This window comes from Dipodomys merriami, unplaced genomic scaffold (genome assembly GCF_024711535.1).
Source record: "Dipodomys merriami isolate MVZ:Mamm:240054 unplaced genomic scaffold, mDipMer1.0.p SCAF_40, whole genome shotgun sequence".
Classification (NCBI taxonomy): Eukaryota; Metazoa; Chordata; class Mammalia; order Rodentia; family Heteromyidae; genus Dipodomys; species Dipodomys merriami.
In genome coordinates this window covers 2,360,073-2,432,161 of record NW_027205604.1, presented here as the reverse complement: position 1 = coordinate 2,432,161, position 72,089 = coordinate 2,360,073, and positions in this window count along the sequence as shown.

The following is a 72,089-nucleotide window of genomic DNA, read 5'->3' as shown; positions in this document are numbered from 1 at the left end:
CTCAACCTAACCCTAACCCTAACACTAACCCTCACCCTCACCATAGCCCTCATCCTAACCCTAATCCTAACCCTAAAACTCACCCTAAACCTAACCCTCACCCTCACACTAACCCTCACCCTCACCTTAACCCTCACCCTCACCATAACCCTCATCCTAAACATAACTCTAAACCTAACCCCAAACCTCACCCTAACCCTGACCATAACCCTAAACCTAACCCTAACCCTCACCCTAACCCTTACCCTCACCTTCACCCTACCCCTCACACTAACCCTAACCCTACCCTTAACCCTAACCCTAACCCTCATCCTCACACTAACCCTAAACCAAACACTAACCATTACCCTCACACTAACCCTCACCCTAACATTAACCTTAACATTAAGTCTCACCCTCACAATAACCCTCTCCCTAACCCTTACCTTCATGCTTACCCAACCCTCACACTAACCCTAAACCTCAACCTAACCGTTACCCTAACCTTCAACTTCACCCTAACCCTAACCCTAATCCTAACCCTAAACCTTATCTTCACCCTCTCCCTTACCCTAAATCTAACCCACACCCTCAACCTCACCCTCACCCTAACCCTCACCCTCACACTCACCCTAACCCTAACCCTAACCCTCACCCTAACCCTAACCCTAATGCTAACCCTAAAGCTCAACCTTACCCTAACCCTCACCCTAAAACTTACCCTCACCCTAAACCTAACCCTCACACTAAACCTAACCCTCACCCTCACCCTAACCCTAACAATAATCCTAACGCTAATCCTAAACCTAACCCTCACCCTCACCCTAACGCTAACCCTAACCCTAACAAAAACCCTATTCCTAAGCCTAATCCTAACACTCATCCTCACCCTCACCCTAACCCTAACTCTAATCCTAAGCCTAACCCTAACAATAACCCTAACCCTAACCCTAACCCTCACCCTAACCCTAATCCTAACCCCACCCCTCAGCCTAATCCTCATCCTAAACCTAAACCCAATCCTAAACCTCTCCCTAACCCTACAGATCACCCCAAGCCTAACCCTCACCCTCACCCTCACCCTAGCCTAACCCTAACCCTAACCCTAATTCTAACCATGAACCTCACCCTCACGCTGAACCTAACATTAAAACTAACACCCTCACCTTCATTCTAACCCTAACCTTAATCGTATCCCTAACCCTCACCCTAACTTTAACCCTCACCCAAACACAGACCCTCAACCTAATCCTAACCCTAACCCTCAAACTAACCCTCACCTTAAACCTAACCCTATCCTTAAACCTCACTCTCAACCTAAACCTCACCCTAAACCTTACCCTCACACTAACCATAACCCTAACCCTAAAACTCACACTAACACTAACCCTAACACTCATCCTAATGTTAACCATAACCCTAAACCTCACCCTCACTCTAACCCTCACCGTCACCCTAACCCTCACCCTTTCCCTAAATATCACCCTTACACTAACCCTCACCCTAACACTAAACCTAACCCTGACCCTTAGCCTCATCCTCACCATCACCCTCACCCTAAGCGTAATACCAAACCTAACCCTAATCCTAAACTTAACCCTCTCCCTCACCCTCACGCTAACCCTAAAGCTAAACCTAACCCTAACCCTCACCCTAACCCTCACCCTCAACATAACCCTAATCCTAAAACTCACCCTCAACATAACCCTAACCCTAACGCTCACCCTAATGCTAACCCTAACCCTCACCCTCACCCTAACCCTCACAATCACCCTAACCCTCACCCAAACCCTAATGCTCACAATCACCCTAACCCTCACCCTCACCTTAATCCTCACCCTTTCCCTAAATCTCACCCTAATACTAACCCTCACCCTAACCCTAACCCTAACCCTGACCTGAAGCCTCACCCTAACCATCACCCTAACCCTAAGCCTAATCCTAACTCTCTCCTTCACCCTCATGCTAACCCTAATGCTATCCCTAACCCTAACACTCACCCTCACCCTAACCCTAAACCTAACCCTAACCCTAACAATAACCCTAACCCTAACCCTAAACCTATCCCTAACCCTCACCCTCACCCTAACCCTAACCCTCACCCTCACCCTAACCATAACACTAAACCTAACCCTCACCCTAACACTCACCCTAACACTCACACTAAACCTAACCCACACTCTCACCCTAACACTCACACTAAACCTTACGGTAACCCTAACTCTAAACCTTACCCTCAAACTAACCCTAACCCTAACCTTAATCCTCACACTAACCCTAACCCTAAACTTAACCCTCATCCTAAACCTCACCCTCACTGTAACCCTAACCCTAACCCTCACACTAATGCTAACCCTCACCCTCATCCTAACCCTTACTGTCACCCTAACCCTAACCCACACAGTAAACCTCTCACCCTAACCCTCACCCTCACCATGACCCTCACCCTAAGCCTAACCGTAAACCTAACCCTAATTCTAAACCTAAACCTCTCCCTCACCCTCATGCTAACCCTAACGCTAACCTTAACCCTAAACCTCACCATAACCCTTATTCTCACCCTAAACCTATCCCTAATCCTCACACTAAACCTAACCCTCACCCTAAACCTAACCCTAACCCTCACCCTCACCCTAACCCTAACCCTAAGTCTTACCCTCACCCTCAGCCTAACCCTAACCCTAACACTAATCCTAACACTGAACCTCACCCTCACCCTCACCCTGAACCTAACCCTAAAACTAACCCTACCCTCATCGTCATCCCAACCATAACCCTAAGCCTATCCCTAACCCTCATCCTAACCCTAACCCTAACCCTCACTATAACACATACCCTCACCCTAATCCTAACGCTATCCCTCACCCTAACCCCAGCCTCTCCCTAAACCTCACCCTCACCCTAAACCTCACCTGAAACTTTACCCTCACCCTAACCCTAACCATAAACCTACCCCTCACCTGAACCCTCACCCTAACCCTAATCCTCACCCTCACCCTAGCCCTCATCATATCCCTAAACCTATCCCTAACCCTATCCCTAACCCTCACCCTGACCTTCACCCTCACCCTATCCCTAAAACTCATCCTAACCATAAACCCAACCCTAAACCCAACCCTCATCTTAACCCACACCATAAACCTAAACCTAAGCCTAAAACTGACCATAACACTAACAATCAACCTAACCCTCAGCCTCACCCTAACCCTTACCCTCACATTCACCCTACCCTTCACACTAACCCTAACTGTCACCCTAACCCTAACCCTAATCATCACACTAACCCTAAACCTAACCCTACCCTTCACACGAACCCTCACCCTAACCCTAACCCTAAACCTAACTCTCACCCTCACCTTAACCCTCACCCTATCCCTTAACCTCACACTAACCCAACCCTCACACTAAGCCTAAACCTCAACCTAACACTAACCCTAACCCTCACCCTCACCCTCAACTTCACCCTCACCGTAACCCTCACCCTCACCCTCAACTTCACCCTCACCCTAACCCTCACGCTCACCCTCAAACTCACCCTAACCCAAAACCTAACCCTAACACTTACCCTCTCCCTCAGCCTCAATCTAATCCTAAACCTCAACCTCACCCTAAACCGAAGGCTAACCCTAACCCTAACCCTAACCCTCCCCCTAACTTTCACCCTAACACTAACCCTAACACTAATCCTAACCCTCAACCTCAACCTAACCCTCACCCTAACCCTAACTCTAAACCTAAACCTCACACTCACCGTAACCCTAACTCTAACCCTAACCCAAAGCCTAAACCTCACCCTAACGCTAACCCTAAACCGCAACCTCAAACTAGCCCTCACCCTAACCCTAATCCTAACCCTAACATTCATCCTAACCCTGACCCTAACACTAACACTAACCTTCACCCTCACCCTAACCCTAATCCTAACACTAACCCTCAACCTAACCCTAAACCTCACCCTCACCGTAACCCTGACCAAACCCTCAACCTAACCCTAAACTTAACCCAAATCCTAACTCTCACCCCAATCCTAACCCTAACTCTAACACTAACCCTAACCCTCACCCTTACCGTAAACCTCATCCTAAGCCTAACCCTCACCTTTAACCTTTCCGACCCGCTCACCCTATCCCTAAATCTTACCCTAACCCTAAACCTAAACCTCACCCTCACCCTCACCCTCATCCTCAACCTCATGATAACTCTAACCCTAACCCTAACAATAACACTTACCTTAACCCTAACCCTCACCGTAACCCTAAACATAACCCTCACCCTCAGCCTCAAACTCAGCCTAAACGAAAGCCTAAGCCTAACCCTTACCCTAACCCTCACCATAATCCTAACCCTAACCCTAAACCTAACACTAATCCTCAGCCTCACCCTCACCCTAACCCAAACCCTAACCCTAACCCTCACCCTAAACCTAAACCTAAACTTAAGCCTAACCCTCACACTCACACTCACCCTCACCCAAACCCTAACCCTCACCCTAACCATAACCCTCACCCTAACCCTAAACCTCACCCTACCACTTACTGTCACCCTAACACTAACCCTAACCCTCACCCTCACCCTAGCCCTCACCCTAACCCTAATTCTAACCCTCACCCTCACCCTAAACCTGACCCTCATCCTCACCCTAAACCTCACACTAACCCTAACACTAATCCTCAATCTAACCCTCATCCTATCCCTAACCCTAACCCTTACACTAACCCTAAAACTAACCCTAACCCTCACCCTTATCTTAACCCTCACCCTCAGCGTAAACCTCACCTTTACCCTTACCATAAATCTCACCCTAACCTCACCCTAACCCTAAACCTCATCCCAACCCTCACCGTAACCGTAAACCTAACCATCACGCTAACCCAAACACTCACCCTCAACCTCACCCTCAGCCTAACCCTAAGCCTAAGCCTTACCCTAACCCTCACCCTCACCTGAGCCCTCACCCTTACCCTAATCCTAACCATCACCCTAACCCTAATCTTCACCCCCACCCTCACCCTCAGCCTAACCCTAAGCCTAAGCTGAAACCTAACCCTAAACCTCACACTCACCCTCACCCACACCCTAATCCTAACACTAACCATAACCCTAACCCTAAACCTCAACCTAACCCTCACCCTAACCTTAACCCTAACACTAACCCTAACCCTAACCATGGACCTAACACTCCCCCTAACCCTAAATTTAACCCTAAACCTCACCCTCACCCTAACCCTAACCCTAACCCTAACCCTAAACCTCACCCTAACCCTCACCCTAACCCACACCCTCACCCTCACCCTAGCCCTCACCCTAACCCTAATCCTAACCAAAATCCTTATCCTAAACCTCACACTAAGCCTAACCTTAACCCTCACCCTAACACTAATATTTTTAAGGTTATTTTTACCATTCTTTTTCTTTTTTTTTTAAATTTAATTTTATTTTATTTGAGAACATACTGAACAGAGGGGCTACAATTACATGGGCAGGATAATGCATACATTTCTTACCAAGCATTGCAGCCTCCTCCTTTGTTTACCCTTAACCCTAATCCTCACCCTAACCGTCAACTTAACCCGAACCCTAAGTCTCACCCTAACACTAAACCTAACCCTCAACCTAACCCTCACCCTCACCCTCAGTCTAAACCTAGCCTAACCCTAATCATAAACCTAACCTTCACACTCACCTTAACCCTTACCCTAATCCTAATCCTAACCCTAAGCCTAACCATCACCCTAACCCTAACCCTCTCCCTAACCCTAAATCTAACACTAACCCTAACCCTAACCCTCACCCTCAGCCTCACCCTAACCCTAATTCTAACCCTAAACCTCATCCTCACCCTAACCCTAACCCTAAACCTCACCCTCACTATAGCCCTCACCATAACCTAATCCTAACTCTAACAATCATCCTAACCCTCACTCTTAACCTAACCCTAAACATCAATCTCACCCTCACCCTAATTCTAACCCTAACCCTCAAATTAACACTAACCCTCAACTTCACCATAACCCTTACCCTAACCCTCATCCTATCCCTAAACTTAACGCAAACCCTACCCCTCACCCTAAACCTAACCCTCAACCTCAACCTCACCCTCAGCCTAACCCTAAGCCGAACAGTAAACCTAACCCTAACACACACAGGAACGCTCACCCTAAACCTAATCCTAAACCTAACCCTAACCCAAACCCTAACCCTCCCCCTAACTCTCACTGTAACCCTAACCCTAACACTAACCCTAACCCTCAACCTAACCGTGACCCTAACCCTAACCCTAACTCTAAACCTCCCGCTCACCCTAAACCTAACTCTAACCCTAACCCAAACCCTAAACCTCACCTTAACCCTAACCCTAATCCTAACCCTCACCCTAACCCTAAACCTAAAGCGAACCCTCACAATAACCCTAACCCTAACCCTTACCCTCACCCTCACCCTCAGCCGAAACCTAAGCCTAATTCTAACCCTAACCCTAACCCTAACTCTAACCCTCACCATAACCCTAACCCTAACCCTAACCCCAACACTAACCCTAACCCTAAACATAACCCAAAACTTAACCCTAAACCTAACCCTAATCCTCAGCCTCACCCTCACCCTAACCCAAACCCTAACCCTAACCCTCACCCTAACTCTAAGCCTAATCCTAACCCTAACCCTAACTCTCACACTCACACTCACACTAACCCTATTCCTAAACCTAACCCTATCCCTATCCCTAGCCCTCACCATAACCCTCACCCTAGCCCTCACCCTTACCCTAATCCTAACCCTAAATCTCATCCTAAACCTCACCCTAAACCTAACTCTAACCCTCACCATAACCCGAAGCCTAACCCTCACCCTCATGCTCGGCCTAAGCCTAAGCCTAAGCCTAACCCTAACATTAACCCTCACCCTAAACCTAACCCTAACACTAACCCTAACTCTAACCCTAAATCTCACCCTCACCCTAAACCTAACTCTAAACCTAACCCTAAACCTAAACCTCATCCTAACCCTAACCCTAACCCTCACCCTCACTGTAACTGTAAACCAAACCTTAACCCTAAACCTCACCCTAACCCTAAACTTAACCGAACCGTATCTCTCACCCTAACCCTAACCCTAACTTTCACCCTTACCCTAACCCTCACCCTCACCCTCACCCTCACCCTAAACCTAAGCCAAACCCTGACCCTAACCCTAACCCTTACAGTCACCCTAACACTTACCCTAATCCTAATCCTAACCCTAAGCATAACCCTCATCTTTAACCTAACCCTAATCCTAACTGTAATCCTAACCCTAACCCTAACCCTAACCCTAACCCTAAACCTAACCCTAATCCTCAGCCGCACACTCACCATAACCCAAATCCTAACCCTAACCCTCACCCTAACCCTAAGCCTAACCCTAACCCTAACCTTAACGCTCACACTTACCCTCACCCTAAACCTAATCCTAAACCTAACCCTATCCCTAACCCTAACCCCCACCCTCAGCCTCACCCTAGCCCTCACCCCAACCCTAAACCTAAACCTCATCCTAACCCTAACCCTAACCCTCACCCTAACCCTAAACTTAACCGAACCCTAACTCTCACCCTAATCCTAACCCTAACCCTCACACTTACCCTAACCCACACCCTCACCCTCACCCTCAGCCTAAATCTAAGCCTAAGCCTAACCCTAACCCTAACACTCACATTCACCCTAACCCTTACCATAATCCTAATCCTAACCCTAAGCCTAACCCTCACCCTCTACCTAACCCTCACCCAAACCCTAACTCTAATACTAACCCAAACCCTAACGCTCAACCTCAGTCTCAACCTAAACCTAAATCTAACCTTAAAACTCACCCTCATCCTAACCCTAATCCTAACCCTAACCCTAAACCTCACCCTAACTCTAAACCTAAACCTCACCTTCACCCTAGCCCTCACCCTAACCCAAATACTAATCCTAACCCTCATTCTAACCCTCACCCCAACACTAACCCCAACCCTCACACTTACCCCAAACCCCACCCTTACCCTAACCCTCAACCTAACCCTAACTCTCACCCTCACCCTAACCCTTACCGTAACCGTCACCCTAACCCTAAACTTAACCCGAACCCTAAATCTCACCCTAAACATAACCCTAACCCTAACCCTAACCCTCACCCTTAGCCTAAATCTCACGTTTACCCTTATCGTCACCCCCACCATAAACCTCACCCTAACCCTAACACTCAACATAACACTCACCCTAACCCTAACTCTACCCCTAAACCTCACCCATAACCTAATCCTAACTCTAACACTAACCCTAACACGAAACCACACCCTAACCCTAACCCTAACCTTCAAACTAACCCTAACACTCACCCTCACCCTCACCCTCAGCCTAATCATAAGGCTAAATCTAACCCTCACACTCCCCCTCTCCCTAACCCTAATCCTAATCCTAACCTTCATCCTAACCCTCACACTAACCCTAACCCTAACCCGGACCCGAACCCTAAACCTCCCCCTCAACCTAACCCTCAGCCTAACCCTAAGCCTAAACTAAACCTAACCCTAACCCACACACTCACCCTCTCCCTAACCCTAATTTTAACCATAACCCTAACACTTAACCTCACCCTAACCCTAAACCTAAAACTAACACTAACCCTAACCCTCATCCTAACCCTCACATGAACCCTAACTCTAACCCTAAACCTCACACTCACCCTAACCCTAACTCTAACCCTAATCCTAACCCTAAACCTCCCCTAAGTCTAACCCTCATCCTCACCCTCACCGTACCCCTAACCCTAAACCTCACAATAACCCTAAAACTAACCCTAAACCTCACCCTAAAACTTACCCTCACCCTATCACTAACCCTAACTCTAACACTAACCCTCACAGTAACCCTAACTCTCACCCTAACCCTAAACCTCACCCTCACCCTAACCCTAACCCTCAGCCTCACCCTAGCCCGCACCCTAAACTTAATTCTAACCCTAACACTCACCCTAACCCTAACCCTCATCTTCACCCTAATCCTCACACTAACCCTAACCCTAATCCTCAATCTATCCCTCACCCTCACCCTAACCCTAACCGTCATCCAAACACTCACCCTAACCCTAACCCTATCCTTCACCCTAACCCTAAACCTCACCCTCACCTTCACCCTCAGCCTAAACCTAAGCCTAAGCCTAACCCTAACCCTAACATTCACCCTCACCCTAGCCCTCACCCTAAACCTAATTCTAACCCTAACCCTCATCATAAACCTCACCATAATCATAATCCTAACCATCACCCAAAACCTATTCCTCACACCCAAGATCACCCTCAGCCTAATCCTAAGCCTAAGCCTAACCCTAGCCATAACCCTACCCTCAACCTCACCCTCACTGTAAACTTAAAGCAAACCATAACACTAACAATAACCCTAATTTAAACCCTAACTCTAACCCTAATCCTCACACCCACCCTCACCCTCAGCCTAACCCTAAGCATAACCCTATTCCTAAACCTAACCCTCACTGTAACCCTAGCCCTAAACCTAACCCTAAACCTAACCCTAGTCCTCAGCCTCACCCTTACCCAAACCCTAAGCCTAAACCTACCCTAACCCTAACGTTCACACTAAACCTCACCCTAACCCTAATCTGAAACCTAAACCTATCACTAACCCTAACCCTCACACTAACCCTCACCCTAGCCCTCACCCTAACCGTAAGTCTAAACCAAAACCTCATCCTAACCCTCACCCTAACAGTCACCCTAACCCTAACCCTAACTCTCACACTCATGCTAAGCCTAAGCCTAAGCCTAAGCCAAAACCTAACCCTAACCCTCACACTAATCCTAACACTAACCCTCACCCTAACCCTAACCCTAACACTAACCCTAACTCTAACCCTAAACCTCACCCTCACCCTAACCCTAACTCTACACCTAATCCTAAACCTAACCTCATTCTAACCCCAACCCTAACCCACACCCTTACCCTCACGGTAAACATAACCCTAACCCTAACACTAAAAATAACCCTAACCCTAACCCTAACCCTCACCCTAACCATAACCATAACCATAACCCTCACCCTAAACCTAACCCTCAACCTAACACTAACGCTAACCCTAACCCTAACCCTCACACTAACCCTAACAATCACCCTAACCCTAAACCTCACCCTAACACTAACCCTAACCCTCACCCTCACCCTAGCCCTCACCCTAACCCTAACTCTCATCCTCACCCTAACCCTCAAACTAACCTTAACACTAATCCTCAATCTAACCCTCACCTTCACCTTAACCCTAACCCTAAGCCTCACCCTAAACTTAACCCTCACACTTACCATAACCCTCACACTCAGCATAACCCTCATATTTAGCCTTATCATCATCCCACCCTAACCCTCATGCTAACCATAACCCTCACCCTAACCCCCCTCTCTATCCCTAACTCTACCCCTAAACCTCACCCTCACCCTAAGCCTAACTCTAACCCTAACCCTAACACTAAACCTCACCCTAACCCTAAACCTCACACTCACCCTCATCATAACCTTAATCCTAGCCCTAAACATAACCCTCACCCTAAACCTAACCCTCAACCTAATACTATCCCTAACCCTCACACTCACTGAAACCCTAACCCTAATCCTTATCCTAACCCTAACCCTAACCCTCACCCTCAGCTAAACCCTCAACCTAACCCTAACCCTAACACTCACCCTAACCCTAATCCTCACACTCAGCTTCAGGCTAACCCTAACCCTAACCCTAACCTAAACCTCAACCTAACCCTAACCCTAAAACTCACCCTCACCCTAGCCCTTACCCTAACCCTAATCCTAACCCTAACCCTCAGCCTAAACCTCCCCCTAACCCTAACTCTAACCATAAACCTCTCCCTCACCCTCACCCTAACCCTCACCCTAACCCTAACCTTAACCCTCAACTTCATGCTCGGCCTAAGCCTAAGCCTAAGCCTAATCCTAACCCTAACCCTCACCGTAACCCTAACTGTAACACTAAGGCTAACTCTAACCCTAAACCTCACTCTCACTCTAACCCTAACTCTAACCCTAACCCTAAACCTAAACCTCATCCTAACCCAAAATATAACACTCATTCTCACCATCACCGTAACTGTAAATCTAACCCTAACCCTAACAATAACCCTAACCCTAAACCGAACCCTCACCCGAACCATAACCCTCACCCTAAACCAAACCCTCACTCTAAAAAATACCCTCAACCTAACACTACCCCTAACCTTAACACTAACCCTCACACTAACCCTAATCCCAACCCTAAACCTCAACCTAACTCTCACCCTCACACTAACCCTAACACTAACCCTAAACTTCACCCTCACCCTAACCCTCCCACTAAAACTCTATCTAACCCTAAACTTCACCCTCACCTTAACCCTAACCCTAACCCTAACCTTAAACCCCACCATAACCCTAAACCAATCCCTCACCCGTACCCTCAGCATCACCATAACTCTAACCCTAACCCTAACAATAACACTAATCCTAAACCTAACCCTAAACCCAACCCTAATTCTAACACTCACCCTCACCCTAACCCTAATCCTAACCCTAAACTTCACCCTAACACTAACCCTAACCCTCACCCAAACCCTAGCACTCACCCTAACCCTAATCCTAACCCTAATCCTCATCCTAACCCTCACCCAAACACTAACCCTAATCCTCACCCGCACCCACACCCTCACCGTAACTGTAACCCTAACCCTAACAATAACACTAACCCAAACCTGAACCATCACCCTAACCCTAATCCTCACACCCAACCTCACCCCCAGCCTAACCCTCAGCCTAAGCCTCACCCTCACACTAACCCTCATACTCACCCTCACCCTAACCCTAATCCTAATCCTAACCCTATCCCTAAACATCAACCTAACCCTCCCCCTACCCCAAACCCTAACACTAAACCTAACCCTAACCCTCACCCTAACCCTCCCCCTCACCCTAACTCTAACCCTAAACTTCACCCTCACCCTAAACAAAACCCTCACTCTCACCCTCAACCTCACCGTAACTCTAACCCTAACCCTAACAATAACACTAACCCTAACCCTAACCCTAACCCTGACCCTAACCATACCCATAACCCTCACCCTCACCGCAAACTTAACCCGAACCTTAACACTAACAATAAACCTAAACCTAACCGTAACCCTAAACCTAATCCGCACCCCCACCCTCACCCTCACCCTCAGCCTAACCCTTAGCCTAAGCCTAACCCTAACCCTAACCCTCACCATAATCCTAACCTTAACCCTAAACCCAACCCTAACCCTAACCCTAAACCTAACCCTAATCCTCAGCCTCACCCACAACCTAACCCAAACCCTAACCCTAACCCTCACCCTAAACCTAAGCCTTAACCTAACCTTAACCCTCACCCTAACACTTACCCTCACCCTAACACTAACCCTAACTCTCACACTAACCCTCACAGTAACTCTAACTCTCACCCTAACCCTAAACCGCACCCTAACCCTAACCCTAACCCTCAGCGTCACCCTAGCCCCCACCCTAACCTTAATTCTAACCCTAACCCTCACCCTAACACTAACCCTCATCCTCACCCTAAACCTCACACTAACCCTAACCCTAATCCTCAATCTATCCCTCACCCTCACCCTAATCCTTACCCTAGCAATCACCCTAATCCTAACCCTCACCCTTAGGGGAACATTCACCCTCAGCCTAACACTCATCTTTACGCTGACCATCACGCTCACCCTAACAGTCACCCTAACCCTAACCCTCATTCTAACACTCACCCTAACCCTAACCCTCACCCGCACCCTCAAACTCAGCCTAAACCTAAGCCTAAGCCTAACCCTAACCCTAACACTCAACCTCACCCTAGCCCTCACCCTAAACCTAATCCTAACCCTTACCCTCATCCTAACCCTCACCCTAAACCGAACCCTAACCATCACCCAAAACCTATTCCTCACCCCCAACCTCACCCTGAGCCTAACCCTAAGCCTAAGCCTAAACTTAACCATAACCCTCACCCTCAGCCTCACCCTCACCGCAAACTTAACCAAAACCATAACACTGACAATAACACTAATTTTAACCCGAACCCGAACCCTAATCCTAACCCCCACCCCCACCCTCAGCCTAACCCTAAGCCTAACCCTAGGCGTAACCCTAATCCTCATTGTAACCCTCAACCTAACACTAACCCTAACCCTAAACCTAACCATAACCCTCAGCTGCACCCTCACACTAACCCAAGCCCTATCCCTAAGCCTAAGCCTAACCCTAACCCTAACACTCACACTCACCCTCAACCTAAACCTAATCCTAAAACTAACCCTAACCCTAACCCTAACCCTCACGCTAAGCCTCACCCTAGCCCTCACCCCAACCCTAATCCTAAACGTAAACCTCATCCTAACCCTAACCCTAACCCTCATCCTAACCCTAACTCTAACCCTCACCCTCATGCTCGGCCTAAGCCTAAGCTTAAGTCTAAGCCTAACCCTAACCCTAACCCTAACACTAACACTAAACCTAACTCTAACCCTAAACTTCACCCTCACCCTAACCCTAATTCTAACTCTAAGCTTAAACCTAAACCTCATCCTATCCCCAAACCTAACTCACACCCTTACCCTCACCTTAAACATAACCCTAACCCTAACACTAACAATAACCCTAACCTTAATCCTAACACTCACACTAACCATAACCATAACACTCACCCTAACCCTAACCCTCAACCTAACACTAACCCTAACCCTAACACTAACCCTCACACTAACCCTAAATATCACCCTAATCCTAAACCTCATCCTAACACTAACCCTAACCCTCACCCTCAACCTAGCCCTCACCCTAACCCTAACGCTCATCCTCACCCTAAACCTCACACTTAGCCTAACGGTCAGCCTAACCCTAAACCTAACCCTAACAATAACACTAAACCTAACCCTAAACCTAACCCTAACCCTAAACCTAACCCTAATTGTAACACTCAAACTCACCCTAGCCCTAATCCTAACCCTAACCCTGACACTAACCCTAATCCTAATCCTAAACCTAACCCTTACCCTCACCCTCACACTAACCCTCAACCTAATCCTCACCCTAACACTAACCCAAACCCTAACCCTAACCCTCAGCCTCAGGCTCAACCTAACCCTAACTCTAACCCCAAAATCTCAACCTCACCCTAACCCTAACCCTAAACCTAACCCTACACCTCACCATAACCCTAACCCTAAACCTCACCCTCACTCTAGCCCTCACCCTAACCCTAATCCTAACCCTAACCTTCATCCTAACCCTCCCCATAACCATAACCCTAAACCTCACCCTAACCCTAAGCCTAAACCTAAGCCTAAACCTAACCTTCACACTCACCCTCACCGTAACCTAAACCCTAACCCTAAACATAACAATAACACTAACCCTAATCCTATCCCTCACCCAAACCATAACCCTCAACCTTACCGCAACCCTCAACCTAACACTTACCCTCACCCTAACCCTAACCCTAACCCTCACCCTCACCCTAGCACTCACCCTAACCCTTACACTCATCCTCATCCTAAACCTCACCCTAAACCTAACCCTCACCCTTACAGTAACTCTCACCCTCAGCCTAACCCTCATGTTTACCCTTACCGTCACCCACACCCTAAACCTCACCCTAACCCTAAACTTCACCCTAACCCTCACCCTATCCCTTACTCTACCTTTAAACTTCACCCTCACCCTAACCCTAATTCTAACCCTAACCCTAACACTAAACCTCACCCTAACCCTAAACCTAACCCTCAACCTAAACCTAACCCTAACCCTCACCCTCACATTCAACCTAAACCTAAGGCTAACCCTAACCCTAACTCTCACACTAACCCTAACGCTAATCCTAATCCTAACCCTAACCCTAATCCTCACCCTCACCCTAACACTCACCCTCACCCTAACCCTAACCCTAACACTAACCCTAACATTAACCCTCACCCTCAGCTTCACCCTAACCCTATTTTATCCGTAAACCTCAACCTCACCCTAACCCTAATGCTAAACCTAAGTCTCACCCTAACCCGAAACCTCCCCCAAACTCTCAACTTAACCCTAAGATTAACACTAACCCTAACCCTAACACTAAATTTCACCCTAACCCTAACCCTAACCCTCACCCTTACCATAACCCTCACCCTCAACCTCACCCTCAGCCTAACATTTCGCCTAACCCTAATCCCAACCCTAAACCTAACACGAAACTAACCCTCACCCTAACCCTCACCCCAACCCTAACCCTCACCTTCACCCTCACCCTAGCCCACACCCAAATCCTAAGTCTAAGATTAACCCTCACCCTAACCCTCACACTAAACATAACCCCAACACTCACCCTAACCGTAACCTTCACCCACACCCTAACTCTAATCCTAATCCTAACCCTAACCCTAACACTCACACTCACCCTCACCTTAACCCTAATCCTAATCCTAACCCTAACACTAACCCTCACCCCCACAATAAACCTCACCTTATCCCTAACCTAACAGTAACCTAAACCTAACCCTAACCCTAACCCTCACCCTAAACTTAACTCTAACCCTAAACCTCACCCTCACCATAACCCAAACCCTAACCCTAATCCTAAACCTCACCCTAAAACTATACCTTACCCTAACACTTACGATAACCCTAAAACTAACACTAACCCTAACACTATCCCTCACACTACCGCTAACCATCACCTTAAACCTAAACCTCACCCAAACCCTAACCCCAACCCTCAACTTCACCCTATCCCTCACCCTAACCCTAACCATCATCCTCACCCTAAACCTCATACTAACCCTAACACTAATCCTCAATCTAACCCTCACACTCACCCTAACCCTAACCCTCACCGTCACCCTTACCATAACCCTAACCCTCACCTTTACTCTTACTTTCACCCTCATCCTAACCCTCACCCTAATCCTAACCCTCATCCTAACCCTCACCCTTACTGTAACACTCACCCTCGCCTTAACCCTAACCATAACCATAACCCTAAAATTCACCCTAACCCTAACCCTAAACCTCACCCTCACCCTAAAACTCACCCTAAACCTAACCCTAAACCTCACTCTCACCCTAGCCCTCACCCTAAGCCTAACCCTAACGCTAACCCTACCCCTAACCCTCACCATAACCCTAACTTTCACACTAACCCTAACCCTAAACCTCACCCTAACCCTCACCCTAAACCAAACCCTAACCTTAACACTCACTCTAAACCTAAGCCTAAGCCTAATCCTAACCCTAACCCTCACCCTAAACATAACCCTCAACATAGCCCTAACTTTCACACTAACCCTAACCCTTACCCTCACCCTCACCCTAAAACAAACCCTAACTTTAACACTCACACTCACCCTCAATCTAAACCTAATCCTAAATATAACCCTATCCCTAATCCTAACCCTCACATTATCCATCACTCTAGCGCTCACCCTAACCTTAATCCTAACCCCACACTTCATCCTAACACTCACACTAACCCTAACCCGAACCCGAACCCTCACCCTCACCCTAACCCTAACCATTACCCTCACTCTCGGCCTAAGCCTAAGCCTAACCCTAAGCTTAAGCCTAACCCTAACCCTCACACTAACCCTCACCCTAACCCTAACACTAACACTAACGCTAACTCTAACCCTAAACCACACCCACACCCTAACCCTAACTCTAACCCTAACCCTTAATATAAACCTCACCCTAAACTGAACCCTAACCCTCACCCTAACAGTAACCGTAACCCTAACCCTAACCTTAACAATAACGCTAAACCTAGCCCTATCCCTCATTGTAACCATAACTTGTCACCATAACCCTAACCCTCACTCTAACACTTACCCTCACCCTAACACTAACCCTAACCCTAACACTAATCCTCACACTAACACCTAACAATCACCCTAACCCTAAACCTCACCCTAACCCTAAACCTCACCGTCACCCTAGCCCTCACCCTAACCCTAACCCTCACCCTAAACCTAGACCTAATCCTAACCCTCAACCTTACCCTAAACCTCACCTTCATCATAACCTTAACCCTAACCCCCACCCTATGCCTAAACCTAATCCTAACCCTAAACCTCACCCTAATCCCAACCCTAACCCACACCCTCATGCTAGCCCTCACCCTAATCCTAATCCTAAACCTAACCCTCATCCTAACCCAACCCTCACCCTAACCCTAAACCTCACCCTCACCCTAAGCCCAACCGTAAGCCTAATCCTAACCCTAAACATAACCCTCACACTCAACCTCACCCAAAACCTAATCCTAAACCTAACCCTATCCCTAACCCTAACACTCACCCTAACCCTCACACTAACCCTAACCCTAACACTAACCCTAACACTAACCCTCACACTAAACCTCAACTTAACACTAACTCTAACCCTAACCCTCACCCTCACCCTCACCCTCAGCCTATCCCTAAGCCTAAACCTAACCCTAACCCTAACCCTTATACTCACCGTCACACTAACCCTAATCCTAATCCTAACCTAAATCTAACCCTCACCCTAACACTAACCCTCACCCTAACTCTAACACTAACCTTAACCCTAAACCTCACCCTATCCCTCACCCTAAACCTAACTCTAACCCTAAACCTCACCCTCACCCTCACCCTAAACTTAACCCTAAACATCACCCTCATCCTAACCCTCACCCTAACCCTAAAACTAATCCTAATCCTATTCCTCATCCTAACTCTCACCCTAACCGTAACCCTAACTCTCACACAAAAGCTAACCCTAACCCAAACCCTAACCCTAACCCTCACCCTCACCCTCACCTTCAGCTTAATGTTAAGCCTAACCCTAACCCTAAGCCTAACCAAAACACTCACCCTAACACTAACCCTGATCCTAATCCTAACCCTAACCCTAACCCTAACCCTCACCCTAACCCTAACCCTCATTCTAACCCTCACCCTAACCCTAACCCTAACACTAACCCTAACCCTAAACCTCACCTTAACACTAACCCTAACCCTACATCTAACCCTAAACCTCACCTTCACCCTCAACCTAAACCTAACCCTAACCCTAAAACTCACTCTAACCCTAACCCTCACACTCACCCTCACCTTCACCGTAACTCTAACCCTAACCCTAACAATAACACGAACCCTCATGTTAACCCTAACACTCACCCTCACCGTAACCCTAACCCTAACACAAACCCTCACCCTAACCCTTACCCTAACCCTAACCTAAACCTCACCCTAACCCTAAACCTCACCCTAACCCTAACCCTCACCCTCAACGTAACACTCACCCTAACCCTGAACTTAACCCTAACACTAAACCTCACCCTAACTCTAACCCTAACACTCACCCTCACCCTAGCACTAACCCAAGCCCTAATCTTAAACCTAAACCTCACCCTAAGCCTAACCCTAACACTCACCCTAACCCTAAAACCCTAACAATCCCCCTAACCCTAACCCTCACCTTCACCCTCAAGCTCGGCCTAAGCATAAGCCTAACTCTAAGGCGAACCCTAACCCTCACACTCACCCTCACTCTCACCGTAACCGTAACAGTAACCCTAACCCTAACCCTCACACTAACAAGCACCCTAACACTAACCCTAACCCTAAACCTCACCCTCACCCTAAACCTAACCCTCACCCTCACCCTCACCCTCTGCCTAACACTAAGCCTAACCCTAACCCAAAACCTAACTCTAACCCTCACACTCAAACTCAGCCTAACCCTAAGCCTAACACTAACCCTACACCTAACTGTCACGCTCACAGTCACCTTAACCCTAATCCTAACCCTAACACCAAATCTAACCCTAGCACTAACCCTAAACCTAACCCTCACCCTAACCTTCACTCTAACCCTAACCCTAAGCCTATTGCTCATCCTAGAACATACCCTAACGCTAATCCTATCCCTAACCCTCACCATAACCCTCACCCTGACCCTCACTCTAAACCTAAACCTAAAGCTAAACCTCACCCTCACCCTAACCCATATGCTAACCCTAACCCTAACCCTAATGCTCACACTCAACCTCACCTTAAACCTAATCCTAATCCTAACCCTTACTATAATCCTCACCCGCACCCTAACCCTCATCCTAACCCAACCCCTAACACTGACACTAACACAAACCCTCACCCTAACACTCACCCTAAACCTAATTCTAACCCTAACCCTCACCCTCGCCTAAACCGTAACCCTAACCATAACCCTAAACCTCACGCTAACACTAACCCTAAACCTCACCCTCAACCTAAACCTCACCCTAACCCTAACCCTAAACCTCACTCTCACCCTAGCCCTCAACCTAACCCTAAACCTAACCCTAACCCTCACCCTAACCATAACTCTCACCATAACCCTAACTTTCACACTAACCCTAACCCTAACGCTCACCCTCACCCTCACCCTAACCCTAACCTAAACCTCACCCTCACCCTAAACCAAACCCTAACCCTAACACTGACTCTAACCCTAAGCCTAACACTAACCCTAACCCTCACACTCACCCTCAATCTAAACCTAATCCTAAACCTAACCCTAGAACTAAGCCTAACCCTCACATTAACCATCACCCTAGTGCTCACCCTAACCCTAATCCTAACACTTCACCTCATCCTAACACTCACCCTAACCCTATCCCTAACCCTTACCCTAACCCTAACCCTAACAATCACCCTCACTCTCGGCCTAAGCCTAAGCCTAACCCTAAGCTTAAGCCTAACCCTAACCCTCACACTAACCCTCACACTAACCCTAACAGTAACACTAACGCTAACTCTAACCCTAAACCTCACCCTCACCCTAACCCTAACTCTAACCCTAACCCTTAATATAAACCTCACCCTAAACCGAACCCTAACCCGAACCCTCATAGTAACCGTAACCCTAACTCTAACCCTAACAATAACACTAAACCTAAACCTAACCCTCATTGTAAAGATAACCGTCACCATAACCCTCACCCTCACCCTAACACTTACACTCACCTTAACACTAACCCCAACCCTAACACTAATCCTCACACTAACACTATCACCCTAACCCTAAACCTCACCCTAACCCTAAACCTCACCGTCACCCTAGTCCTCACCCTAACCCTAACCCTCACCCTAAACCTAGACCTAATCCTAACCCCCTACCTTACCCTAAACCTCACCCTCATCATAACCTTAACCCTAACCCTAAGAATAACCATGACCCTAAACCTAAACTTAAACTTCACCCTCACCGTAACCCTAACCCTGACCCTAACCCTAACGCTAAACCTCACCCTAAACCTAACACTAACCCTAATCCTCACCTTAGGACATACCCTAACCCTAATCTAACCCTAACCCTCACCCTAACCCTCACTCTAACCCTAAACCAAACCCTCACCCTAAATCTAACCCTCACCTTCACCCTTAGCCTCAGCCTAACCCTAAGCCTAACACTAACCCTAACACTAACTGTCACACTCACAGTCACCGTAACCCTACTCCTAACCCTAACACCAACCCTAACCCTAACACTAAACTTAAACCTAACCCTCACTCTAAAGCTAACCCTAACCCTATTGCTCATCCTAGCACATACCCTAACGCTAATCCTATCCCTAACCCTCACCATAAGCCTCAACCTTACCCTCACTCTAAACCTAAACCTAAAGCTAACCCTCACCCTCACCCTAACCCTAATGTTAACCCTAACCCTAACACTAACACTAACCTCACACTCACCCTCACCTTAACCCTAATCCTAATCCTAAACCTTACCCTAACCCTCACCCTCACCCTAACTCTCAGCCTAACCCTACCCCTAACACTAACACTAACACTAATCCTCACACTAAACCTCACCCTAACCCTAGTTCTAATCCTAACCCTCACCCTCACCTTAACCGTAACCCTAAACATAACCCTAAACCTCACCCTAACCCTAACCCTAAACCTCACCCTCACCCTAAACCTCACCCTAAACCTAACCCTAAACCTCACTCTCACCCTAGCCCTCACCCTAACCCTAACCCTAACCCTCAATCTCGGCCTAAGCCTAAACCTAAACCTAAGCTTAAGCCTAACCCTAACCCTCAGACTAACCCTCACACTAACCCTCACCCTAACACTAACAGTAACACTAACGCTAACTCAAACCCTAAACCTCACTCTCAGCCTAACCCTAATTCTAACCTTAACCCTTAATATAAACCTCACCCTAAACCAAACCCTAACCCTCACCCTCACAGTAACCGTAACCCTAACCCTAACTCTAACAATAACACTAAACCTAACCCTAACCCTCATTGTAACCCTAAGCGTCACCATAAACCTAACCCTCACCAAAACACTTCCCCTCACATTAACACTAACCCTAACCCTAACACTAATCCTCAAACTAACCCTAACCATCACCCTAACCCTAAACCTCACCCTAAACCTAGAGCTAATCATAACCCTCAACCTTACCCTAACCGTCACCCTCATCATAACCTTAACCCTAATCCCCACCCTATGCCTAAAGCTAATCCTAACCCTAAACCTCACCCTAACTGTAACCCTAACCCTCACCCTCATGATAGCCCACACCCTAACCATAAACCTAAACCTAACCCTCATCCTAATGCTCACCCTAACCCTAAAACTCACCCTCACCCTAACCCTAACCCTCACCCTCACCCTCAGCCTATCCCTAAGCCTAAACCTAACCCTAACCCTAACCCTCATACTCACCCTCACACTAACCCTAATCCTAATCCTAACCCTAAACCTAACCCTCACCCTAACACTAACCCTCACCCTAACCCTAACCCTAACACTAACCCTGAACCTAAACCTCACCCTATCCCTTACCCTAACCCTAACTCTAACCCCAAACCTCAACCTCACCCTCATCCTAACCCTAACCCTAAACATCACCCTCATCCTAACCCTCACCCTAACACTAAACTTAACACTAATCCTAACCCTAATCCTCATCCTAACTCTCACCCTAACCCTAACCCTAACTCTCACCCAAACGCTAACCCTAACCCAAACCCTCAACCTCACACTCACCCTCAGATTAACGCTAAGCCTAACCTTAACCTAAGCCTAATCCAAACACTAACCCTAACACTAACCTTTATCCTAATCCTAACACTAACCCTAACCCTCACCTTAAACCCTCACCCTCATCCTAACCCTCACACTAACCCAAACCCTAACTCTAACCCTAATCCTAAACCTCACCCTAACCCTCACCCTAACCCTAAAACTAACCCTAAACCTCACCCTCACCCTCACCCTAAACCTAACCCTAACCCTAAACCTCACCCTAACCCTAACCCTCAGAGTCACCCAAACCTTCGCAGTAACTCTAACCCTAACCCTATCAATAACACTAACCCTCACCCTAACCCTGACACTCACCCTCACACTAACCCTAAACCTCAACCTCACCCTAAACCTCACCCTAACCCTAACCCTAAACCTCACTCTCACCCTAGCCCTCACCCTAAACCTAACCATAACCATAACCCTCACCCTAACCATAACCCTCACCATAACCCTAAATTTCACACTAACCCTAATACTAACCCTCACCCTCACCCTAACCCTAACCCTAACCCTCAACCTCACCCTAAACCAAACCCTAACCCTAACACTGACTCTAACCCTAAGCCTAACCCTAACCCTAACCCTCACACTTACCCACAATCTAAACTGAATCCTAAACGTAACCCTATCCCTAACCCTAACCCTCACATTAACCATCACCCTAGCACTCACCCCAACCCTAATCCTAAACCTACACCTCATCCTAACACTCACCCTAACGCTAACCCTAACCCTTAACCTAACCCTAACCCTAACCCTCACCCTCACTCTCGGCCTAAGCCTAAGCCTAAACCTAAGCTTAAGCCTAACCCTAACCCTCACCCTAACTCTAACACTAACATTAACGCTAACTCTAACTCTAAAGCTCACCCTCACCCTAACCCTAACTCTAACCCTAACCCTTAATATAAACCTCACCCTAAACCGAACCCTAAACCTCACCCTCACAGTAACTGTAACCCTAACCCTAACCCTAACAATAACACTAAACCTAAACCTAACCCTCATTGTAACCATAAACGTCACCATAACCCTAACCCTCACCCTAACACTTACCCTCACCCTAACACTAACCCTAACCCTAACACTAATCCTCACACTAACACTAACCATCACCCTAACCCTAAACCTCACCCTAACCCTAAACCTCACCCTCACCCTAGCCTTCACCCTAAACCTCACCCTAAACCTAGACCTAATCCTAACCCTCAACCTTACCCTAACCCTCACCTTCATCATAACCTTAACCTTAACACCCACCCTATGCCTAAAAATAATCCTAACCCTAAACCTCACCCTACCCCTAACCCTAAACCTCACCCTCATGCTAGCCCTCACCCTAATCCTAATCCTAAACCTAACCATCATCCTAACCCTCACCCTAACGCTAAACCTAAACCTCACCCTAAACCTAAACCTCACCCTCACCCTGAGCCTAACCCTAAGCCTAATCATAACCCTAACCATAACCCTCTCACTCAACCTCACCCAAAACCTAATCCTAAACCTAACCCTATCTGTAACCCTAATCCTCACCCTAACCCTAACCCTAACACTAAACCTAACACTAACCCTCACAGTAAATCTCAATTTAACACTAACTCTAACCCTAAAACTCACCCTCACCCTAACCCTAACCCTCACTCTCACCCTCACCCTCAGCCTATCCCTTAGCCTAAACCTAACCCTAACCCTAACCCTCATACTCACCCTCACACTAACCCTAATCCTAATCCTAACCCTAAACCTAACCCTCACCCTAACACTAACCCTCACCCTAACCCTAAACCTAACACTAACACTAACCCTAAACCTCACCCTATCCCTCACCCTAACCCTAACTCTAATCCTAAACTCACCCTCACCCTCACCCTCACCCTCACCCTAACCCTAAACATCACCCTCATCCTAACCCTCACCCTAAACCTAACCCTAACACTAATCCTAATCCTAATCCTCATCCTAACTCTCACCCTAAACCTAACCATAACTCTCACCCTAACCATAACTCTCACCCAAACGCTAACCCTAACCCTCACCCTCACCCTCACACTCAGCTTAACGCTAAGCCTAACCCTAACCCTAAGCCTAACCCAAACACTCACCCTAACACTAACCCTATTCCTAATCCTAAAGCTAACCCTAACCCTCACCCTAACCCTCACCCTCATCCTAACCCTCACCCTAACACTAACCCTAACACTAACCCTAACCCTAAACCTCACCAAAAGATTCAACCTAACCCTAAATCTAACCCTAAACCTCACCCTCACCCTCACCCTAAACCTAACCTTAACCCTAAACCTCACCCTAACCCTAACCCTCACACTCACCCTCACCTTCACGGTAACTCTAACCCTAATCCTAACAATGACACGAACCCTCAACCTAACCCTAACACTCACCCTCACCGTAACCCTAAATCTAACCTAAAACCTCAACCTAAACCTTACCTTAACCCTAACCTAAATCTCACCCTAACCCTAAACCTAACCGTCACCCTCAGCCTCACCCTCACTGTAAACTTAAACCTAACCATAACACTAACAATAACACTAACCCTAACCCTAATCTAACCCTCATCCTTACCCTCACCCTAACCCTAACCCTCACCCTAACCCTAACCCTCACCCTCACCGTAATCCTCACCCTAACACTCACCCTAACCCTAAACCTAAACCTAACCCTAAACCTCACCCTAACTCTAACCCTCACCCTCACCCTCACCCTAGCACTCACCCTAGCCCTAATCTTAAACCTAAACCTCACCCTAAACCTCACCTTAACCCTAACCCTAACACTCACCCTAACCCTAAAACCCTAACAATCACCATAACCCTAACCCTCACCTTCACCCTCAAGCTCGGCCTAAGCATAAGCCTAAGTCTAAGGCTAAACCTAACCCTCACACTCACCCTCACCCTCACCGTAAACGTAACACCTAACCCTAACCCTCACACTAACCCGCACCCTAACGCTAACCCTAACCCTAAACCTCACACTCACCCTAAACCTAACCCTCACCCTCTCCCTCAAACGCCGCCTAACACGAAGCCTAACACTAACCCTAACCCTCACACTCAACCTCAGCCTAACCCTAAGCCTTAGCCTAACCCTAACCCTAACCCTCACCCTCACCCTCACCCTCAGCTTAACACTAAGCTTAAGCCTAACCCTAACCCTAACCCTCACCCTCACAATAGCCCTCACCATAACCCTAACCATAACACTAAACCTAACCCTAACACTCACACTAACCCTAACCCTAACAATAACCCTAAACCTCACCCTCACCCTAACACTAACCCTAACTCAAAACATCATCCTAACCCTAACCCTAACCCTCAACATCACCCTCACCCTCACCCTTACCTTAACCTTAAACTTAATCCTAACCCTAAGAATAACCATAAACCTAAACCTAAACTTAAACTTCACCCTCACAGTAACTCTAACCCAAAACCAAACCCTCACCCTAAATCTAACCCTCATCCTCAGCCTAACCCTAAGCCTAACACTAACCCTAACACTAACTGTCACACTCACAGTCACCGTAACCCTAATCCTAACCCTAACACTAAACCTAAACCTAACCCTCACCTTAACTCTCACTCTAAAGCTAACTGTAACCCTATTGCTCATCAGAGCACATACCCTAACGCTAATCCTATCCCCAACCCTCACCATAAATCTCACCCTTACCCTCACTCTAAACCCAAACCTAAAGGTAACCCTCACCCTCACCCTAACCCTAATGCTAACCCTAACCCTAACACTAACACTAACCTCACACTCACCCTCACCTTAGCCCTAATCCTAATCCTAACCCTTACCCTAACCCTCACCCTCACCCTAACTCTCAGCCTAACCCTACCCCTAACACTAAAACTAACACTAATCCTCACCCTAACCCTCACCCTAACCCTAGCTCTAACCCTAACCCTCACCCTCGCCTTAACCATAACCCTAAACCTCACACTAACCCTAACCCTAAACCTCACCCTCACCCTAAACCTCACCCTAACCCTAAACATAAACCTCACTCTCACCCTAGCCCTCACCCTAACCCTAAACCTAACCCTCAATCTCGGCCTAAGCCTAAGCCTAACCCTAAGCTTAAGCCTAACCCTAATCCTCACACTAACCCTCACCCTAACCCTAACACTAACACTAATGCTAACTGTAACCCTAAACCTCACCCTCACCCTAACCCTAACTCTAACCTTAACCCTTAATATAAACCTCACCCTAAACCGAACCTTAACCCTCACCCTCATAGCAACCGTAACCCTAACCCTTACTCTAACAATAACACTAAACCTAAACCTAACCCTCATTGTAACCATAACCGTCACCATAAACCTAACCCTCACCCTAACACTTACCCTCACCCTAACACTAACCCTAACCCTAACACTAATCCTCACACTAACACTAACCATCACCCTAACCCTAAACCTCATCCTAAACCTAAACCACACCCTCACTGTAGCCCTCACCCTAACCCTAAACCTCACCCTAAACCTAGACCTAATCCTAACCCTCAACCTTACCCTAACCCTCACCTTCATCATAACCTTAACCCTAACCCTCACCCTATGCCTAAACCTAATCCTAACCCTAAACCTCACCCTAACACTAACCCAAACCCTCAACCTCATGCTAGCCCTCACCCTAATCCTAATCCTAAACCTAACCCTCATCCTAACCCTCACCCTAACCCTAAACCTAACCCTCACCCTAACCCTAACGCTCACCCTCACCCTGAGCCTAACCCTAAGCCTAATCATAACCCTAACGATAATCCTGACACTCAACCTCACCCAAAACCTAATCCTAAACCTAACCCTAACCCTAACCCTAATCCTCACCCACACCCTCATCCTCAGCGTAATGCTAACCTAACCCTAACCCTAAGCCTAACCCAAACACTAACCCTAATGCTAACCCTAATCCTAATCCTAGCCCTAACACTAAACCTCACCCTAACCCTCACCCTCATCCTAACCCTCACCCTAACCCTAAACCTAACACTAAACCTAACCCTAAACCTCACCCTAAACCTCACCCTAACCCTAAATCTAACCCTAAACCAAACCCTCACCCTAAACCTAACACTAACCCTAATCCTCACCTTAGGACATACCATAACCCTAATCTAACCCTAACCCTCACCCTAACCCTCACTCTAACCCTAAACCAAACCCTCACCCTAAATCTAACCCTCACCCTCACCCTCAGCCTCAGCCTAACCCTAAGCCTAACACTAACCCTAACCCTAACTGTTACACTCACAGTCACCGTAACCCTACTCCTAACCCTAACACCAACCCTAACCCTAACACTAAACCTAAACCTAAACCTCAACCTAACACTCACTCTAATCCTAACCTGAACCCTATTGCTCATCAGAGCACATACCCTAACGCTAATCCTATCCCTAACCCTCACCATAACCCTCAACCTTATCCTCACTCTAAACCTAAGCCTAAAGTTAAACCTCACCCTCACCCTAACCCTAATCCTAACCCTAACCCTATCTCTAAACCTCAACCTAAACCTATCCCTAAACCTCCACCTAATCCTAAACATCACCCTCATCCTAACCCTCACCCTAACCCTAACCCTAACACTAATCCTAACCCTAAACCTCATCCTAACTGTCACCCTAACCCTAACCCTAACTCTCACCCAAACGCTAACCCTAACCCAAACCAAAACCCTAATCCTCACCCTCACCCTCACCCTCAGCTTAATGCTAAGCCAAACCCTAACCCTAAGTCTAACCCAAACACTCAACCTAATGCTAACCCTAATCCTAATCCTAGCCCTAACTGTAAACCTCAACCTAAACCTCACCCTCATCCTAACCCTCACCCTAACACTAACCCTAACAATAACCCTAAACCTAAATCTCAATCTAAACCTCACCCTAAGCCTAAATCTAACCCTAAACCTCACCCTCACCCTCACCCTAAACCTAAACCTAACCCTAAACCTCACCCTAAACCTAACCCTCACACTCACCCTCACCTTCACCGTAACGCTAACCCTAACACTAACAATAACACTAACCCTCACCCTAAACCTAACACTCACCCTCACCATAATCATAAAACTAAACCAAAACCTCACCCTAACCCTTACCCTAACCCTAACCTAAACCTCACCCTAACCCAAAACCTAACCCTCACCCTCACTGTAAACTTAAATCTAACCATAACCATAACAATAACAATAACCGTAACCCTAAACTTACCCTCAACCTCACCCTAACCCTAAACCTAACCCTCACCCTCACTGTAACCCTCACCGTAACACTAACCCTAACCCTAAACCTAACCCTATCCCTGAACCTCACCATAACTCTAATCCTAACCCTCACCCTCAACCTAGCACTCACCCTAGTCCTCACCCTAAACCTCACCCTAACCCTAACCCTAACCCTCACCCTAACCCTAAAACCCTAACAATCACCCTAACCCTAACCCTCACCTTCACCCTCAAACTCGGCCTAACCATAAGCCTAAGCCTAAGGCTAAGCCTAACCCTCACACTCACCCTCACTCTCACCGTAACCGTAACACTAAACCTAACCCTAACCCTAACCCTAACACCAACACTCACACGTATTCTAAACCTAAACTTCACCTGAACCCTAACCCTAACTCTCACCCTCACCCTCACCCTAACCCTCACCCTAATCCTAACCCTAAGCCTAAGCCAAACCGTAACCCTAACCCTCACATTCACAGTCACCCTAACCCTAATCCTAACCCTAACTCTATCCCTAAACCTCAACCTAACCCTCACCCTCACCCTAAGGCTAACACTAACCCTAAACCTAACCCTCACCCTAACCCTAAACCTCACCCTAACCCTAATCGTAACCCTAAACCTCATCCCCACCCTTACCCTCAGCCTAACCCTAAGCCTAACCCTAACACTAACCCTAACTCTAACCCTAAAGCTCACCCTCACCCTAACCCTATCTCTAACCCTAACCTTAAACCTCACCCTAACCCTAACCCTAACCCTCACCCGCACCCTCACCCTCACCTTAACTCTAACCCTAACCCTAACAATAACACTAATCCTAACCCTAACCATCACCCTAACGCTAATCCTCACACTCACCCTCACCCTAAGGTTACCCAGAGCCTAAGCCTAACCCTTACCCTAACCCTCACCCTCACCCTAACCCTAATCCTAACCCTAGCCCTATCCCTAAACCTTATCCTAAACCTTTCCCTCACCCTCAAGCTCAGCCTAAGCCTAAGCCTAAGCCTTACCGAACTCTAACACTCACCCTAAACCTCACCCTAACCCTAACCTTAACACTAACCCTAACTCTAACCCTAAACCTCACCCTCACACTAAGCCTAACTCTAACCCGAACCTTAAACCTAAAGCTCACCCTAACCCTAACCCTCAGCCTCACCCTCACTCTCACCGTAACCGTAACCCTAAACATAACCGTGACAAAAACCCTAACCCTAAACCTAACCCTCACCCTAACCATAACCCTCAACATAAACCTAACCCTCAATCTAACCCTCACACTCACCCAAACCCTAACCCTAATCCTCACCCTAACCCTCAACCTAACCCTAATCCTCACCCTTACCTTAAACCTCACCCTAACATTAACCCTCACCTTTACCTTACCGTCACCCTCACCCTAACCCTAACCCTCATCCTAACCCTCACCCTAAACCTAACCCTAACCATCACCCTAACCCTAAACCTCACCCTCAACCTCCGCCTCAACCTAACCCTAATCCTAACCCTAACCCTCATCCTAACCCTCAAGGTAACTATAACACTAACCATCTCTTTAAACCTAATCCTCATCTCCACCCTCACCATCAGCCTAAACCTAAGCCTAAGCCTAAACCTAACCCTAACCCTAAACATCACTGTAACCCTAACCCTAACACTAACACTAACCCTAAACCTAAACCTCACCCTCACCCTAAACCAAACCCTAACCCTAAACCTAAGCCTAGCCCTAACCCTAACCCTCACACTCACTCTCAACCTATCCCTAATCCTAAACCTAACCCTATCCCTAACCCTAACCCTCACACTAACCCTCAACCTACGCCTAACTGTAACCCTAAACCTCACCCTCACCCTCACTCTAAACGTAAACCTAAACCTAACAATAACAATAACCCTAACACTAACCCTAACCCTCACCCGAACACTTAACCTCACCCTAACCCTAACCCTATCCCTCACTCTCACCCTAGCCCTCACCCTAAACCTAATTCTAACCCTTTCCCTCACCCTAACCCTAACCCTCATCCTCAATCTAACCCTCACCCTCACCCTAACACCCAACCCTCACCCTTACCCTAACCCTCACCCTAACCCTAACCCTCAACCTTAACTTAACCCTCACACTTAGCCTAACCCTCAACTTTACCCTTACCATCACCCTCACCCTAACCCTCACCCTATGCCTAAACCTCAGGCTAACCTTCAACCAAACCGTCACCCTAAACATCACCCTAACCCTAACCCTCACCCTCAACCTAACCCTCATCCTAACCTTCACCCTAATCCTAACCCTAACCATCACGCGAACCCTTATCCTCACCCCCACCATCACCCTCAGCCTAAACCTGAGCCTAAGCCTAACCCTAACCCTAACCTTCACACTCACCCTCACCCTAACCCTAATCCTAAACCTAACACTAACCCTAACCCTAAACCTCAACCTAACACTCACCCTAACCCTAACCCTCCCCCTAACCCTAACTCTAACCCTAAACCTCACCCTCACACTAACCCTAATCCTCACCCTAACCCTAAACCTCACCCTAACCCTAACCCTAACGCTCACCCTCACCTTCACCCTCACTATAACTCTAAATCTAACCTTAACAATAACACTAATCCTAACCCTAAACCTAACCCTAACCCTAATCCTAACCCTAACCCAAACCCTCAGCCTCACCATCACTGCAAAGGTAACCTTAACCATAACATTAACAATAACCATAACCCTAATCCTAACCCTCAACCTCACCCTAACCCTAATCCTAACCCTAAACCTCACCCTAACCATAACCCTGACCCTCACCTTAACCACAACCCAAATCCTAACCCTCACCCTAACCCTAATCCTCACCCTCTCCATAACCCTAACCCTCACACCTACCTTCAACCTCAGTCTAACCCTACGCCTAAGCCTAATCCTAACCCTAACCCTCACACTTACCCTCACCCTAATCCTAATCCTAACCCTAAGCTTTCCCTAAACCTCAATTTAACCCTCACCCTCACCATAAGACTAACACTAACCCTAACACTAACCCTAACCCTTGCCCTAACCCTCCCAATAACCCTAAATCTAACCCTAAACCTCTGCCTCATCCTAAGCATAACCCTAACCCTAAAACCCTAACTCTAACCCTCACCCTCACCCTCACCCTCTCGCTCGGCCTAAGCCTAAGCCTAAGCCTAAGACTAATCCTGACCCTCACACTCACCCTCACTCTAACCCTAACCGTAATACTAACCCTAACCCTAACTCTCACACTAACCCTCACCCTATGCTAACTCTAATCCTAAACCTCACCCTCACCCTAACCCTAACCCTCCCCCTCCCCCTCACCCTCTGACTAACATTAAGCCTAACCCTAACACCAACCCTAACCCTAACACTAACCCAAAACCTCACCATAACCCTAACCCTAACCCTCACCTTCACCCTAGCCAATACACAAACACTAAGCCTAAGCCTAACCCTCACCACAACCCTCACTCTAACCCTAACCTCAACATTCACCCTAACCGTAACCCTCATACTCACCCTCACCTTAACCCTAAGCCTAATCCTAACCCTAACACTAAGCCTCACACTTACCCTCACCCTAATCCTAATCCTAACCCTAAGCTTTCCCTAAACCTCAATTTAACCCTCACCCTCACCATAAGACTAACACTAACCCTAACACTAACCCTAACCCTTGCCCTAACCCTCCCAATAACCCTAAATCTAACCCTAAACCTCTGCCTCATCCTAAGCATAACCCTAACCCTAAAACCCTAACTCTAACCCTCACCCTCACCCTCACCCTCTCGCTCGGCCTAAGCCTAAGCCTAAGCCTAAGACTAATCCTGACCCTCACACTCACCCTCACTCTAACCCTAACCATAATACTAACCCTAACCCTAACGCTCACACTAACCCTCACCCTAATGCTAACTCTAATCCTAAACCTCACCCTCACCCTAACCCTAACCCTCACCCTCACCCTCACCCTCTGACTAACATTAAGCCTAACCCTAACACCAACCCTAACCCTAACACTAACCCAAAACCTCACCATAACCCTAACCCTAACCCTCACCTTCACCCTAGCCAATACACAAACCCTAAGCCTAAGCCTAACCCTCACCACAACCCTCACTCTAACCCTAACCTCAACATTCACCCTAACCGTAACCCTCACACTCACCCTCACCTTAACCCTAAGCCTAATCCTAACCCTAACACTAAGCCTCACCCCCACACTAAACCTCACACTAACTCTAACCCTAACAGTAATCCTAACCCTAACCCTCAACTTCACCCTAGCCCTCACCCAAACCCTAATCCTCATCCTCACCCTAAACCTCACACTAAACCTAACACTAACCCTCAATCTAACCCTAACCCTCACCCTAACACTAATCCGAACCCTCACCCTTAACATAACCCGAACCCTCAGCCTAACCCTCACCTTTACTCTTACTGTCACACTCATTCTAACCCTCACCCTAATCCTAACCCACATCCTAACCCTCACCCTAACCATAATCCTAACCATCACCCTAACCCTTCACCTTCACCTTCAGCCTCAGCCTAACCCTAAGGCTAAACCTAACCCTAAACTTCACACTCATCCTAGCTCTCAACCCTAAACCTAATCCTAACCCTAAGCTTCATGCTAACTCTCAACCTAACAATAACCGGAATCATCACTCTAAACCTAATCCTCATCCCCATCCTCACCCTCAGCCTAACCCTAAGCCTAAGCCTAACCCTAACCCTAATCCTCACACTAACCCTCACCCTAATCCTAATCCTAACCCTAACCCTAAACCTAAACCTAACCCTCACCCTAACCCTAACCCTAACCCTAACCCTCACCCTCACCTTAGTCCTCATCCTAAAGCTCACCCCGAACTTAACCCTCACCCTCACTGTAACCCGAAACCTAAATCTCACCCTAACCCTACCCCTAACCCTAACCCTAAACCTCACCCTAACCCCAACACTAACACTCCCCCTCACCCTAGCCCTCACCCTAATCCAAATTGTAACCCTAACCCACATCCTAACCTTCATCCTAATCCTAACCCTAACCCTCACCTTAACCCTAAAACTAATTCTATCCCTCAACCAAACCTTAACACTGACCCTCAGCATAACCCTAACCCTAACCCTCACCCTAAACCTAAACCTAACCCGAAACCTAAACCTCACCATAACCCTAACCCTAACCCTCACCCTCACCCTTGCCCTCATCCTCACCCTAATCCTAACCCTAACCTTCATGCTAACCCTCAACCTAACCCTAACCTTCACCCTATAACTAGCCCTAATCTTAACTCTCAACCTAACCTTAAACCTAAACCTCACCCTAACCCTAACCCTAACCCTCACCAGCATGCTAGCCCTCCTGCTAAACCTAATCCTAAACCTAACCCTCATCCTAACCCTCACCCTAACCCTAACCCTAACCCTCACTCTAACCCTAAACCTCAACTTCACCCTCAGCCTAACCCTAACCCTAACCATAACCCTCACACTCACCCTCACACAAACCCTAATCCTAAACCTAACCCTATACTTAACACTAAACCTCACCCTAACCCACATCCTAACCCTAACCTTAACACTAACACTAACCATCACCCTAAACCTAAACCTCACCCTAACCCTAACCCTAATCCTCAACTTCAACCTAGCCCTCACCCTAACCGTAACCCTCATCCTCACCATCAACCTCACACTAAACCTAACACTAATCCTCAATCTAACACTCACCCTCAAGCTCACCCTAACCCTAACCCTCACCTTAACATTAACTCTAACCCTAAAACTCACCCTCACCCTCACCCTAACACTCACCCTCACCCTCACCCTCAGCCCATCCCTAAGCCTAACCCTAAGCCTAACCCTAACCCTCACACTCACCCTCACCCGAACCCTAATCCTAATCCTAACCCTAAACCTAACCCTCACCCTAACCTTAACCCTCACCCTAACCCTAAGCCTAACACTAACCCTAACCCTAAACCTCACCCTATCCCTCACCCTAACCGTAACTGTAATGCTGAACCTCTCCCTCCCCCTCCCCCTAACCCTAACACTAAATATCACCCTCACCTTAGCCCTCACACTAAACCTAATCCTAACCTTAACCCTCATCCTAACCCTCACCGTAACCTTAAACCTAACCCCCACCCTAACCCTAGCATTCACCCTTAACCTCACCCTTAGCCTAACCCTAAATCTAATCCTAAGCCACACACTCTCCCTCAACCTAACCCTAACTCTAACCCTTACCCTAACCCTAACCCTTACCATCAAACTCACCCTTAGCCTAACCCTAAGCCTAACCCTATACATAACCCTAACCCACACACTCACCCTCAACCTAACCCTAATCCTAATCCTAAACCTAATGTGAACCCTAACCCTCACCCTAACCCTAACCCTCACCCTAACCCTAAAGCTAACCCGAACCCTAAACCTCAGCGTAACCCTAACCCTAACCCTCACCCTCACCCTAGCCCTCATCCTAACCCTAATCCTAACCCTAACCCTCATGATAACCCTCACCCTAACCTTAACACTAACCTTCACCCTAAACCTAGCCCTAATCCAAACCCTCAACCTAACCCTAAACCTCTCACCATAACCCTAACCCTATCCCTCAACCTATCCCTAAACCTAACCCTAACGCTAAACCTCGCCCTAACCCTAAGCCTAATCCTCACCCTCACACTAGCCCTCACTCTAACCCTAATCCTAACCTTAACCCACATCCTAACCCTCAATCTAAACCTAAACCTAACCCTCACCCTAACCCTAACCCTCATCCTAAACCTCACCCTAAACTTAACCCTACCCATCACACTAACCCTAACCCTCAACCTCAACCTCACCCTCAGACTAAAAATAAGCCTAAGCCTAAACCTAAACCTAACCCTCAACATCACCCTAGCCCTCACCCTAACCCTAATCCTAACCCTCAACATCACCCTCACCCTCACCCTTACCTTAACCTTAACCTTAACCCTAACCCTAAGAATAACCATAACCCAAAACCTAAACATAAAATTCACCCTCACCGTAACTCTAACCCTATCCCAAACCCTCACCCTAACCCTAACCCTGACTCTAACCCTAACGCTAAACCTCACCCTAAACCTAACACTAACCCTAATCCTCACCCTAAGACATACCCTAACCCTAATCTAAACCTAACACTCACCCTAACCCTCACTCTAACCCTAAACCAAACCCTCATCCTAAATCTAACCCTCACCCTCATCCTCAGCCTCAGCCTAACCCTAAGCCTAACATTACCCCTAACCCTAACTGTCACACTCACAGTCATCGTAACTCTAATCCTAACCCTAACACCAACCCTAAACCTAACACTAACCCTAAACCTAACCCTTACCCTAACCCTCACTCTAACCCTAACCCAACCCTGTTGCTCATCCTAGCATATACCCTAAAGCTAATCCTATCCCTAACCCTCACCCTAACCCTCACTCTAAACCTAACCCTAAAGCTAACCCTCAACCTCACCCTACCCCTAATCCTAACCCTAACCCTAAGCATAACACTAACCCTCACACTCAATCTCAACTTAACCCTAATCCTAATCCTAACCGTTACCCTAACCCTCACCCTCACCCTAACCCTCATCCTAACCCTACTCCTAACCCTAACCCTCACCATAAACCTCACCCTAAACCTCACCCTAACCCTAAATCTAACCCTTACCCTCAGCTTCGCCTTAACTGGAACACTAACCATAACCCTAAAACTCATCCTAACCCTAACCCAAAACCTCACCCTCACCCTAAAACTCACCATAACCCTAACCCTAAACCTCACTCTCACCCTAGCCCTCACCCTAGCCCTCACCCTAACCCTAACCATAACCCTAACCATAACCCTCACCATAACCCTAACTTTCACACTAACCCTAACCCTCACCCTCACCCTCACCCTCACCCTAACCCTAACCCTAACCCTCACCCTCACCCTAAACCAAATCTTAACCCTAACACTCACTCTAACCCTAACCCTAACCCTCACACTCACCCTCAATCTAAACCTAATCTTAAACCTAACCCTATCCCTAACACTACCCCTCACATTAACCATCACCCTAGCGCTCACCCTAACCCTAATCCTAACCCTACACCTCATCCTAACACTCACCCTCACCCTAACCCTAACCCTAACCCTCACCCTCACCCTAAACCAAATCTTAACCCTAACACTCACTCTAACCCTAACCCTAACCCTCACACTCACCCTCAATCTAAACCTAATCTTAAACCTAACCCTATCCCTAACACTACCCCTCACATTAACCATCACCCTAGCGCTCACCCTAATCCTAATCCTAACCCTACACCTCATCCTAACACTCACCCTAACCCTAACCCTAACCCTCACACTAACCCTCACCCTAAACCTAACATTAACACTAACGCTAACTCTAACCCTAAACCTCACCCTCACCCTAACACTAACTCTAACCCTAAACCTTAATATAAACCACACCCTAAAACTAACCCTAACCCTCACATTAACCGTAACCCTAACCCTAACAATAACCCTAAACCTAACCCTAACCCTCATTGTAACCATAACCGTCACCATAACCCTAACCCTCACCCTAACACTTACCCTCACCCTAACAATAACCCTCATCCTTACCCTAAACCTAACACTAACCATAACCCTAAACCTCTCCCTATCCCTTACCCTAACCCTAAAACTCACCCTCACCCTCACCCTCACCCTAATCCTAAACATCACCTCAAAATAACCCTCACCCTAACCCTAACCCTAACACTAATCCTAACCCTAATCCTCATCCTAACTCTCAACCTAACCCTAACTCTCACTCAAACGCTAACCCTAACCCAAACCCTAACCCTAAACCTCACCCTCACCCTCACCCTCAGCTTAACGCTAAGCCTAACCCTAACCCTAAGCCTAACCCAAACACTCACCCTAACACTAACCCTAATCCTAATCCTAACCCTAAATCTAACCCTCACCCTAACCCTCACCCTCATCCTAACCCTCACCCCAACCCTAACCCTAACACTAACCCTAACCCTAAACCTCAACCTCAACCTCACCCTCACCATAAATCTAACCCTAAACCTCACCCTTACCCTCACCCTAAACCTAACCCTAACCCTAAACCTCACCCTAACCCTAACCCTCACACTCACCCTCACCTTCACCGTAACTCTAACCCTAACCCTAACAATAACACTAACCATCACCTTAACCCTAACACTCACCCTCTCCGTAATCCTAACCCTAACCCAAACCCTCACCCTAACCTTTACCCTAACCCTAAGCTAAACCTCACACTAACCCTAAACCTAACCCTCACCCTCAACCTCACCCTCACGGTAAACTTAAACCTAACCATAACACTAACAATAACACTAACCCTAACCTTAATCTAACCCTCACCATCACCCTCACCCTAAACCTAACCCTCACCCTAACCCTAACCCTCACCCTCACCGTAATCCTCACCCTAACACTCACCCTAACCCTAAACCTAACCCTAACCCTAAACCTCACCCTAACTCTAACCCTAACCTTCACCCTCACCCTAGCACTCACCCTAGCCCTAATCTTAAACCTAAACCTCACCCTAAACCTCACCCTAACCCTAACCCTAACCCTAAAACCCTAACAATCACCCTAACCCTTACCCTCACCTTCACCCTCAAGCTCGGCCTAAGCATAAGCCTAAGTCTAAGGCTAAGCCTAACCATCACAGTCACCCTCACCTTCACCGTAACCGTAACACTAACCCTAACCCTAACCCTCACACTAACCCGCACCCTAACGCTAACCCTAACCCTAAACCTCACCCTCACCCTAAACCTAACACTCATCCTCACCCTCAGCCTAACCCTAAGCCTAAGCCTAACCCTAACCCTCACCCCCACCCTCAGCTTAACACTAAGCCTAAGCCTAAGCCTAACCCTAACCCTCACCCTCACACTAGCCCTCACCATAACCCAAACCATAACATTACACCTAACCCTAACACTCACACTAACCCTAACCCTAACCCTAACAATAACCCTAAACCTCACCCTCACCCTAACACTAACCCTAACTCTAAACCTCATCCTAACCCTAACCCTAACCCTCAACATCACCCTCACCCTTACCTTAACCTTAAGCTTAACCCTAACCCTAAGAATAACAATAATCCTAAACCTAAACTTAAAACTCACCCTCACCGTAACTCTAACCCTAACCCAAACCCTCACCCTAACCCTAACCCTCACCCTAACCCTAGTGCTAAACCTTACCCTAAACATATCCCTAACCCTAATCCTCACCCTAGGACATACCCTAACCCTAATCATAACCCTAACCCTCACCCTAACCCTCACTCCAACCCTAAACAAAACCCTAGTGCTAAACCTTACCCTAAACATATCCCTAACCCTAATCCTCACCCTAGGACATACCCTAACCCTAATCATAACCCTAACCCTCACCCTAACCCTCACTCCAACCCTAAACAAAACCCTCACCCTAAATCTAACCCTCACCCTCACCCTCAGCCTCAGCCTAACCCTAAGCCTAACACTAACCCTAACCCTAACTGTCACACTCACAGTCATCGTTACCCTAATCCTAACCCTAACACCAACCCTAAAACTAACACTAACCCTAAACCTAAACCTCACCCTAACTCTCACTCTAACCCTAACCCTAACACTGTCGCTCATCCTAGCACATACCTTAACGCTAATCCTATCCCTAACCCTCACCATAACCCTCACCCTAACCCTCACTCTAAACCTAACCCTAAAGCTAACCCTCACCCTCACCCTATACCTAATCCTAACCCTAACACTAACCCTCACATGCACCCTCACCTTAACCCTAATCCTAATCCTTACCCTTACCCTAACCCTCACCCTCACCCTAACCCTCATACTAACCCTGCCCCTAACACTAACACTAACCCTAACCCTCACCCTAACCCTCACCCTAACCCTAAATCTAACCCTAACCCTCACACTCGCCTTAACCCTAACCCTAACCATAACCCTAAAACTAACCCTAACCCTAACCCTAAACCTCACCCTCACCCTAAAACTCACCCTAACCCTAACCCTAAACCTCACTCTCACCCTAGCCCTCACCCTAAGCCTAACCCTAACCCTAACCCTCACCCTAACCATAACAGTCACCATAACCCTAACTTTCACACTAACCCTAACCCTAACCCTCACACTCACCCTCACCCTAACCCTAACCCTAACCCTCACCTTCACCCTAAACCAAACCCTAACCCTAATACTCACTCTAACCCTAAGCCTAAGCCTAACCCTAACCCTAACCCTCACACTTACCCTCTAACTAAACCTAATCCTAAACCTAACCCTATCCCTAAACCTAACCCTCATATTAACCACCACCCTAGCAATCACCCTCAGCATAACCCTCACCCTAACGCTCACTCTAAACCTAACCCTAAAGTTAACCCTCACCCTCACCCTACCCATAATACAAACCCTAACATTAACCCTCACACTCACCCTCACCTTAACCCTAATCCTAATCCTAATCCTTAGCTTAACCCTCACCCTCACCCTAACCCTCATCCTAACCCTGCCCCTAACACTAACACTAACCCTAACCCTCACCCTAACCCTAAATCTAACCCTAACCCTAACACTCGCCTTAACCCTAACCCTAACCATAACCCTAAAACTCACCCGAACCCTAACCTTAAACCTCACCCTCACCCTAAAACTCACCCTAACCCTAACCCTAAACCTCACTCTCACCCTAGCCCTCACGTAAGCCTAACCCTAACCCTAACCCTCACCCTAACCCTAAATCTAACCCTAACCCTAACACTCGCCTTAACCCTAACCCTAACCATAACCCTAAAACTCACCCGAACCCTAACCTTAAACCTCACCCTCACCCTAAAACTCAGCCTAACCCTAACCCTAAACCTCACTCTCACCCTAGCCCTCACGTAAGCCTAACCCTAACCCTAACCCTCACCCTAACCATAACCCTCACCATAACCCTAACTTTCACACTAACCCTAACCCTCACGCTCACCCTCACCCTCACCCTAACCCTAACCCTAACCCTCACCTTCACCCTAAACCAAACCCTAACCCTAACACTCACTCTAACCCTAAGCCTAACCCTAACCCTAACCCTAACCCTCACACTTACCCTCAATCTAAACCTAATCCTAAACCTAAACCTATCCCTAACCCTAACCCTCATATTAACCACGACCCTAGCAATCACCCTCAGCCTAACCCTCACACTAACCCTCACTCTAAACATAACCCTAAAGTTAACCCTGACCCTCACCCTACCCCTAATACTAACCCTAAAAATAACCCTCACACTCACCCTCACCTTAACCCTAATCCTAATCTTAAACCTTACCCTAACCCTCACCCTCACACTAACCCTCATCCTAACCCTCCCTTTAACACTAACACTAACCCTAACCCTCACCCTAACCCTCACCCTAACCCTAAATCTAACCCTAACCCTCACCCTCGCCTAAACGATAACCCTAACCATAACCCTAAAACTCACCCTAACCCTAACCCTAAACCTCACCCTCACCCTAAACTCACCCTATCCCTAAACCTAACCCTCACTCTCACCCTAGCCCTCACCCTAAGCCTAATCCTAACCATAAACCTCCCCCTAACCATAACCCTCACCATAACCCTAACTTTCACACTAACCCTAACCCTAACCCTCACCCTCAACTTCACCCTCACCCTAACCCTAACCCTAACCCTCACTCTCAGCCTAAACCCAACCCTAACCGTAACACTCATTCTAACCCTAAGCCTAACCCTAACCCTAACTGTAACCCTCACCCTAATTTTAACCCGAACGCTAACCCTAACCCTCAAACAAACCATAACCCTTACCCTAACCCTCACCCTCACCCTAAACCTAAACCTTACCCTAACCCTAACACTAGCCCTCAAACTAACCCTTACCCTCACCGTCACCCTAAAATTAACCCTCACTCTAACCCTTACCCTCACCCTAACCCTTACCAACACCCTAACCCAAGCCCTATACCTAAACCTAACACTAACACTAAACCTCACCCTAACCCTCACTCTAACCCTTACCAACACCCTAACCCAAGCCCTAAACCTAACACTAACACTAAACCTCACCCTAACCTTCACCCTAACGCTAAACCTAAACCAAACCCTCACCCTAAAGCTCACCCTAACCCTCAACCTAACTCTAACCCTCACCCTCACCCTAACACTCACCCAAAACCTTACGCTCACCCTAACCCTAACCATAAACCTAACTCTAACCCTCACCCTCACCCCAATCTAACCCTCACCCTAACCCTCACCCTAACTCTAACGCTATTCCTAAACCTCAACATCACCCTAAAACTCATCCTAACCCTTACCCTCACCATAACACTAACACCAAACCTAACCCTAATCCTCACCTTAACCCTAACCCTCACCCTCACCCTAACCCTCAATGTCACCTTAATCCTCACCCTAACCCTAACTGTCACCCACACTCTAAAACTCACACTAAACCAAACCCTCACACTCACCCTCACCCTACCCTAAACCTCACCCTAACCCTCATCCTCACACTAGCCCTCACCCTAAAACTAACCCTAACCATAACCCTCACCCTCAACCTCACCCCCAACCTCACCCTCACCCTCACCCTAACCCTAAACCTCAACCTAACCCTAACGCTCACCCTAACACTTACCCTCACCCTAACCCTCACCCTAACTCTAGCCCTAACCCTACCCCTCAACCTAATCCTCACCCGAAACCTAACCCTAACCCTAATCCTCACCTTATCCCTAACCATAACCCCAAATCTCACCGTAATCCTCACACTCACCATCACCCCAATGCTAATGTTAACACTCAGCCTCACCCTAAACCACGCTCTAACTCTTCCCCTCACCTTCAGCCTATCCCTCACCCTCACCCAAACGTTCACCCCAACTCTTACACTCACCTTAACCCTCACCATAACCGTAACCCAAACATTAACACTACCCCTCACCCTACCCCTCACCCTAACCCTAAGCTTAACCCTAACCCTCACCCTGACCCTAACCATCACCATAACCCTTACCCTCATCCTAACTCTAACCCTAACCCTCAACCAAACCCTAACCCTCAACCTCACCCTCAACCTCACCCTCACACTCACCCTAACCCTCACCCTCACCCTCACCCTCACCCTAACCATAACCATAACCCTAACCCTCACCCTAAACGTAACTCTGACACACACCCTCACCCTCACCCTAAGCCTTACCCTACACCTAAGCCTAATCCTAAACCTAACTCTCACTCTCACCCTCACTCTAAACCTAAACCTTAACCTAAACCTAACCCTAACCCTAGTCCTCACCCTGAACCTTAAGATCACCGTCACCCTAACGCTAACCCTAACCCTCACCGTAACCCTAACCCTAACCCTAACTCTCACCCTAAACCTATCCTTAATCCTAATGCTATCCCTAACCCTCACCTTCATCCGAAACCTCACTCTAACCCTTACCCTCACCATAACCCTTACAGTAACCCTAATCCTAACACTAACACTAAACCTCACCCTAACCCTCACACTAACCCTAAACATAAACCTAACCCTCACCCTAACGCTCACCCTAACCCTCAACCTAACCCTAACCCTCACCCTCACCCTAATGCTCACCCTAAACCTTACCCTCACCCTAAACCTAACTCTAACCCTCACCCTCACCTAACCTAACCTGGATCCTAACCCTCACCCTAACCCTCACCCTAAATCTAACCCTATCCCTAAAGCTCACCCTCACCCTAAACCTCATCCTAACCTTTACCCTCACCATAAACCTAACCCTAACCCTAACCCTAATCCTCACCTTAACCCTAACCGTCACCCACACCCTAAAACTCACCCTCACCCAAACCCTCACCCTCACCCAAACCCTATCCTAAACCTCACCCTAACCCTGACCCTTACCCTAAACCTAACTCTAAGCCTCACCCTCATACTAACCCTAACCCTCACCTTATCCCTCACCCTAAACCTAACACTAACCCTAACCCTCACTCTCACCCTAACCCTCACCCTTACCCTTATCCTCACACTGACACTAACCCTAACCTTAATCCTCACATTAACCCTAACCCTCACCCTAAACCTAACCCTACCCCTCACTCTACGCCTCACCCTAACCCTAAACCTAACCCTAACCCTAACCCTCACGATAACCTTAACGCAAACTCTAACCCTGACCCTAAACTTAACCCTAACCCTCAACCTAACCTTACCCTAACCGTAAACCTGACCCTCACCTAAACCCTAACCCTTACCCTCAACCTCAACCTCACCCTCACACTCACACTAACCCTCACACTCATCCTCACTCTAACATTAACCATAACCTTAATCCTCACCCTAAACCAAACCCTCACCCTCACCCTCACCATCACCCTCACTGTAACCCTCACCCTATCCCAAACCATAACCATAACCATAACACTAAACCTAACTCTGACCCTCACCCTCACCATCACCCTATGCCTGACCCTACACCTAAGCCTAATCCTAAAGCTAACCCTCACCCTAATGCTAACCCTAACCCTCACCCTAAGCCTAACCCTCACCCTATCCCTAACCCTAACCCTAACCCTCACACTAACCCTAACCCTAAACCTAACCCTAACCCTAACCCTAAGCTTAACCCTCACCCTAACCCTCACCCTAAACCTAACCCTCACCCGAACCCTAACCCTAACCCTTAGCCTAACCCTCATCCTAACTCTAACCCTAACGCTCACCCTAAGCATCATGCTAAACCTAACCCTAACACTCACATTAATCCTAACCCTCACCCTCACCCTCAAACTCACCCTCAGCCTAACCCTAACACTAAACCTAATCCAAACTCTAATTCTCACCCTCACCCTCACCCTAACTCTAAACCTAACCCTGTACAAAACCCTCACCCTAATCCTAACCCTCACCTTAACCCTAACTCTAATCCTAAACCCAACCCTCACCCTCACCCTAAACCTTACACTCACCCTAACCCGCAGCCTAACACTCATCCTAACCCTAACCCTAACAATAACCCGCACCCTAACCTTAACCCTAAACCTAACCCAAACCCTAACCCTCACCCTCACCGTCACTCTAACCCTCACCCTCACCCTCACCCTAACCCTAACCATTACTGTAAACCTCACCCTAAACCTAACTCTGACACTCACCCTCACCCTAACCCTAAACCTTACCCTAACCATAACCCTAACCCTAGCCCTCACCCTAACCCTTACCCTCACCGTCCCCCTAACCCTAACCCTAACCCTCACCCTCACTCTAACCCTAACCCTAACACTCACCCTCAACCTACACCTAAACCTAAACCTCAGCCTAACCCTAACCCTAACACTAATGCTAACCCTAACCCTCACCCTAAATCTAAACTTAACCCTAATGCTATCCCTAACACACACCCTCTCCATGAACCTCACTCTAACCCTTACCCTCACCCTAACCCTTACCCTAACCCTAACCCTAACACTAAAACTAAACCTCACCCTAACCCTAATCCTAAATCTAACCCTCACCCTAATGCTCACCCTAACCCTCAACGTAACCCTAACCCTCACCCTCACGCTAACCCTCACCCTAAACCTTACCCTCAGCATAAACCTAACTCTAACCCTCACCCTCACCCAACCTAACCTGAAACCTAACCCTCACCCTAACCCTCACCCTAAATCTAACGCTATCCCTCACCGTTACCCTCAAATTAAACCTCATCCTAACCATTACCCTCACCATAACCCTAACCATAACATAATCCTCACCATAACCCTAACCCTCACCCTCACCCTCACCCTAACCCTACCTTAAATATCACCCTAACCCTAATCCTCAACCTAAACCTAACTCTAACCCTCAAACTCATACTAACCCTAACCCTCAACTTAACCCTCACCATAAACCTCACCCTAACCCTAACGCTAAACCTAACCCTCACTCTCACCCTAACGCTTATCCTCACACTAACCCTAACCCTAACCCTCACATTAACCCTAACCCTCACCTTACACCTCACCCTAACCCTAACCCTAACACTCACCCTAAACCTAAACCGAACCCGAACCCTCAACTTCACACTGACCCTCACCATGACCCTAACCCTCACCTACACCCTCACCCTCACCCTCATCCTAACCCTCACCCTAACCATCACCCTCACCCTAAACATCACCCTAACCCTAACTTTAACCCTAATCCTCACCCTAACCCTAATCCTCAAGTTAAATTTCACCCCAAACCCTAATACTCACCCTAACCTTAACCCAAAGCCTTTCCTAACCAAATCCCTCACCCTCACCCTAACCCTCAACCTAACCCTCTCCCTCACCATCAGCCTAACCCTCACCCTAACCCTTACCCTCACGCTAACCCTCACTCTAACCCTAACCCTAACACTAACACTAAACCTCACACAAACCGTCACCATAACCCTAAGCCTAAACCTAACCCTCAATCTCACCCTAACCCTTACCCTTACCCGAACCCTAACCCTAATCCTCAGCCTAACTCTCATCCTAAACCTAACCGTAAACCTAACCCTCACCCTGTCACCCTCAACCTCAACCTCACCCTCGGCCTAACACTAACCCGAAACCTAATACAAGACCTAACCCTAACCCTCACCCTCACCCTAACTCTAAACCTAACCCTAACCAAAACCCTCACCCTAAGCCTAAACCTATCCCTTACCCTCACCCTAAAACTAACCCTAATCCTAATCCTAACGGTCACCCTCACCCTAACCCTCACCCTCACCCTAACCCTAAACCTGAACCTCAGCCTAACCCTCATCCTAACCCTAACCCTAACCCTCAACCTAACCTTAACCCAAACCCTAAACTTAACCTTCACCCAAACGCTAATCCTCACCCTCACCCTCAACCTCACCATCACCCTCACCATAACCCACACCCTCACCCTCAGCCTAACCCTAACCATAACCCTATCCCTCACCCTAAACCTAACCCTCACCCTCAACATCACTCTTACCCTAACCCTCACCCTCACCCTAACCCTAACCATAACCCTAAACCTCATCCTAATCCTAACTCTGACCCTCACCCTCACCCTAAGCCTAACCCTACACCTAAGCCTAATCCTAAACCTAACCCTCACGTTCACCCTCACACTAAACCTAAACCTCAACCTAACCCTAACCCTAGCCTTGGACCTCAACCTAACCCTAACCCTCACCTACACCCTAGCCCTCACCCTCACCCTAACCCTCACCCTCACCCTAAACATCATCCTAATCATCACCCTCACCCTAACCCTAACCCTAATCCTCACCCTAACCCTAATCCTCACCTTAAACCTCAGCCTCACCCCAATCCTCAAGCTAACCCTAAACCTAAGCCTTTCCTAACCGAAACCCATACACTCAACCTAACCCTCACACTAAACCTCTCCCTCACCCTAGCCCTCACCCTAAAACTAACCCTAACCCTAACCCTCACCCTCAACCTCATCCCCACCCTCAGCCTAACCCTAACCCTAACCCTAATCCTAACTCTAAACCTAACCTTCACCCTCACCCTTACCGTAACCCTAACCCTTACCCTCATCCTTACTGTTACCCTATCCCTAACACTCACACTAACCCTAATCCTAAACCTAAACCTAACCATAATGCTAACACTAGCCCTCACCCTCACCCCAACCCTAATCCTAACCCTAAACCTCAGTCTAAGGCTAACCCTAAATCTAATGCTAACCCTAAACCTCAAAATCACCCTAACCATCACGCTAAACCTTACCCACACCCTCAACCTCACCCTAACGCTAACCCTAACCCTAAACCTCACCCTAACCCTCACACTAACCCTAAACCTACCCTTCAGCCTAACACTCACCTTAAACCTAACCCTAACCGTAATCTTCACCCTATCCCTAAACCTAACCCTACATGTCAGCCTAAACCTCACACTCACCCTCAACCTCACCCTCACCCTCAACCTCACCCTAACCCTAATCCAACGCCTAAACCTCAGCCTAACCCTAACCCTAACCTTAATGCTAACCCTAAACCTCAACCTCACCCAAACCCTAACCCTGAACCTCACCCTAACCCTCACCCTACCCCTAAACCTCAGCCTAACCCAAACCCTAACGTTAATGCTAACCCTAAACCTCAACCTCACCCTAACACTCACCCTAACACTCACCCTCACCCTCACCCTAAATATTACCCTAACCCTCACCCTAAACCTAACCATCACCCTCACCCTCACCTTCACCATCACCCTCACCCTAACCCTCAGCCTCAACCTAACAATAAACATAACCCTAACCCTCAACCTAAACCTAAAACTTACCCTCAACCTCACCCTCACCCAAAGCCTAACCCTACACCTAAGCCTCATCCTAAACCAAACCCTCACCCTCACACTCACCCTAAACCTAAAGCTCAACATAACCCTAACCCTAAACGTAGCCCTCACCCTAACCCTTACCCTCACCCTCACCCTAACACTAACCCTCACCCTAACCCTAACCCTCACCCTAATCCTCACCCTAACCCTCACCCTAAACCTAACGCTAACACTAAGGATAACCAAAACCATCACACTCAACCTAATCCTAAACCTAAACCTAACCCTCACTGTAATCCTTACCCTAAGACTTATGCTATCCCTAACCCTCACCCTCACCCTAACACTCACTCTAATCATTAGGCTCACCCTAACCCTCACCCTACCCTTAAACCTAAGCCTTAACCTCAACCTCACCCTAACCCTCACCAGAACCCTAACCCTAATCCTAACCCTAACCCTCACGCTCACCCTCAATCTAATTCTAACCCAAACCCTAACCCTCACCCTCAATCTCACCTAACTCTAACCCTAACCCTAAACCTAATTCTAATGCTCACCCTCACCCTCACCATAAATCTAACCCTAACCCTTACCCAGACCCTCACCCTCACACTAACCCTAATCCTCACCCTCTCCCTAACCCTAACACTAAACATCACCCTATTCCTCACCCTCAACCTAACCCTAATGCTAACCCGAACCCAAACCGTCACAATAACTTTCACCCTAACCCTTAACCTCCCCCTTACTCTAAACCTCACCCTCAAAATAACTCTCACTATAACAATTAACCTCACCCTAACCCTAACCCTAACATTAACCCTAAATCTCACCCTAACCCTCACCCTAAACCTAACCCTCAAACTCACCCTAAACCTCACCCTAACCCTTGCCCTCACCCGAACCGTAACCCTAAATCTAACCCTCACATTAAACATAACTCTAACCCTCAGCCTAACCCTCATCCTAACCCTAACACTAACCCTAATCCTAACCCTAACCCTCACCCTCACCCTCACATTAACCATAAATCTAAACTTAACTCTCACACTAATCCTAACCCTAACCCTAACTATAACAATAACACTAACCCTAACCCTAAACCTCACCCTCACCCTCACCCTAACCATAACCCTAACCCTAACCGTCACCCTCAACGTCACCCTCAACCTCACGCTGACCCTAAACCTCACCCTCAACCTAAACCCTCACACTACCCCTAACCCTCACCCTAACCCTAACCCTAACCCTCAGCCTCACCCTCAGCCTAACCCTTACACTAACTCTAATCCTAACCCTAACCCTTACCCTCACCTTAAACCTAACCTTAACCATAACCCTCATCGTCACACTCACACTCACACTCAACCTAACCCTCATGCTCAACCTCACCCTCACCCTAACCCTCACCGTCACCCTAAAAATCACCCTAACCCTAACGCTCACCCTAACCCTAACCCTAACCCTCAGCCTAACCCTTACACTAACTCTAATCCTAACCCTAACCCTTACCCTCACCCTAAACCTAACCTTAACCATAACCCTCATCGTCACACTCACATTCACACTCAACCTAACCCTCATGCTCAACCTCAACCTCACCCCAACCCTCACCGTCACCCTAAAAATCACCCTAACCCTAACCCTCACCCTCACCCTAATGCTAACCCTAACCCTAAGCCTAAACCTAACCCTTACCCTAACCCTAACCCTAACCCTTAAACTAACCCTAACCCTAACCCTCACCCTAACCCTAATGCTAACTCTAACCCTCAACCTCACCCTAATCCTCACCCTAACCCTTATCCTCACACTAACCCTAACCCCCAGATTCACCCTCACCCTAACTGTAACCCTAAACCTAACCCTCAAACTAATCCTAACTCTTAACCTAACCATAAACCTAAATCTAATCCTCACCCTAACCCTAAAACTCACCCTCACCCTCACCCTAACCCTAACCTTAAACCTAATCCTCACACTCACCCTAACCTTAACCCTAAACCTAATACTCACCCTAACCCTAACCCTTACCCTAACCCAAACCCTATCCCTCACCCTAAACCTCACATTCACCCTAACCCTAACAATTACCCTAACCCTAACCCTAACCCTAAACTTAACCCTAACCCTAACCCTAACCTTAACCCTCACCCTAACTTTTATCCTCATACTAAACCTAACTCTAACCGTAACCCTAACCCTCACACAAACCCTAACCCTCTCCCTAACCCTAACCCTACCCCTCACCATAACACTCACCCTAACCCTAACCCTCACCCTAAACCATAACCTAAATCTCACCCTCACCTTAACACTAACCCTCACCCTAAACCAAACCCTAACCCACACCCTAAACCTTACCCTCACCCTCACCCTCACCCTCAACCTAAACCTAAACCTCACACTAACCCTAACCCTAACCCTCACCCTAACCCTAAACATAACCCTAAGCCCCACCCTAACCCTCAACCTTACCCTAACGCTAACCCTCACCCTCTCCTTAATTCTTAACCTCACCCTAACCCTAACCCTTACCCTTACCCTAACCCTCACCCTAATCCTAACATTCAGCCTAAACCTAAACCTATCCCTTACTCTAAACCTCATCATAACCCTAATCCTAACTCTAACCCTCACCCTAAAACTAATCCTAATCCTATCCCTAACCCTCAAAAACACCCTAACCCTCATACTCACACTATCCCTAACCCTAAACATAATCCTAAACTTCACCCTCACCCTCACCCTCACTGTAACTCTATCCCCCACCCTATTCCTAATCCTCACCCTCATCCTAACCCTAACCCTCACCCTCACCCTAACCCTAACCCTAACACTCAACCCTCACCAAAAACCTCACCCTAACACTAACCCTAACCCTCATCCTCATCCTAGCGCACAACCTAAAACTAACTCTAACCCTAACCCTAACCCTAAACCTCACCTTCACCCTCACCCTCACCCTCACCCTCAACCTCAGCCTAATCCTAACCCTAACCCTAATCCTAAACCTAACCCTCACACTCACACTCACTCTAACCCTAAACCTAAACCTCACACTCACCCTAAGGCTAACCCCAACCCTCACACTCACTCACACCCTAACCATTAACCTCACCCTATCCCTAACCCTAACCCTATCCCTCACCCAAACCAAAAACTACCCCTCAGCCTAACCCTAACCCTCACCCTCAACCCAACACTGATGCTAACACAAATGCTCATTCTCAACCTAAGCCTCAGCCTAACCCTAACCCTGACCCTAACCCTTCCCTTACCCTCACGTTCACTCTCACCCTAACCCTAACCCTTACCCTCACCATAACCCTATCCCTCACCCTCAACCTAACCCTCATACTAACCCTTAGGCTCACACTAACCCTCACCAAACCCTAACCAGAACCCTAACACCCAACTTAACCGTCACCCTAACCCTAACTCTAACCCTAACCCTCAGTCTCAACCTAACACTCACCATAACACTTATCCTCACACTAACCCTAACCTTAACTGTAACTCTCACACTAAGCCTAACCCTCATCCTAACCCTAAGCTTAACCCTCACCCTAACCCTAACTCTAACCCTAACCCTCACCCTCACCCTAATCCTCACCCTAAACCTACCCCTAACCCTTCCCTAACCGAAAACCTCACCCTCACCCTACCCTCAGCCTAACCCTTACCCTAATCCTAATCCTAACAATAACACTTATTCTCACCCTAAACTTAACCCTAACCCTCACCATCACCCTCCCACTCACCTAACTCTCACGCTCAACCTCACCCTCACCCTAACCCTAAACATCATCCTAAACATCACCCTAACCCTAACCCTAACGCTAACCTAACCTTATCCTAACCCTAAACTTAACCCTAACCCTCACACTAACCCTAACCCTAAGCCTTACCCTGACCCTAACCCTAACCATAACCCTAACCCTAAGCCTAACACTAACACTTACCCTAACCCTAACCCTTACCCTAACCCTAACACGAACCCTAACCCTCACCCTAAAACTTATGCTAACCCTAACCCTCACCCTCACCCTAATCCTCACCCTAAACCTTATCCTCACACTAACCCTAACCCTAACCCTCAGCATCACCCTCACCCTAAACCTAAACCTAAAACTAACCCTCACCCTAAACATAACCCTTACCCTAACACTAAGCCTAACCCTCACCCTCACCCTCACCCTAATCCTAACCCTAAACCTAACCCTCAGCATCACCCTCACCCTAAACCTAAACCTAAAACTAACCCTCACCCTAAACCTAACCCTTACCCTAACCCTTACCCTAACCCTCACCCTCACCCTCACCCTAATCCTAACCCTAAACCTAACCCTCACCCTAACCCTAACCCTTACCCTATCCCTAACCCTACCCCTCAACCTAACCCTCACCCTTGCCCTAATCCTAACCCTAACCCTCACTCTAAACATAACCCTAACCCTAACCCTCACCCTAATCCTAAACCTAACCCTCACCCTAACCCTAACCCTAACCCTTACCCTAAACGTAAACCTAATCCTAAACCTAACCCTAACCCTAACCCTCACCCTCACCCTCACCCTCATCCTAAACCTAACCCTAACCCTAACCCTAACCCTAACTCTCAACCTAACCCTAACCCAAATCCTAACCCTAACCCTCATCGTCACCATCACCCTCACACTAACCCTCAACCTCAAACTCACCTTCACCCTAACCCTCAAACTAATCCTAATCTTCACCCTAACCCTAACACTCTGCCTAACCCTAACCCTACCCTTCATCCTAACACTCACCCTAAACCTAACCCTCACCCTAACCCCAATCCTAAACCTCACCCTCACCCTAACCCTCACCGTCACCCTAACCCTCACCCTAAACCTAAACCTGACCCACACCCGAACCCTCAACCTCACCCGAACTCTCACGCTCACCCGAACCCTCATGCTCTCCCTCACCCTCACCCTCATCCTAACCCTCACCCTCAACCTAACACTCAACCTAAACCTCATCCTCACCCTAATCCTCACCCTAACCCTAACCCTAACCCTTACCTAACCAAAACCCTCAATCTCACCCTCACACTCACCCTAACACTCACCCTCACCATAGCCCTCACCCTAAACCTTAACCTCACAATAAACCTACCCTAACCCTCAGCCTAAACCTTAGCTTCAACCTAACTCTAACCCTAACCCTCACCGTAACCCTAAAATTCACCCTAACCCTCACCCTAACCCTAACCTTAAAGCTCACCCTAACCCTCACCCTCCTTCTCATCCTCACCCTAATTCTCACCCTAACCCTGATCCTCACACTAACCCTAACCCTAAACCTAACCCTAAGCTTCACCCTCACTCTCACCCTAACCCTAACCATAATTCTAACCCTAATCCTACCCCTAACCCTCATGCTCACCCTCACCCTAATTCTAACCCAAACCCTAACCCTCATCCTCACTCTCACCTAACTCTAACCCTAACCCTAATCCTAATTCTAACCCTCACCATCACCCTCATCCTAAATCTAAGCCTAACCCTAACCCTAACACAGACCCTCACCCTCAAACTAACCCTAACCCACACCATCACCCTAACCCTAACCCTAACTCTCAACTCTCACCCTAAACCTCACCCTAAAACTAACGCTAACCCTAACCCTCACCCTCATCCTACCGCTCAACCTAACCCTAACTCTACCTCTAACCCTAACCCTAACCCTCACCCCAACCCTAACCCTCACACTAAACCTAACTTTAACTCTCACCCTCACCCTATTCCTAACCCTAACCCTTACCTTATCCCTCACCTTAACCCTTAATCTAACCCTAACACTCACTCTCACCCTAATCCTCAACCTAACCCTTATCCTTACACTAACCCTAACCCTAACCCTCACCTAACACTAACCATTAACCCTCACACTAACCCTCACCCTAGCCCTCACCCTCACCCTAGACCTCACCCTAAACTTAACGCTAAACGTAACCCTCACCTTCACGCTCACCCTCACCCTCAACCTCACCCTCAGCTTCACCCTAACCCTAAACCTAATCCTAACCCTAACCCTGACCCTCACCCTCACTCTAAACCTAAACCTAACCTGCACCCTAAACCTAACCGTAACCCTAATGCTAACCCTAACCCTCAACCTCAACCTAACCCAAACCCTAACACTCAATCTGATCCTAACCCTAATGCTAACCCTAACCCTCACCCTCACCCTAACCCTGACCCTAACCATTACCCTAACACTCACCCTCACCCTAACCCTAAATGTAACCATCACCCTAACCCTAACCTTAACCCTACCCCTCAGCCTACCCCTCACCGTCACCCTAACGCTCACCCTCACCCTAAAACTAATGCTAACCCTAACCCTCAACCTCACCCTAACCGTCGCCCCAACCCTTACCCTCACCATAACCCTATCCCTCAACCTCAACCTAACCCTCACCCTAACCCTTTCACTCACCCTAACCCTCACCGAAACCTAACCCTAACCCTAACCCTCACCCTAATCCTAAGCCTAGCCCTAACCCTCAGTCTCACACTAACCCTCACCCTAAACCTTATCCTCACTCTAACCCTAACCCTATCCCTAAACGTAACCCTCACCCTAAGTCTAAATCTCATCCTAACACTAATCCTACTGCTCACCCTAACACTCACCCTAACCCTAACCCGAACCCGAACCCAAAGACTAACCCGAACCCTAATCCTCCCCTGAACCTTAACCCTCCCGGTCACCCTAAGCCTCACCCTTAGCCTAACCCTCACCTACACCCTAACAATTCCCCTTCCCTGAACCCTAACTCTCACCCTAAACCTCACACTCACCCTAAACATCACCCTAACCCTTACCCTCACCATAACCCTCACCCTCACCCACACCCTAACCCTCACCCTCACCCGAAACCTCTCACTCTCTCTAACTTCGACCTTCACCTTAAACATCAGCCTAACCCTCACTCTCACCCTAACCCACACTCTAACACTTACCATCACCCCAACCCTAACCCTAACCCTAACCCTCACACTAAACCTAACCCTCACCCTAATTCTAACCCTAAATCTACCCAGCATCCTAACCCTCAACCTAACCCTAGCCGTGAGTGCTAGGGTGAGCCTCACTCATACTTTCAACCTGAGCCTAACCCTAAACCTAACCCTAATTCTAAACCTAACCCTCACACTCACACTCACACTCACCCTAACCCTATCCCTCACCCTCACCCTAACACTTAAACTCACCCTAAACCTAACCCTAACCCTAACCCTCACCCTAACCCTAAATCTAACCCTCACCTTAACCCTAACCCTTCCCCTAAATCTCACCCTAATCCTAAACCTAACCCTAAACCTAACCCTCATCCTCACCATCAACCTCACCCTAACCCTAAACCTAACCTTAACTATCACCCTAACCCTAACCCGAATCCTAACACTAACCCTCACTGTCGCCATCACCCTCACCTTAAGCCTCAACCTCAAACCAAACTTCACCCTAACCCTCAAAGTAACCCTAACCCTCACCCTAACCCTAACCCTCTCCCTAACCTTAACCCTAACCCTCACCCTAAACCTAACCCTCACCCTAACCATAAGACTAACCCTCAACCTCACCCTAACTCTCAACGTCACCCTAAACCTCACCTCAAACCTAAACCTAACCCTCAGCCTAAACCTAACCCTCAACCTAAACCTCACTTTCACCCTAATCCTGACCCTAACCCTAACCCTAAACCTTACCTAAATGAAACCCTCACCCTCACCCTCACACTCACACTCACCCTAACCCTAACACTCACCCTCACCCTCACCCTCACCCTAACACTTAACCTCACCCTAAACCTAACCCTAACCCTAACCCTCACCCTCACTCTAATCCTCACCCTAACCCTAACCCTAACTCTTACATAACCGAAACCCTCACACTCACACTCACCCTAACCCTCACACTCAACCTCACCCTAAACCTAACCCTAACCCTCAACCTCACCCTAACCCTTACCCTAACCCTAATCCTAACTCTAAATCTAACCTTCACCCTAACTCTAACCCTTACACTAACCCTAACATTAACCATAAACCTCACCCTAACCCTAACCCTAAACCTCACCCTCACCCTAACACTTACCCTAACCCTAACCCTCACCATAACCCTAACCCTTACCCTATACCTCACCCTCGGCCTCAAACTAACCTTAACCCTTACCCTATACCTATCCCTAACCCTAACCCTAACCCTAACCCTCACCCTCAACCTAAACCTCACCCTAACCCATACCCTCACCATAACCCTAAGGGTAACCCTAACCCTAATCCTCACACTCACCCTAACCCTAACCCTCACCCTATCACTCACCCTAACCCTAACCCTCACCCTCACCCTAACCCTCACCCTAACCCTAACTTTAACCCTCACACTCACCCTAACCCTAAACCTCATGCTAACCCTAACCCTAACCCTCACCCTAACCCTAACCCTCACCTTAAACCTCACCCTCACCCAAATCCTCACCCTAAACCTAACAATAAACCTTTCCTAACCAAAAATATCACCCTCACCCTAGCCCTCACCCTAAACCTAACCCTAACCTTAACCCTCACCCTCACCCTCAGCCAAACCTAACCCTACCCTAACCCTAACCCTCACACTCACCCTCACCCTCGCCCGCAACCTAACCCTAACAATAACCCTAACCCTCACCCTAACACTGAACCTCAACCTCACCCTCACCCTAACCCTAATCCTAACCCTAACTCTAATCCTAACCCTCACCCTCACCCTAACCCTTACCCTCAACTTCACCTAAACCTAATCCTAACCCTCACACTAACCCGAACCCTCACCCTAACCCTCACCGTCAACTTATCCCTCAACCTAACCCTAACCGTCACCCACACCCTAAAACTCACACTCACCCAAACCCTCACCCTAACCCTAACCCTAACCCTCACCCCAACCCTAACCCTCACCCTAACCCTAACTTTAACCCTCACACTCACCCTAACCCTAAACCTAACCCTTAGCCTAACCCTCACCCTAACCCTTAATCTAACCCTAACCCTCACTCTCACCCTAATCCTCAACCTAACCCTTATCCTTACACCAACCCTAACCCTAACCATCACACTAACCCTAATCCTCACCCTATCCCTAACCATAACCCTCACCCTAACCCTCACCCTAACCTTAACCCTAACCCTCATCCTAATCCTAAACTTAACCCTAACACTCACCCTCACCCTAACCCTCACCAACACACTAACTCTCACCCTCACCCGAACCCTCACTCTCACCCTAACCCTCACCAACACCCTAAGCCACACCCTCAACCGAATCCTCACTCTTACCCTCACCCTCACCATAAACATCACCCTAACCCAAACCTAACCCTACCCCTCACCCTCACCCTGTCATCCTAACCCTTATCCTCACCCTAACCCTAACCCTAACCCTAACCCTCACCCTAACCCTAACCCTCACCTGAACCCTCACTCTCACCTTCACCCTCACCCTAAACATCACCCTAACCCTAAACCTCACGCTAACCCTAACCCTAACCCTCACCCTAACCCTAACCCTCACCTTAAACCTCACCCTCACCCAAATCCTCACACTAAACCTAACAATAAACCTTTCCTAACCAAAAATATCACCCTCACCCTAGCCCTCACCCTAAACCTAACCCTAACCTTAACCCTCACCCTCACTCTCACCCTCACCCTCAGCCAAACCTAACCCTACCCTAACCCTAACCCTCACACTCACCCTCACCCTCACCCGCAACCTAACCCTAACAATAACCCTAACCCTCACCCTAACACTGAACCTCAACCTCACCCTCACCCTAATCCTAATCCTAACCCTAACTCTAATCCTAACCCTCACCCTCACCCTAACCCTCACCCTAACCCTTACCCTCAACTTCACCTAAACCTAATCCTAACCCTCACACTAACCCGAACCCGAACCCTAACCATACCACTAACCCTAACGCTTACCCTCACCCTAAACATAACCCTAACAGTAACCCTGAACCTAAACTTAGTCCTCACACTAATCCTAACCCTCACCCACACATTAACCCGAATGCTCACCCGAACCCTCACCCTAACCCTAACCCTAAACCTAACCCTAACACTCCCACTAAACCTAACCCTCACCCTAACTGTAACCCTACACATCAGCCTAAACCTCAACCTAACACTAACCCTAACGCTAATCCTTACCCTATCCCTAAATAAAACCCTAACCCTCACACTCATCCTAGCCCTCACACTAACACAACCCCAAACCCTAACCCTCACACTAAACCTAACCCTCACCCTATCCCTAAACCTTCCCCTCAGCCTAAGACTCACCCTAACCCTAACCCTAAACCTAAACCTAATCCTCACCATATCCCTAACCCTAACCCTAACCCACACACTCACCCTAGCCCTCACCCTAACCTCATCCTAACCCTATCCCTAAACTTAAACCTCACCCTCATCCTAACCCTCACCCTAACCCTTACCCCTAACCTAATCCTATCCCTGACCCTAACCTTAACCCAAAAACTCACACTAACCCTAACCCTCACCCTAACCCTAACCCTACCCCACAGCGTATCCCTCATCCTAACCCTAACCGTAATCCTATCCCTCAACCTAACCCTAACCCTAACATTAACCTGAACCCTCACCCAAAACCTAACCCTCACCCTCACCCTCACACTCACCCTCAGCCTAATCCTAACACTAACCCTAATCCTAAACCTAACCCTCACCCACAACCTCACCCTAACTCTAACCCGAACCCTAACCATAAACCTCCCCCTTCACCCAAACCCTCAACCGAACCCTCACTCTCACCCTACGGCTCACCCTCACCTTAACCCTAACACTAACCCTAAACCTAACCCTAAACCTCACCCTCACCCTCAAACTCACCCTAACCCTAAGCCTCACTGTCACCCTAAACCTCACCCTAACCCTTAACCTTACACTAACCCTAACCCTCACACTAAACCTAAGCCTCACCCTCACCCTTACCCTAACCCTACCCTCACCCTAACCCTCAACCTAAACGTAACGCTCACCCTCACCCTATCCCTAACTCTAACCCTAACCCTCACCCTAACCCTAACCCTCACCCTCACCCTCAAACTCACACTAACCCTAACCCTCACACTAAACCTAACCCTCACCCTCACCCTAACCTTAACCCTACCCCTCACCCTCAACCTAGCCCTCACCCCTAACCTAATCCTAACCCTGACCCTAAACTTAACCCTAAAACTCACACTAACCCTAACCCTCACCCTAACCCTAACCCTACCCCACAGCCTAACCCTCATCCTAACCCTAACCCTAACCCTATCCCTCACCCTAACCCTAACTCTAACATTAACACTAACCCTCACCCAAAACCTAACCCTCACCCTCACCCTCACCATCACCCTAACTCTAAACCTAACCTTACCCCTCACCCTCACCCTCACCCTAACCCTAACCCTAACCCTCACCTTAACCCTCACCCTAATCCTAACCCTGATCCTAACCCTCACCCTAAAGCTAACACTAAACCTAAACCTCACCCTCACCCTAACCCTCACCATCACCCTAACCCTAACCCAAACACGAACCCTCACCTCAACCTAACCCTCACCCTTACCCTAACCTTAAACCTAACCCTAATCCTCTCCCTAACACTCAACCTCACCCTCACCTTAAGCCTAACCCTAACCCTAATCCTAAACCTAACCCTCACCCTCACCCTCACCCTAACCCTAACCCTAATCCTAAACCGAACCCTCAACTTCACCCTAAATCTACCTCTAAACATCACCCCCACACACACCCTTACCCTATCCCCAACCCTAAGCCTTAGCCTAACCCTAACCCTCACCCTAACCCTAACCATAACCCTCACCCTAACCCTAACAATAACCCTATCCCTCACACTAACCCTTATCCTCACACTTACCCTAAACCTAACCCTAAACCTCACATTAACCCTAAACCTCACCCCAACCCTGACCCTACCCCTCACCCTAAACCTCACCCTAATCCAAACCCTAACCCTAACCAACACCCTAAACCTAACTGTAACCCTCACCCTCATGCTAACCCTCATCCACACCCTAATCCTCACCCTCACCCGAACCCTCACCCTCACCCTAACCCTCACCCTCACCCTAAACATCACCCTAAACCTAACCCTCACCCTAACCCTAATCATAAACCTCAACCTCACCCTCACCCTCAGCCTAACCCTAGTCCTTAACCTAATCATAATACTCACCCTCAACCTAACCCTCACACTAACCCTTACCCGATCCTTCACCTAACCCTAACCCTAACCCGCACACTAACCCGAACCCTCACCCTAACTATAAAACTAGCCCTAACCCTTACCCTCACCCTAATCCTAACCCTAACAGTAACCCTAACCCTAAAGCTAGTCCTCACACTAACCCTAACCCTCACCCACACCTTAACCCCAACCCTCACCCGAACCCTCACCCTAACCCTAACCATAAACCTAACCCTAACACTCCCACTAAACCTAACCCTCACCCTAACTGTAACCCTACCCATCAGCCTAAACCTCAGCCTAACCCTAACCCTAACCCTAACCCTAATCCTAAACCTAATCCTCACACTCACACTCACCCTATCCCTAACCCTAACATTCACCCTCACCCTAAGGCTAACCCTAACCCTCACCCTCACCCTCACCCAAACCCTTAACCTCACCTTAACGCTAACCAAAACCCTCACCCTAACCCTAAAACTACCCCTCAAAGTAACCCTAACCCTAACCCTCAACCCAACCATGAAGCTAACACAAATGCTCACTCTCAAACTAACCCTTAGATTAAACTTTACCCTCAACATATCCCTATCCCTCACCCTCTCCTTAACCCTCACCCTACCCCTTCCCCTCCCCCTAAACCTCATCCTACCCCAAACCCTAACCCTAACCCTAAACTTCACCCTAACCCTCACCCTAACCCTAACCCTAACCCTCACCCTAACCCTCACCCTCACCCTAAACCTAACCCTAACCCTGACCCTCACCCTAGCTGTCATCCTAACTCTTACCCTCCCCCTAACCCTAACCCTAACCCTCACCATAACCATAAAACTACCCCTCAGCCTAACCCTAACCCTAACCCTCAACCCAACCCTGATGCTAACGCAAATGCTCACTCTCAACCTAACCTTTAGATTAACCCTTACCCTCACCATAACCCTATCCCTCACCCTAACCCTCACCCTAACCCTAACCCTAACCCTCACCCCAACCCTCACCCTAACGCTAACCCTAACCCTCACCCTCACCCTCACCCTAACTGTCATCATAAGCCTTACCCTCACCCTAAACCTAAACCTAATCCTAAACCTAACCCTCACCCTAACCTTAACCCGAACCCAAAGCCTCAGTCTCACCTTCACCGTCACCCTAAACATCAACCTAACCCTAACCCTCACCCTAACCCTAACCCTAACACTGACCCTAACCCTAACCCTCACCTTAAACCTCACCCTCACCATAATCCTCACCCTAAACGTAACCCTAAACTTTTCCTAAACAAAAACATCACCCTCACATTAGTCCTCACCCTAAACCTAACCCTAAACTTAATCCTCACCCTCATCCTCACCTTCACCCTCAGCCTCAGCCTCAGCCTCACCCTAACCCTAAACCTAATCCTAACCCTAACCCTGACCCTCACCCTCACTCTAACCGTAACCCTAACCTGCACCCTAGCCCTAACCCTAACCCTAACCTTAACACTCAACCTAATCCTAAACCTAACCCTAATGCTAACCCTAACCCTCACCCTCACCCTAACCCTCACCCTAACCCTCAACCTCAGCCTAAACATCTCCCTAACCCCAACCCTCACCCTAACCCTAAGACTAACCCTCACCCTGAACCTAACCTCAGCTTAATCCTCATCCTAACCCAAATCATCACCCTAACCTTAACCTTTACCTAACCAAAACCCTCAGCCTAACCCTCACCCTCACCCAAGCCCTCACCTTAACCCTAAACTTAACCCTAACACGCACCCTCAACTTCCCCTTCCCCATCAGCCTTACCCTAACCATAACCCTAAGCCTAACCCTAACCCTCAACCCCACCCTCACCCTCACCATAACACTAACCCTAACAATAACCCTCACCCTCATCCTAACCTTAACCCTAACAATAACTCTAACCCTAGCCCTAACCCTAAAACTCACCCTAACCCTAATCCTAACCCTAACCCTCAACCTCACCCTCACTGTCATTCTAACCCTCACCTTCACGCTGACCCTCACCATCACACTAACCCACACACTAACCCTAACCCTCACCCTAGCCCTAACCCTAACCCTAACCCTCACTTTCCCCCTCACCCTCAGCCTAACCCTAACTCTAACCCTAATCCTAAACTAACCTCACCCTCACCCTAACCCTCCCCCTCAGCCTCACCCTCACCCTCACCCTCACACTAACACTCAACATAACCCTAAACATCACCTTAACCCTAAACCTCAAACTGAACCTAACCGTAACGCTCACTCTAACCCTCACCCTCAAACTAACCCTCACCCTAAACATTATCCTAACACTAAATCTAACCCTACCCCTAACCTTCACACTAACTCTAACCGTCAGTCTAACCGTATCCCGACACCTCACCCTCTCACCCTAACCCTAACACTAACCCTAACACTCAGCCTAACCCTAACTCTAAACCTAACCCTCACCCTCACCCTAACCCTCACCATCACCCTAACGTTCACCCTAACCCTAACCCTAACCCTCACCCTAACCCTTACTTTAACCCTAACCCTCACCCTAAACCTAACCCTCACCCTAACAATAACACTCACACTAACCCTAAACCTAGCCCTAACCCTCACCCTCACCCTCAACATAATACTAACAGTCATCTTAACCCTAACCCTAAACCTAAACCTCACAGTAAAACTAAACCTCACCCTAACCCTAATCCTCAAACTAAACCTAACAATCACTCTATCCCTAACCCTACCCCTCATCCTAAACCTCACCCTAAACCTAACCCTAACCCTAATCCTCACCCTATCCCTAACCTTAACCCTAACCCTCACCCTAACCCTCACCCTCACCCTAACCCTCATGCTAACCCTAAGCCTCACCCTCACCCTACCCCTCAACCTAACCCTTACCCTCACCCTAACCCTTACCCTGACCCTAACCCTAACCCTCACTATCGCCCTAACCCTCACCCTAACATTTACCCATAACCTCACCCTAACCCTAACCCTCACTGTTACCCTAACCCTAACCCTAGCCCTAACCCTCACCCTAAACCTAACCCTCACTCTTACAGTCACCCTCAAACTCAGCCAAAACCTAATCCTTACCCTAATCCTAACCCTAACCCTCACCCTAACTCTAACCCTAACCCTCAACCTCACCCTAACCATATACCTATCCCTCACCCTAACACTAACACTCACCCTATACCACACCCTCACCCTAACCCTAAACCAAAACCTAACGCTCACCCTAAACCTCACCCTAACCTTAACACTAAACCTAACCGTCATCCTCACAATAAACCTCACCCTATAACTTACCCTCACCATTACCCTAACCCAAACCCTAAACCTAATCCTCAACCACACCCTAACCTTCACCCTCACCTTAACCCTCACCCTCACCCTAAACATCACCCAAACCTTCACCCTCATGGTAACCCTAACCTTAACCCTCACCCTAAACCTAACCCTCACTCTCACACTAATCCTCACCATAAACCTAACCCTGACCTAAAAGGAACCCTTACCCTAACCCTCACACTAACCCTCACCCTCACCCTAGCCCTCACCCTAAACCTAACCCGAACCCTAACCCTAACCCTAACCCTAACCCTAACCCTAACCCTAACCCTATTCCTATTCCTAACCCTCAACCTAAACCTAACTCTAACATTAACCCTCACCCTCACCCTCACTCTCACTGAACACTCACCCTCACCATAAACATCACCCTAACCATAACCCACACCCTAACCTAACCTCAGATTAACCCTCACCCTTAACCTAATCCTCACCCTAACCCTAAGACTAACGTAAACGAAACCCTCACACTCACACTAACCCTCACCCTAGCCCTAACCCTAACCCTAACCATAACACATACCCACACCCTAACCCTCACCCTCATCCTCACTCTAACCCTAATCCTAACCCTAATCCTAACCCTCATGCTCACCCTACCCCTCTCCCTAACCTTAACTGTATCCCTAACCCTCACCCTCATCCTAACCATCACTCTCACCCGAACACTCACCCTCACCCTAAACGATACTCTCACAATAAATGTCAGGTTAACCCTAACCCTCAACCTAACCCTAACTCTAACCCTCAGACTAATGCTCATCCTAACCCTAACCCTAACCCTAACCTTCACCCTAACCCAAACCCTACCCATAAAACTCACCTTAAACCTAACCCTCACCCTCACCCTCAGGCTAACTCTAATACTAACCATAACCCTCACCCTCAACCTAACTCTAAACCTAAACCTAACCCTAACCTTCACCCTCACCATATCCCTAAACCTATCCCTAACCCTCACCCTAACCCTAACCCAAAAACTATACCTCACCCTCACCCTAACCCTCACCCTAACCCTCACACTAAACCTCACCCTAACCCTTACCCTCACCATAAACCTCACTATAACCCTAATCCTCACCCTAACCCTAACCCTCACCAACAACCTAACCCTCACCCCCAGCGGAACCCTAACCCACACCCTAACACTCACCCTAACCCTAACCCTAACACTATTCCTCAACCTAAACCTAACCCTTAAACTCACCCTAACCCTACACCTACGCCTAACCCTCACCCACACCCTCACCCTAACCCTCACCCTCACCCTAACCCTCACCCTAACCATAACCCTACCCTTCACCCTAAACCTCACACTAACCCTAACCCTAATCCAAACCCTCATCCTAACCCTAAAGCTACCCCTAACCCTCAACCTCACACTAAACCTAAACCTAACACTAACACTCAATCTAACCCTAATTCTCACCCACACCCTAACCCTCACCCTCACCTTAACCCTCACCCTAACTCTAAACATCACCCAAACCCTAACACTCACCCTAGCCCTAACCTTCACCCTAACCCTAATCCAAAGCCTAATCATAAACCTCACCCTATTCCTCAACATAACCCTAACGCTTGGCTAAAAGAAACTCTCAATCTGAAACTCACACTAACCCTCACCCTCACCCTAACCATCACCCTAATCCTAACCCTAACCCTAACCCTCACCCTCACCCTAAACCTCACTCTAACCCTTACCCTCACCCTAACCCTAAGCCTAACACTAACCCTAAACCTAAACCTCAGCCTCACCCTCACCATCACCCTCACCTTTAGCCTAACCCTAACCCTAACCCTATTCCCAATCCTAACACTCTCCCTCAAACTTACCCTAACCCTCACCCTCACCCTAACTTTCACCCTCACCCTAAACATCACCCTAATAATAAACCTCACCCTAACCCTAACGCTAAACCTTACCCTAACCCTAACCTCATCTTAACCCTAACCCTGACGTAAACGAAACGCTCACCCTCAACCTCACACTAACCCTCACCCTCACCCTAGCCCTCACCCTCACCCTAACCCTAACTATAACCCTCAACCTCACCCTCAACCTCACCCTCAGCCTAAACCTAACCCTAAGCCTAACCCTAACCCTCACACTCACCCTCACCCCAACCCTAACCCTAACCCTAACCCTCACCCCAAACCTAACCCTCACCCTAACACTAACCCTCACTCTCACCCTCACCCTAATCCTAACCATAACTCTAATCCTAACCCTCACCCTCACCATAACCCTCACCTAAACCATACCCTCACCCTCACCCTAAGTGTAACCCTAAACCTCACAGTAACCGTAACACTCAACCTAATCCTAACCCTAACCTTAACCCTCAACCTCACCCTAATCCTCAACCTAACCTTTCCTTAACCCTTACCTAAACTAAACCTTCACTCTCACCCTCACCCTAACACTCATCCTAACCCTAACCCTACCCTTCACCCTAACCCTCATACTAACCCTAACCCTAATCTTAACCGTCAACCTAATCCTAACCCTAGCCCTTACCCTCACCCTCACACTAACCCTAAACCTAATGCTAACACTCAACCTAACACTAATGCTCACCCACACCCTAACTCTCACCCTCACAGTAACCCTAACCCTAACCCTCTGTCTGAACTTTATCCTAACCCTAAAGCTAAAACTAACCTTCAACCTAATCAAACCCTAACCCAAACCCTCACACTAACCCTAACTCTAACCCTCAGCCTAATGCTCATCCTAACCCTAACCATAACCCTAACCTTCACCCTAAACCTAACCCTAACCCTCAACCTAACCCTAAACCTCACCCTCAACCTCACACTCACCCTAAGCACAAACCTAGTGCTAACCCTAATCCTAACCCTCACCCTCAACCTAACTCTAACCCTAAACCAAACTCTCCCCCTTCCCCTCACCCTCACTCTAAACCTCACTCTAACCCTACCCCTAAACCTCAACCTAACTTGCATCCTAACCCTAACCCTAGCACTAACCCTAACCCTGACCCTCAATTTAACCCTCCCCATAACCCTAAGTCTAACCCTAAACCTCACCCTCACCCTAACCCTAATCCTAACACTAAACCTAAACCTCACCCTAACTCTCACAATAACCCTCAGCCTCACCCTAAACATCACCCTAAGCTTAACCCACACCCTAACTCTAACCCTAACCCTCACCCTCACCCTAACCACAGCTTAACCCTAACCCAGATGTAAACGAAATCCTCACCCTCACTCTCACCCTAATCCTCACCCTAACCCTAACCCTGATGTAAAAGAAACCCTCACCCTAACCCTCACACTAACCCGCACCCTCACCCTAGCCCTCACCCTCACCCTCACCCTAACACTAACCATCAACCTCACCCTCACCCTCACCCTCAGCCTAAACCTAACCCTAACCTAACCCTAACCCTCAACCTTACCCGCACCCTAACCATAATAATAACCCTAACCCTCACCCTAATACTAAAACTCAACCTCACCCTAACCCTAATCCTAACCCTAACTCTAATCCTAACCCTCATCCTCACCCTAACCCTCACCCTAACCCTTACCCTCACCTTCACCTAAACCTAACCCTAAACCTCACACTAACCTGAACCCTCTCCCTAACTGTAACACTAACCCTACCCCTCAGCCTAAGACTCACCCTAACCCTAAACCTAAACCTAAACATAACCCTCACCCTATCCCTAACCCTAATCCTAACCCTCACACTAACCCTTACCCTCACCCTAATACTAACCCTGACCCTAATCTTAACCCTAAATCTCACACTAACCCTAACCCTCACCCTAACACGAACCCTACCCCACAGCCTAACCCTCATCCTAAAACTAATCCTAACCCTATCCCTCACCCTAACCCTAACCCTAATATTAATCCTAACCCTCACCCTAACCCTAATCCAAAACCTAACCCTCACCCACACACTCACCCTAACTCTATCCCAAACACTAACCATAACCCTCCCCCTCCCTTTCCCCCTCACCCGAACTCTCACTCTCACCCTAATACTCACCCTCACCCTAACCCTAACCCTATCCCTAACCCTCACCCTAACCTTAAACCACACACATACCATCAACCTCACACTCACCCTAACCCTCACCATCACCCTAAACCTAACCCTAACCATAAACCTCACGCTAACCCTAAGCCTAACCCCTCCCCTCACCTGAAACTTCACCTTCACCCTCACCCTAACAATAACCCTCACCTTAATCCTAACCCTAACACTCACCCTAACCCTAACCCTCACCTCAGCCCTCAACCTCATCCTAATCCTCACCCTAAACTTACCCTAACCCTTACCTAAAGTAAACCCTCACCCTCACCCTAACCCAACGCTAAAACTAACTTCATACTAACGCTAACCCTAATCCTCAGCCTAACCCTCACCCTATCCCTAACCCTCACCCTCACCCTCACCCTAAGCCTAATCCTAAACCTAACCCTCACCCTCACCCTAAAATTAATCCTAACCGTAACCCTCACCCTCACCCTGATCCTAACCCTCATCCTAAACCTAAGCCTCACCCTAACCCTAAACGTAGTCCTAACCATCACCTTCATCCTCATCCTCACCCTTAACCTAACCCTAACCCTCAACCTAACCCTCACCCTCACCCTAACCCTAACCATAACCCGCACACTAAACCTAACCCTCACCCTCACTGTTACCCTAACCCTACCCCTCACTCTAACCCTCACGTTCACCCTAACTCTAACCCTAAACCTAACCCTAACCCTCACACTAACCCTAATCCTAACCCTCACCCTCACCCGAACCTTCACCCTCACCCTCACCCTAAACATCACCCTAACATTAACCCTCACCCTAATCGTAACCCTAAGGCTCACCCTAACCCTAACCCTCAACTTAACCCTCAATCTCACCCTAATCCTCACCCTAACCTAACCTTAACGCTTACCTAAACTAAGCCCTCAACCTAACCCTCACCCTCACCCTAGCCCACACCCTAACCTAACACTAAACATTAACCCCCACACTAACCCTAAACCTAACCATCAGCCTAAACCTTATCCTAAACCTAAAACTAACCTTCACCCTAACCAAATCCTAACCCTAACATTAACCTTGACCCTAACCCTCACACTAACCCTAAACCGAACCCTCAGCCTAACACTCATCCTAACCCTACCACTAACCCTAACCCTAACCCTAAACCTCAACCTAACCCTCACCCTAACCCTTACTCTCACCATAACCTTAACCCTAACCCACACCCTAACCCTCACCTGAACCCTCACCCTCACCCTCACCCTAACCATAACCCTAACCCTCACCCCAACCCTAACCCTCACCTTAACCCTAACTCTAACCCTCACCCTCAACTGAACCCTAACCCGAACTCTAATTCTATACCTCATCCTAACCCTAACTCTAACCCTAACCCTAACACTTACTCTCATCCTAATCCTCACCCTAAGCCTTTTCCTCACACTAACCCTAAACCTAACCCTCACCATCACCCTAACCCTCACCCTCACCCTAACCCTCACCTACACCCTAACCCTCACCTTCACCCTTACCCTCACCCTAAACATCACCCTAAACATCACCCAAACCCTAACGCTCAGCCTAACGCTAACCCTAACCCTCACCTTAACCCTAAACCTCACCTTCAACCTCACCCTCAGCCTAATCCTCACCCTAAACCTAACCCTAACCCTTTCTTAGCTAACAGAAAACCGCACTCTCACCCTAACCCTCACCCTAACCCTCGCCCTCACCCTAGCCCTCACCCTAACCCTAAGCCTAAGCCAAACCCTAACCCTCACCTTCAAACTCATCCTCAACCGCAGCCTCACCCTAACCCTACACCTAATCCTAACCCTAACCCTCACCCTCACCCTCACACTAATCCTAACCCTAAACCTAATGCTAACCCTAAAACTCACCCTCACCTTAACACTAATCCTAACCCACACCCTAACCCTAACCCTAACCCTAATGCTATACCTAAACCTAACCCTCACCCTAAGACTAATGCTGACCTTAATACTCAACCACAACCTAAATCTCACCCTAACACTTAGCCTCATCCTAACCCTAACCCTAACCCTAAACCTAAACCTAACGCTCACCCAAACATTCACCCTAACCCTTACACTAACCCTATTCCTCACCCTCACACTAACCCTCAGCATATCCCTTTTCCTCACACTAACCCTAACCCTTACCCTACACCTCTTCCTAATTCTAACCCTAAACTCAACCCTAAACCTAACCCTCACCCTAACCCTAAACCAAACCCTCATCCAAACGCTCACCCTAACCCCAACACTAAACGTATCCCTCACCCTCACCCTAACCCTCACCCTTTACCCTCACCCTAAGCCTAACACTACCCCTAAAACTAATCCTAACCCTAACACTCACCCTCACACTCACCTTAGCTCGAACCCTAAGCATAAACCTAACCCTCAACCTAACCATAAACCTATCCCTAACCCACACCCTAACCCTAAACATCACCCTAAACCTAACCCTAACCCTCACCCTCACCCTAACCATAACACTCACCCTCACCGTTACCCTCACCGTCACCTTATCCCTCACCCTAAAACTAACCGTGACCCACACCCTAACACTCACCCTCACCCTCACTATCAGTCTCACCCTAACCCTAAACCTAATCCTATCCCTAACCCTGACCCTCACGCTCACTCTAAACCTAACCCTAACCTGCACCCTAAGCCTAACCCTAACCCTAATGCTTACCCTAACCCTCAACCTCACCCTAGCCCTAACCATAACAATCAACCTAAACCTAATCCTAACCCTAATGCTAACCCTAACCCTCACCCTCACCATAACCCTGACCATAACCCTTACCCTAACCCTCACCCTCACTCTATCCCTAACCCTAACACTCACCCTGACCCTAAATCTAACCCTAACCCTAATCCTACCCCTCAGCCTAACCCTCAACCTCACCCTAATCCTCACCCTCTCACTAACATTAATGCTAACCCTAACCATCAACCTCACCCCAACCGTCGTTCTAACCCTTACCTTCACCATAACCCTATCCCTAAACCCCACCCTAACCTTCACCATAACCCTAAGGCTAACCCTAACCCTCAGTCTCACCCTAACCATCACCCTAACCCTTATCCTCACACTAACCCTAACCGTAACCATAACCTTCACAATAGGCCTAACCCTCATCCTAACCCTAAGCTTACCACTCACCCTAACACTCACCCTAAACCTAACTTTTACCCTAACCCGAACCCTAAACCTAACCCTAAACCTCACCCTAACACTCAACCTGACCCTAAACTTAACCCTCACCTTAACCCTCATCCTCAGCCTAAACCTAACCCTAACCTTCACCCTCACCCCAACTGTCATCCTAACCCTTACTCTCACCCTAACCCTAACCCAAACCCTAACCCTCACCCTAACCCTAACCCGAACCCGAACCCTCACTCTCACCTGCACCCTCACCCTAAACATCACCGTAACCCTAACCCACACCCTAAACCTAACCCTAACCCTCACCCTAAAACTTTCCCTCACCTTAAACCTCACGCTCACCCTAATCCTCACCCTAAACCTAACCCTAACGAAAAATATCACCCTCAACCTAGCCCTCACCCTAAACCTAACCCTAACCTTAACCCTCACACTCACCCTCACCCTCAGGCTCACCCTCAGCCTCACAATAACACTAAACCTAATCCTAACCCTAACCCTGACCCTCACCCTCACTGTAACCCTAACCCTAACCTGAACCCTAACCCTAACCCTAACCCTAACACTCAACCTTACCCTAACCCTAAACCTAATCCTAACCCTAACCCTCACCCTCACCCTAACCCTGACCCTGACCCTAACACTTACCCTTACCCTCACCCTCACTCTCACCCTAACCCTCACCCAACCCTAACCGGAACCCTAACCCCTAGCCTAACCTTCACCCTAACCCCAACGTTAACCCTAACCCTCAGTCTCAACCTAACCCTCACCCTAACCCTTATCCTCACACTAACCCTAACCCTAACCATAAACCTCACAAAAAGCATAACCCTCATCCTAACCCTAACCCTACCTCTCACCCTAACCCTAACCCTAACCCTAACGCTCAACCTAACCCTAACCTTCACCCTCACCCTAATCCTCACCCTAAACCTAACCCTAACCCTTACCTAACCGAAACCCTCACAATTAACCTCACCCTCTCCCTCACCCTCAGCCTAACCCTGACCCTAACACTAATCCTAACCCTAACTCTTACCCTCACCCTAAACCTAACCCTAACCCTAATCCTCACTGTCACCCTCCCACTCACCCTCACCCTCACCCTAACCTTCACCCTAACGCTTACTCTCACACTAAACCTAACCGTTACACTAAACCTAACCCTCACCCTAAACCTAACCATAATCCTCACCTTAACCCTCATCCTAACCCTAACCCTAACCCTCAACAAAACCCTAACCCTAAACATTACATTAACACTAACCCTCACCCTCACCCTCAGCCTGACAATAACCCTAACCCTAATCCTAACCCTAACACTGACCCTCACACTCACCCTAACTCGAACCCTAATCGTAAACCT